Raw genomic sequence first — 72,089 nt, forward strand, 5'->3', positions numbered from 1 at the left:
ATGTATATGAAATGTTGACAATCGCTTGTAGGCTACCTTCCATACCAGTTCCTTAATACTGCAGGGTACTCTGTTGCCCTAGACTTTGCTCCATTGGTGTTAGAGGGAGCATCACACATTTGTAATAACACAAGGGACTTGAATTAGTGAAGTCATTTTTTAGTATTTTGACAGACAGGTTTGTTTTCCAGCTAAAGTAGGTAACCTTTCATAGGTTGTCCTGAAAAGCAGAGTAAGGAAAGGAAAAATACGTCTTGATATGACATTAATAAAATGCACATACATTTATTTTTGTTGTATTCTGGGTGCATGTTTTGTTGAAATATTCTCCATAGAAAGAATGCCAGAACCAGTAAGACAGAATTAAACAGTTCCTCTGGGGACTGGGGGAGGAGCAGAGTTTGACAGAGACCCTTTGTACTGGACAAAGAAGTCTTCATATTAGATAGGTCAGCCTGACTGCTGCCGGTCATTTCATGCTGAACTTGGAGGAGGCATAACGCTAATCAATAGAGTAGGTGTGAGTATTGATTGTGTCCTGGTTAGCAACTTAATTTAACCTTTGTCTTAATTCCCTTTGTATTTTTGGAGGGTATCTGGGAATGGTTAAGACTTTACATACTGACTGCTACAAGAAGGATACAGCTTGATGATTCATGTGTTTGATCTAGTTTGTCTGCAGATTTCAAATTTCTCTTAAGAATACTGTATTTTAGGGGACATTACGAGGTAGCAAAAATGAAGCGCTCCCTTGGACTATGCTTGGTGGTCTGTTTTGGGATACTCGATTTGGGTAAGTGCACTTTGGCTGTAGTGCGCTTTTAAATTGCTGTATGAGGTTTGACTACTACTGTACTTCCTATATCACATGTTTTGGTGAAAGATGAGGAATACTAAACAACTCATTCATTCAAAGAATTGCTTCATTTTGTGACATGTTATATATGATATGTTTCTGATGTGTTTAATATGTTGGCATGAAAAAAAAAAGCAGTTTGTAGTTTAATTCTTAGATCACTGCAAATGTTTTCTTGCCTTGGATTCATGCAAACTTAATTGTACTCTCAGAGCGATGCAAACGTAATGTATAAATTGGATGTTTGAAAATATCTCTGACTTCAAATAACCTACTCACTAAAATATTTGTTTTTTTTAGGCTGTGCACTTCGGTGCTTCAAGTGTTCCGATTACACAGGGCGCTGCGAAAATGTTCAAGACTGCACTTATGAAGATTCCTGTTTATCTCTGAGTGAAAGAGGTGTGTTTTAAAGTCATTTTGGATAAGAGTGTCTTATATGATTAAAATGTAATGTAAATATGTTTGCTATAGGCTTTTGGATGGGTAAATCTTACATTGAAATCTGATTACACCATTTGTAGGACATTGGCTGAAACTTTCATACACATTTAGTATATTCCTATTTTCAGTCTACGGTATTTGATTGTGATTGAATAACAGTTTTATTCTGTTTAGGTGGGAAGACAATTCGACAGTGTATCAGATACACAGACTGTGACAATTCTCGGCTGTCCCAGATGTTCCCTGCAGTCTCCGGATTCACCTACCGGTGTTGCAACAGCAACCTGTGTAACAGTAGTACCACTTTTGCCACGAGATGGCCAGTTTTCGCTTTGATGGGGTCACTGTTGGTCTTCTGGTGGTCCTCACTGTGAGCTCCAACTGCCATGCAGAGCCGTCAATGGAGCTGGAGATTGATTGCAGTCAGTGATATGAATTTAGGTTGTTATTGTTGATCGAGTTCAATTTGTTGTTTAAATTGTGGATGAACAATGTCTGACTTAGCTGCAGTCTTCCTGTTTTCTCACATGCTTTTGTTTCAGTGAACTAACCTAGAGGAACACTCAAAATAGAAATCTAAATGTTTATTTATTTTCGTTGTTGTAAATTGATCCTTGACTGTTTTATGTGCATATTTGGGTTAGGCCATTAGCTTCAGAAGCATCAGGCTAAGACAACCTCGTTCATCCAATATTTTTTTTGTTTTGTCATTTAGCAGATGCTCTTATCCAGAGCGACTTACAGTTAGTGAGTGCATACATTTTCATTTTTCATACTGCCCCCCCGTGGGAATCGAACCCACAACCCTGGCGTTGCAAGCGCCATGCTCTACCAACTGAGCTACAGGAGGCCGTAATAATGAATAATGTGTTAGCTACTGTAGTCTGAAGGAGGGTTTCCTCCCACTTTATGTACACTTACCACAGCCTCATTTTACCATGATGATTAATCAATTTTACTTGGAAGGCAGAATAGTCACGAAGATAGGCTGCACAGATGGGATGGGATATGCTAGTAGTCTATTCACCGACCTAGGCACGTAATCACCCAAGTCAAGACTGGAAAAAAATGTAAATTGAAAATGTATTTCCACAGTGTTTTACATTTTGTGATAAGAAATATGTTTCAATAATATTAACATTTAACATTTTAAACCATGTTAAAAGTTGTAAATTGTCAATCAGTTTTATCCTCACTTGTAAAAGACTCACCCAAACCAATAAAATGACCTACCGGTATATGAAAGAGACTGTTTCACGTTTCTTTGTAACCCTGTTTGTAATAGAAAGGGGGTTATCCACAGTAGCCTGTAGCTGCCCTAAATGGACTGTTAAGTTTCCTCAAAATACAACGTCCAACCAGCAGCTAGCTTACTAGCTAGCAAAAAAAAAAAGCAACAAAAGTATTGGATACTCCATCAACACACTGCAATTTAAGACACACTTTTGAAAGTACGGCTAAGTGCACCTTTTAATTATTTAAACAGTTAATCTTTTCTGAAATGGTTTCAACTTTTTTTTTTTTTTATGACAATTTGTCGGACGGATGTGGGTAGGGAAAGTTGCTATTACACCAGTTGTTTGCACAACATTTAATATAATTTACGGTTCACATCAAAAATTGGTTATCAATAAATACAAATAAATACATCTTAAACATCCTGTGGTATTATGTGGGATACAGTGGGTTATAAAAAGGCTTCTGGGAATCCTCTCCATTGTGATTATCATGAGCTCCTTGAGGCTACACATGTGCTTTCTTACAATTTAACTTAATTTATGTTAAAAGGTAAAATAAGAATGACAATACTGTTGAATAATATTCAATCTTTAAAGCTGAAGTGTTACAGATCCCGCATATATACATTTAAAGGTAATTTCTGATTGAGCCAACTAAAGCGGGAACATTGCCTTTAAATTTCAATCAGCTGTAAAACTAAACTTCCGTGGTGTGGACTGAATAAAGCCCTAAGTCAACACAACTACAAAAATAAAATGACAACAAAGGGTAATAATTTTACTAGAGCATTATATCAATACATGTACCTTATTTTCACGCATCAATTTTACTATTCTCTGTCACTAAAGTCTCCCAGACCTTCCACCTCAATCTTTCGGCCAATCTCTTCTAGCTGAACTGTTTTCTTCTGCCCATTCTTCTCCTTTGCTTTCACATGCTCCTCTTTCTCTGGCTGTGCTGCATACCAGGGCCGGGAGGCAGAGCTGCTATCACAAGTCCGGCCCCCTCTTCGGAACCCTCCCCTGCCAGCCCTGACCAATCCCCAGCCCTGTAGCTGGCCTTCAGGCACGTCCCCCTCCTGCACTCCTCGTATCTGGTCCAGCTCCTTGGCGCTGAGGGAGGGCATGCGCACAGGGACAGTGTTCCCGAACTTCGAGTAGTCCACTGAGTAGCGGCCATCCTCCTCCGTCATGATGGAAACAAAACGCCGGCCCCACAGAATCTCCTCGGGGGTGTAGGAAGTACGTGCCTGCATGGTGATACCTGTGGTTTCCACCACACCTGTCAATCAACAAAGAAAATAAATCGGTCATTTGTTTTTGACAAATCAGAATACCACAAGTTATTGATTACTTTCAATGAAATTCAAAAATCATTTATTTGTTTGAAATTCGTTTGTGATACTGGGGACATGAAATAGAATACCAAAAAAAACGTGAATTTTAAGGGCTACAGTAGACCACCTTTGAGGTCTGAAAACATCTGACAAACTTTGATTTTGGAGTGAACTATCACTTGAAGGTTGTGGGCTCTATTTTAACAAACCTAACGCAATGGTAAATCTTATCGCTGGCGGAAGCTTTATAGGTTTGGTGGTGTCAGAAATATTTTAGTTATTTTCACAACCGGAATTATGGCCGCAGTAGCTGGCGGTGGTGCGAAAGGGCTGGGTTTTGATGAATAAACAAGTAGTGGGTGTGTCGAAGCTTGGCCCCTCTCTGGCCAATCAGAACGTGCTCTATGGCTAAAAATGTGGTTGCTTCAAGTTGTGTATTTACAGTCTTATGTATTGCGTAGTCATCAACTCTATTTAGAATGTTAGTCCGTAATAGCCTAGGGGTTTAAATAGCCTGCCCCATATTTTCTAAATATGTTGAACATGTTTGCAGTCCCCATTGTTCTCATTGCATTGCTTCAATATGGAATTACATTGTTAAACATAGGCTATAGCATTCACACTGATATAGGGGGAAGCCTTTTATAAGTTGCAGTCTGGACATGGACATGCCAAACGTAGTCAATAAACTAGATTAAATTCACTAGGCTATTGATAAGGTCTAAAAATACAGTTTATAATTTGAATCAAATTCTAATAAAAACAAAACAACTTGTTTTAAATAGGCTATGTCTAAATAAAGTTACAGGCATTTTCTAAGGAAATAGTAACACAATAAAATAATAACGAGGCTATATACAAGGAGTACCAGTACTGAGTCAATGTGCAGGGGTACGAGGTAATTGAGGTAATATGTACATGTAGGTAGGGGTAAAAGTGACTAGGCAGGCCTCCCGAGTGGCGCAGCGGTCTAAGGCACTGCATCGCAGTGCTTGAGGCGTCACTACAGACCTGGGTTTGATCCCAGGCTGTGTCACAGCCAGCCGTGACCGGGAGACCCATGAGGCGGCGCACAATTGGCCCAGCGTCGTCCGGGTTAGGGGAGGGTTTGGCCGGCCGGGATTTCCTTGTCCCGTCGTGCTGTAGCGACTCTTTGTGACGGGCTTGGCGCCTGCAAGCTGACTTCGGTCGCCAGCTGGACGGTGTTTCTTCCGACACATTGGTGAGGCTGGCTTCCGGGTTAACCTCTTAAATGTAATACCAAAAAGTAACTGCTATTCATGCATAATTACATGATTCTGACATGCCAAAACTTGGTATATTTGGAGAAAAGACATCTGGTAGATTATGAGGAAATTATCGATAGGAGTTACATAGTTCAGAATACACAAGATCAAGCACACACAAAATAACCATTTTAAAATATATATATATTTTGGAAGTCATCTTTCATTGACAAGCTATAAGTGAATTATTGATTCCCAGAGCTGGAAACACATCAGATGGCTTCCACAACATGTGAACAATATCAGAAAAAAATGGGATTGATAGACCTAACAACTAGAAATGGGCAGATGTTTAAGTAAGTGGTGTCAGGTGTGGTCACGGACCGTTTCCAAGTGTCCCTAAACCTCTCCAAAGTGGCATATGTCTGTAAATTAGATCATTACAGTGCTATTACATATTTGCAATCCCTAAATGCTATTTGTTCAGTATAAAAACACAATTTCTTCCATATCAACCTGACTCAAACATTCTGGTGGTGTTATGGGGTATCCAGGGTACATTCAAGTGTCCTTTCAACCTCTCCAAAGTGTCCGAATGTGGTAATTGCACTGTTTTTGCACACTGGATGTGCCTAAAAGTTATTGTTCACTACAAAAACTAAATTTCTATAACACCAACCTCCCTCAAACATTGTGGTGGTGTCGGGGGACATACAGTGGGGAAAAAAAGTATTTAGTCAGCCACCAATTGTGCAAGTTCTCCCACTTAAAAAGATGAGAGAGGCCTGTAATTTTCATCATAGGTACACGTCAACTATGACAGACAAAATGAGGAAAAAAAATCCAGAAAATCACATTGTAGGATTTTTTATGAATATATTTGCAAATTATGGTGGAAAATAAGTATTTGGTCAATAACAAAAGTTTCTCAATACTTTGTTATATACCCTTTGTTGGCAATGACACAGGTCAAACGTTTTCTGTAAGTCTTCACAAGGTTTTCACACACTGTTGCTGGTATTTTGGCCCATTCCTCCATGCAGATCTCCTCTAGAGCAGTGATGTTTTGGGGCTGTCGCTGGGCAACACGGACTTTCAACTCCCTCCAAAGATTTTCTATGGGGTTGAGATCTTGAGACTCCAGGACCTTGAAATGCTTCTTACGAAGCCACTCCTTCGTTGCCCGGGCGGTGTGTTTGGGATCATTGTCATGCTGAAAGACCCAGCCACGTTTCATCTTCAATGCCCTTGCTGATGGAAGGAGGTTTTCACTCAAAATCTCACGATACATGGCCCCATTCATTCTTTCCTTTACACGGATCAGTCGTCCTGGTCCCTTTGCAGAAAAACAGCCCCAAAGTATGATGTTTTCACTCCCATGCTTCACAGTAGGTATGGTGTTCTTTGGATGCAACTCAGCATTCTTTGTCCTCCAAACACGACGAGTTGAGTTTTTACCAAAAAGTTATATTTTGGTTTCATCTGACCATATGACATTCTCCCAATCCTCTTCTGGATGCACTCTAGCAAACTTCAGACGGGCCTGGACATGTACTGGCTTAAGCAGGGGGACACGTCTAGCACTGCAGGATTTGAGTCCCTGGCGGCGTAGTGTGTTACTGATGGTAGGCTTTGTTACTTTGGTCCCAGCTCTCTGCAGGTCATTCACTAGGTCCCCCCGTGTGGTTCTGGGATTTTTGCTCACCGTTCTTGTGATCATTTTGACCCCACGGGGTGAGATCTTGCGTGGAGCCCCAGATCGAGGGAGATTATCAGTGGTCTTGTATGTCTTCCATTTCCTAATAATTGCTCCCACAGTTGATTTCTTCAAACCAAGCTGCTTACCTATTGCAGATTCAGTCTTCCCAGCCTGGTGCAGGTCTACAATTTTGTTTCTGGTGTCCTTTGACAGCTCTTTGGTCTTGGCCATAGTGGAGTTTGGAGTGTGACTGTTTGAGGTTGTGGACAGGTGTCTTTTATACTGATAACAAGTTCAAACAGGTGCCATTAATACAGGTAATGAGTGGAGGACAGAGGAGCCTCTTAAAGAAGAAGTTACAGGTCTGTGAGAGCCAGAAATCTTGCTTGTTTGTAGGTGACCAAATACTTATTTTCCACCATAATTTGCAAATAAATTCATTAAAAATCCTACAATGTGATTTTCTGGATTTTTTTCCCTCCATTTGTCTGTCATAGTTGACGTGTACCTATGATGAAAATTACAGGCCTCTCTCATCTTTTTAAGTGGGAGAACTTGCACAATTGGTGGCTGACTAAATACTTTTTTTCCCCACTGTATAGGGGATATCCAAGTGTTTTTTCATCCTCTCCAAAGTGCCTGAACGTTTAGCCTAGGCATATCCAATGTATTGGTCCCACATACAAATAAACAATATCAAAAGCAACAGATATACATTAGAAAATATTTATTTATTTATTTTTTTTATTTATTTTATTTCACCTTTATTTAACCAGGTAAGCCAGTTGAGAACAGGTTCTCATTTACAACTGCGACCTGGCCAAGACAAAGCAAAGTAGTGCAACAAAAACAACACAGAGTTACATATGGGGTAAAAAAAACATAAAGTCAGAGATACAACAGAAAATATATATACAGTGTGTGCAAATGTAGCAAGTTATGGAGGTAAGGCAATAAATAGGCTATAGTGCAGAATAATTACAATAGTATTAACACTGGAATGCTAGATGTGCAAGAGATTATGTGCAAATAGAGATACTGGACTGCAAAAGAGCAAATTAAATAACAATATAGGGATGAGGTAGTTGGGTGGGCTAATTTCAGATGGGCTGTGTACAGGTGCAGTGATCGGTAAGGTGCTCTGACAACTGATGCTTAAAGTTATTGAGGGAGATAAGAGTCTCCAGCTTCAGAGATTTTTGCAATTCGTTCCAGTCATTGGCAGCAGAGAACTGGAAGGAATGGCGGCCAAAGGAGGTGTTGGCTTTGGGAATGACCAGTGAGATATACCTGCTGGAGCGCAGACTACGGGTGGGTGCTGCTATGGTGACCAATGAGCTAAGATAAGGCGGGGATTTGCCTAGCAGTGATTTATAGATGGCCTGGAGCCAGTGGGTTTGACGACGAACATGTAGTGAGGACCAGCCAACAAGAGCGTACAGGTCACAGTGGTGGGTAGTGTATGGGGCTTTGGAGACAAAACGGATGGCACTGTGATAGACTACATCCAATTTGCTGAGTAGAGTGTTGGAGGCTATTTTATAAATGACATCGCCGAAGTCAAGGATCGGTAGGATAGTCAGTTTTACGAGGGCATGTTTGGCAGCATGAGTGAAGGAGGCTTTGTTGCGAAATAGGAAGCCGATTCTAGATTTAACTTTGGATTGGAGATTCTTTATGTGAGTCTGGAAGTTGAGTTTACAGTCTAACCAGACACCTAGATATTTGTAGTTGTCCACATACTCTAGGTCAGACCCGTCGAGAGTGGTGATTCTAGTCGGGTGGGCGGGTGCTAGCAGCGTTCGATTGAAAAGCATGCATTTAGTTTTACTAGTGTTTAAGAGCAGTTGAAGGCTACTGAAGGATTGTTGTATGGCATTGAAGCTCGTTTGGAGGTTTGTTAACACAGTGTCCAATGAAGGGCCAGATGTATACAAAATGGTGTCGTCTGCGTAGAGGTGGATCTGAGAGTCACCAGCAGCAAGAGCGACATCATTGATATACACGGAGAAAAGTGTCGGCCCAAGAATTGAACCCTGTGGCACCCCCATAGAGACTGCCATAGGTCCAGACAACAGGCCCTCCGATTTGACACACTGAACTCTATCTGAGAAGTAGTTGGTGAACCAGGCGAGGCAGTCATTTGAGAAACCAAGGCTATTTAGTCTGCCAATAAGAATGCGGTGGTTGACAGAGTCGAAAGCCTTGGCCAGGTCGATGAAGACGGCTGCACAGTACTGTCTATTATCAATCGCGGTTATAATATCGTTTAGGACCTTGAGCGTGGCTGAAGTGCACCCGTGACCAGCTCGGAAACCAGATTGCATAGCGGAGAAGGTACGGTGGTATTCGAAATGGTCGATGATCTGTTTATTAACTTGGCTTTCGAATACTTTCGAAAGGCAGGGCAGGATGGATATAGGTCTGTAGCAGTTTGGATCTAGAGTGTCACCCCCTTTGAAGAGGGGGATGACCGCGGCAGCTTTCCAATCTCTGGGGATCTCAGACGTTATGAAAGAGAGGTTGAACAGACTAGTAATAGGGGTTGCGACAATTTCGGCGGCTAGTTTTAGGAAGAAAGGGTCCAGATTGTCTAGCCCAGCTGATTTGTAGGGGTCCAGATTTTGCAGCGCTTTCAAAACATCAGCTGTCTGAATTTGTGTGAAGGAGAAGCGGGGGGGGCATGGGCAAGTTGCAGCAGAGGGTGCAGAGTTGGTGGCCGGGTTAGTGGTAGCCAGATGGAAAGCATGGCCAGCTGTAGCAAAATGCTTGTTGAAATTCTCGATTATTGTAGATTTATCGGTGGTGATAGTGTTTCCTAGCCTCAGTGCAGTGGGCAGCTGGGAGGAAGTGCTCTTATTCTCCATGGACTTTACAGTGTCCCAAAACTTTTTGGAGTTAGTGCTACAGGATGCAAATTTCTGTTTGAAAAAGTTAGCCTTTGCTTTCCTGACTGCTTGTGTATATTGGTTCCTAACTTCCCTGAAAAGTTGCATATCGCGGGGGCTATTTGATGCTAATGCTGTACGCCACAGGATGTTTTTGTGCTGGTCAAGGGCAGTCAAGTCTGAGGAGAACCAGGGGCTATATCGGTTCTTAGTTCTGTATTTTTTGAATGGGGCATGTTTATTTAAGATTGAGAGGAAATTACTTTTAAGGAACAACCAGTAAAATGTCTTATCAAACACAAACTTGGTTACACACGTGTCCTTTGCTAAAAAAGGTGCAAAAATAGAAATATGCGGAACTATTTACAAATGGCATTCGTGTTCGTTTTACATCCCAGGTGTAGATGATTAGATTTCACTTTCAACATAGCTTGTGCATGTCGTGATAGTCTTTGAAGCAGTCCCTCTCTGCCACGAAACAAAAAAGCGAACTGGCATTTCGGAGAGAAGATCTGGCATTTCACCCTTTTTCCCCCCGTGTTTTGTGCAATGCTTGCAGTTCTATCTTTTGTCTTGTGAGTTGGATAGTGGCGCTCACCTTGAGTGGGGGGTTTTGTGAGGTTGCTTTTGGCCCTCAATTCAGCCATTTCCAAAACCAGCTGCTCTTGGAAGGCCAACTGGGAGAGAGGGGTTTGACCTTTTGCTTTGGCCATCTGCTTGTGGAGAATGAAAGCATTTACTGTAGCAATGTCCACAAAGGGGTTTAAAAAAAAGTCTTATACCACTTCCTGGTCTTTTGGAGGACCTGGTAGTAGCCTATCAGAGTATCAGATAGGTCGACACCCCCCCATAGTGGTATTGTAGTCCTTCACAGAAACGGGGACATTCTTCGTTTTTCCATTCTTCCTTTTTCACCATCCTTGACACATAGTTGTTATTGAATGCCTTATGCTGTGTGGTGAGCATGGTTACTTCCTTAGTGTCCTTCCATTTCACAAAAAGCAGCTTGTTAGTCCTGATCCAATGTATGGTCCCCCTCTACGCTGTCTTTGTCATGTGGTTTACCTTGGTCTTGGGGAAACCGATTCTGTTAGGACGAATGGTGCCACAAGACCCTATGTTATTTTTCAAGAGGTCAATGAAAAGTGGATGTAGAACCATCAGATGGGGTGATTGACATAGCAGTGGGGGGTGAAGACCTTGATGAGTGGCTCCCAAATGTCATCATTCAAATGCTCTGCATCCTCCACTCTGTGGTGAATAAAATAAAGGGATATATTGTTGTAAGACACGACATTACTGTAAAGTATTTACTGTAAAGTAAAAACACCAAGCCTAAACTTTATCTGTACAGTGATTCACATAGATATGAAGCACACACTGCAAACAGTGACACTTTGGAGACAAAGGCAGAGGTGAGAACCACAAATAAACAATGGCCATGAGAGTTTAGGGGCCTCTCCAAAGTTACAAGGATGAAACAGAACAGCAAACAGTGAACTAATATGAAACATTGACAATAACTACTTTGGAATTATATAACATTGAAATTACTTGTTACATAGGCCTATATAAATCCAAAGCAAAAATCCAAAGCAAAAAAAGCAGACAATTTATTAAAAACGAAATACATATAGTAAATGAGCTATATAAAGTCATGAAAATAATTTACTTACAGATCTCAAAGTGGATCCAATCCTTCTAGAAAGCAATCTTCGTCGGCCGAGTCGAAATACCCACTGTCCAAATCGCTCCCCTGATCCGAGTCCGACCAGTATTTAATTGAAAGCTTCTATGTCGGTATACTTATTTAGCTGCCTTCTTTTTAGCTCACGGCTTTCAGGATTATGTTTTATACGGTATGATTTTACTAGCATAAAAACTGTGGATGGAACATGGTTATAGTTGAAGATTCTTCTTTGAGTCACAAAAGTGCATTGAAATTACTAAGGAACTGTACACACTTTGGAGAGGTGTGTGGCCACTTGGAGACACCAGTTAGTGCTCTCACTCAAACCCTTGTCATTTTTTTCTTATGTTGCACCTACCACACATTTCCCAGGAATATTCTTATCATGTTACTGAATGTATTCAGAGTATTTTCTGATTTCGTTATTAATAAATGCAGCGAAAAGTACAGAAAATGTAAAATCCACATAAAATCAACACTGTAATGTTTGGATTCAGTCTTGTGTCAGGTAAACGGTTGTGTCCTCAACTTTGATCTAATAATTTCCCCATAATCTCCAAACTGTTCCCTTTCAATTGCTACCATGCTTATGTATATGCTTTTCATATTTATTCTGTAAGAAACATTTCAATTTATCCCTATCCATATACAGTATTCAGACCCCTTTACTTTTTCCACATTTTGTTACATTACAGCCTTATTCTAAAATGGATTAAATTGGGGGGGGGCTCTCATCAATCTACACACAATAACCCATAATGACAAAGCAAAAACAGTTTATTTTTATTTTTTATTTATTTATACTAAATTAAAGTATAAGTACTTTGTTGAACCACCTTTGGCAGCGATTACAGCCTCGAGTGTTCTTGGGTATGATGCTACAAGCTTGGCACACCTGTATTTGGGGAGTTTCTCCCATTATTCTCTGCAGATCCTCTCAAGCTCTGTCAGGTTGGATGGGGAGCGTCGCTGCACAGCTATTTTCAGGTCTCTAAAGGAGATGTTAGATAGGGTTCAAGTCCGGGTTCTGGCTGGGCCACTCAAGGACATTCAGAGACTTGCCCCAAAGCCACTCCTGCGTTGTCGTGGCTGTGTGCTTAGGGTCATTGTCCTGTTGGAAGGTGAACCTTCGCCCCAGTCTGAGGTCCTGAGCACTCTGGAGCAGGTTTTCGTCAAGGATCTCTCTGTACTTTGCGCCGTTCATCTTTCCCTTGATTATTGACTAGTCTCCCAGTCTCTGCCACTGAAAAACATCCCCACAGCATGATGCTGCCACCACTATGCTTCACCGTAGGGATGGTATTGGCCAGGTGATGAGTGGTGCCTGGTTTTCTCCAGACATGACGCTTGGCGTTCAGGCCAAAAAGTTCAATCTTGGTTTCATCAGACCAGAGAATCTTGTTTCTCATGGTCTGAGAGTCCTTTAGGTGCCTTTTGGCAAACTCCAAGTGGGCTGTCATGTGCCTTTTACTGAGGAGTGGCTTCCGTCTGGCCACTCTACCATAAAGGCCTGATTGGTGGAGTGCTGCAGAGATTGTTGTCCTTCTGGAAGGTTCTCCCATCTCCACAGAGGAACTTTGGAGCTCTGTCAGAGTGACAATCGGGTTCTTGGTCACCTCCCTGACCAAGGCCCTTCTCCCCATATTGCTCAGTTTGGCCGGGCGGCCAGCTCTAGGAAGAGTCTTGGTGGTTCCAAACATCTTCCTTTTAAGAATAATGTAAGTCCACTGTGTTCTTGAGGACCTTCAATGCTGCAGACAGTTTTTGGGTACCCTTCCCCAGATCTGTGCCTCGACACATTCCTGTCTCGGAGCTCTACGGACAATTCCTTCGACCTCATGGCTTGGTTTTTGCTCTGACATGCGCTGTCAACTGTGGGACCTTATATAGACAGGTGTGTGTCTTTCCAAATCATGTCCAATCAATTGTATTTACCACAGGTGGACTCCAATCAAGTTGTAGAAACATCAAGGATGATCAATGAAAACAGGATGCACCTGAGCTCTATTTCAAGTCTCATAGCAAAGGGTCTGAATACTTATGCAAGTAAGGTATTTCTGTTTTTATTTGTAATACATTTGCAAACATTTCTAAAAAACCTGTTTTCGCTTTGTCATTATGGGGTATTGTTTGTAGATTGATTAGGGAAAAAATTCATTTAATCCATTTTAGAATAAGGCTGTAACATAACAAAATGTGGAAAATGAAAGGGGTCTGAATACTTTCCGAATGCACTGTAGGCCAATTCCCACGAGTGTAATGTGTTAAAGCAAAACTACCAAAACTATTTCTTATGGTGAACCTGGCAATCGAAAAGCCCAAATCAGCAGTAAGGTGTGCAATCAGCAAGACTTGAGTTGTGTCCACTCCAGTCTACACAACTCTGCCGGTAAAACACAATTTTCTACAGCACATTTGGTAACAAATTACATTGGTTGTCACCCAACTAATAAAGCCTATGATTTGACATTGCGAAAGCCATTTAACACGCATTTGAATGCTGAAGGTGCACCACAGATATACCCATTTTAGATCAGGGATAGGCTCTCGTTGGCCCGAGCAGCTGCGCTATGTGTTCACAGTTGTTATCTGACTAGTTAAATAGGCTACTGAAGGAGAGGATTAGAGGTATTTTCTGAGTAATAAAAGTTAGTGAAACAGCAGTTCGTAACGTTTGAATCGATTTTCTGACAATTCATGCTGCAGTTGAATCGGTTTGGGGACCTATGCACTAGATCTTAAACATTTGAACCGGTATCGGTGAATCGTATCGGTGAATCGTTACATCCCTATGAACTACACATAATCTCCTCCCATCCTACCTTCAAGAATAACGATGATCTCCATGTCCTCTGTGGCCAGGGACTGGGCGGAGACCTCATAGAGTGGGCTGCCACGTTCTATGGTGTGGCTAATGATGAGAGGGGACACCAGGAAGATGCCGTTGCTCCTAAGGGGATTCTCCACCTGGATATCCAGCTGGCAGACGGGGATCACCTCACCCTCAGTGGTGACCGTCCGGCGGATCACCTGCCACCGGCAGAGAGAGAGAAAGAGGGGACATGTTAGAGAGCTCCTCATCACTCACTGAAGCTCAAGTCCCCTCAATGGTTTCACATGACATCAGTCATCTGTTAAAACCATACTTTCATAACCATACATAACCCATAAATGTACATTTTGTGATGAAAGAGGTTATTGCACAGTGATAACAGTGTAAACATGAACATGAACATACTGCATTTGAACCCAAAACTAGCACCTCACATTTACGCTGAAGGCCCCAATTAATAGTGATCTGGGAAAAAATGATAGTTCCATATCGGGATATTATTTTTGACAATATATCGTATCGGTTTGACAATATCGCAGTATTATTTTTGCGTTAGTTGGCTGAACCTGCACCAAAACACCAGTATTTTCCCTTCAAAGATTGTTCTCCATCTTCTTTTTAAATAGTTTTCTCATGGCTCTCTTGTCCCTCTGCAGCACACATATAGTTGAAGTCGGAAGTTTACATACACTTAGGTTAGAGTCATTAAAACTCGTTTTTTTTCAACCACTCCACAAATTTCTTGTTAAGAAACTATAGTTTTGGCAAGTCGGTTAGGACATCTACTTTGTGATTGACACAAGCAATTTTTCCAACAATTGTTTACAGACAGATTATTTCACTTATAATTCACTGTATCACAATTCCAGTGGGTCAGAAGTTTACATACACTAAGTTGACTGTGCCTTTAAACAGCTTGGAAAATTCCAGAAAATGATGTCATGGCTTTAGAAGCTTCTGATAGGCTAATTGACATCATTTGAGTCAATTGGAGGTGTACCTGTGGATGTATTTCAAGGCCTACCTTAAAACTCAGTGCCTCTTTGCTTGACATCATGGGAACATCAAATGAAATCAGCCAAGACCTCAGACCTCTGTCAGTTAGGTTAGTATTGTGGAGTAAATAGAATGTTGTTGATCCATCCTCAGTTTTCTCCTATCACAGCCATTAAACTCTGTAACTGTTTTAAAGTCACCATTGGCCTCATGGTGAAATCCCTGAGTGGTTTCCTTTCTCTCCGGCAACTGAGTTTGGAAGGATATCTGTATCTTTGTAGTGACTGGGTGTATTGATACACCATCCAAAGTGTAATTAATAACTTCACCATGCTCAAAGGGATATTCAATGTCTGCTTTTTTAAATGTTTACCCATCTACCAATAGGTGCCCTTCTTTGCGAGGCATTGGAAAACCTCCCTGGTCTTTGTGGTTGAATCTGTGTTTGAAATTCACTGCTCAACTGAGGGACCATACAGATAATATTAAGTGTGGGGTACAGAGATTACAGTGGGGGAAAAAAGTATTTAGTCAGCCACCAATTGTGCAAGTTCTCCCACTTAAAAAGATGAGAGAGGCCTGTAATTTTCATCATAGGTACATGTCAACTATGACAGACAAAATTAGATTTTTTTCCTCCAGAAAATCACATTATAGGATTTTTAATGGATTTATTTGCAAATTATGGTGGAAAATAAGTATTTGGTCAATAACAAAAGTTTCTCAATACTTTGTTATATACCCTTTGTTGGCAATGACACAGGTTAAACGTTTTCTGTAAGTCTTCACAAGGTTTTCACACACTGTTGCTGGTATTTTGGCCCATTCCTCCATGCAGATCTCCTCTAGAGCAGTGATGTTTTGGGGCTGTCGCTGGGCAACACAGACTTTCAACTCCCTCCAAAGATTTTCTATGGGGTTGAGATCTGGAGACCTTAAATGCTTCTTACGAAGCCACTCCTTCGTTGCCCGGGCGGTGTGTTTGGGATCATTGTCATGCTGAAAGACCCAGCCATGTTTCATCTTCAATGCCCTTACTGATGGAAGGAGGTTTTCACTCAAAATCTCACGATACATGGCCCCATTCATTCTTTCCTTTACACCGATCAGTCGTCCTGGTCCCTTTGCAGAAAAACAGCCCCAAAGCATGACGTTTCCACCCCCATGCTTCACAGTAGGTATGGTGTTCTTTGGATGCAACTCAGCATTCTTTGTCCTCCAAACACGACGAGTTGAGTTTTTACCTAAAAGTTCTATTTTGGTTTCATCTGACCATATGACATTCTCCCAATCCTCTTCTGGATCATCCAAATGCACTCTAGCAAACTTCAGACGGGCCTGGACATGTACTGGCTTAAGCAGGGGGACACGTCTCGCACTGCAGGATTTGAGTCCCTGGCGGCGTAGTGTGTTACTGATGGTAGGCTTTGTTACTTTGGTCCCAGCTCTCTGCAGGTCATTCACTAGGTCCCCCCGTGTGGTTCTGGGATTTTTGCTCACCGTTCTTGTGATCATTTTGACCCCACGGGGTGAGATCTTGCGTGGAGCCCCAGATCAAGGGAGATTATCAGTGGTTTTGTATGTCTTCCATTTCCTAATAATTGCTCCCACAGTTGATTTCTTCAAACCAAGCTGCTTACCTATTGCAGATTCAGTCTTCCCAGCCTGGTGCAGGTCTACAATTTTGTTTCTGGTGTCCTTTGACAGCTCTTTGGTCTTGGCCATAGTGGAGTTTGGAGTGTGACTGTTTGAGGTTGTGGACAGGTGTCTTTTATACTGATAACAAGTTCAAACAGGTGCCATTAATACAGGTAACGAGTGGAGGACAGAGGAGCCTCTTAAAGAAGAAGTTACAGGTCTGTGAGAGCCAGAAATCTTGCTTGTTTGTAGGTGACCAAATACTTATTTTCCACCATAATTTGCAAATAAATTCATTAAAAATCCTACAATGTGATTTTCTGGAGAGAAAAAAATCTCAATTTGTCTGTCATAGTTGACGTGTACCTATGATGAAAATTACAGGCCTCTCTCATCTTTTTAAGTGGGAGAACTTGCACAATTGGTGGCTGACTAAATACTTTTTTCCCCCACTGTATGTAGTCATTCAGAAATCATGTTAAACACTATTATTGTACACCGAAAGTGAGTCCATGCAATTATTATGTGACTTGTTAAGCACATTTTTACTCCTTTACTTATTTAGGCTTGCCATAATAAAGGGGTTGAATACTTATTGACTCAAGACATTTCAGCTTTTAATTTTGTATTAATTTGTAAAAATGTCTAAAAAGATCATTCCACTTTGACATTATGGGGTATTGTGTGTAGGCCAGAGACACAAAATCTAAATTTAATCAATTTTGAATTCAGGCTGTAACACAACAAAATGTGGAAAAAGTCAAGGTGTGTGAATACTTTCTGAAGGCACAATCGTGAGAATCACAATACATATCGTATCGGTACCTAAGTATCGTGATAATATCGTATAGTGAGGTCCCTGGCAATTCCCAACCCTACCAATTATTGTATATCCTGGGCCCAGTTTTTCAAAAGTGATCTATCTGGATTTTGGCTATCGGATAGGATTAAATGCATTTAAATAGAATGGACGACTCATTGACGTGAATGGGGACTTCTGTTCTATTCATTCTGTTTCTATGCATTTAATCCTATCCGATTGGCGAAATCCAGATAGATAACTTTAGAAAAACTGGGCCCTGAGCATCACCTGGAGTTGAATAGTGGCCGAGATGATCATGCTCTTTCGCAGGTCACCCAAGCGGAACATAAACGTGGGCCGGCCTTGGCGTGGTGCGATCACTGCGTTCCGGGAGAAGATGAGGGTCTCTGCTCGCCGGTTGGCCTGAGCCGTCTTCATGAAGACACAGCCAAGCATCACAGCATTGACAATCAGCCCGAGAATGTTCTGGACGATCAGCACCATGATGGCCAGCGGACACTCCTCTGTCACCATTCGCCCCCCGAAACCTATCGTCACCTGGAGGACAGATGGATATGTCAAATCAGATAAATGACTACATACTGTGTACACTGTACTGTATTGTGCAGTGCAGCAGCAAAGACAATTTCATTAATGTGACACAAAAAGGATTTATCCTATTTTTCTAACGTTTTCTAATGGTCCCATTAAGTGTAGTTTGATATGTTTGTACAAAACTATCAGCAAAAATGTTTTTTAAACCAATGTCAAAACGTTTGGTAAGTGGACGCTTACCTGCACTTCGATGGAAAAGAGGAAGGCAGAGGTGAAGGAGTTAATGGCAGTGACACAGGGCACGGGCCCGGGCTCCCCGTTTGGGTCACGGGGTTCCAAGTCACCGTGGGCAAAGGCCATGAGCCACCACATCATGGCAAAGAGCATCCATGAGCAGAGGAAGGCCGAGGTGAAGATGAGGAGGGAGTAATGCCATTTAAGGTCCACCATAGTCGTGAAGACATCCTGAAGGAATCTGCCCTGTGGTCGCCAAGAGATGAAAATAACGATCCATATTACAGGTACAACTCCACTGTAAATCAAATGTAAATCAAACAGGGTTTGTTAGATGATGCTCAAGTGCCAGCTTCCTCCGCCTGCATTCTAGAGATGGTTACTATCGTAGTGGAATGGAGATCTGGGGGCCGTATGTATCAAGCATCTCAGAATAGGAGTGCTCATTAAGGATCAGTTTTGCCTTTTAGATCACAACGAATAAGATTACATGGACAGGGGGGGGGGCTGATCCTAGATGAGTGATTCCTACTCTGAGGCACTTGATTTTTGGCCAAGAAAAGTAGACATTTTCTAAATGTTCCTGACCTGCTCGCGAATGTTCTTGTGGGCCACATTACAAGATCCATTCTTGGTTATAAACCTGGCCCGTTGGGACTTGGTTTTGAACAGGTTGGGCTGGTTGGCATTCTCTGCCAGTCGGGTCAGAAAGAACCCATCTGGTAGTAGTGGGCCTTTCCGGGCCAGCATATTGATGGTGAAGTCAAAATTATATATTTCACTGGAAAGAGCACATTTTATTTGACTCAAATCTGTGGGAAAAAAATATGTCAATTGAATACATCATATATCAACTGAAACGTTTTTTACAGATAGATATCTATAGGGCAATTAATGCAAAGACAGCATCCTGATGCCAAATCATTACATACAGTAGTCATTACATAATATCATGACAGTCATTCATTTTCAAGCTTATAACGTTTCAAAATAGTCTACACTAGCATAGGTTCATTGCAGTCATTGGATATGCAAGTGCAGGTGTACCTTTGAAGGTAGCTGAACAATTAATCGAAATTCGCCATAATATTTTTTATCAGGCTATGCTATCACTGCTATGCTAGCTATTCTAGCCAGCTAGCTAGTTTAGCCACTTCAGCCATGAAGGCAATTGAACCAACAACGAAGCATCTATATTTTTTGAAAGACTTGCTTTCTAGCAAGCTTATATAAAATGCTACAATTTGAAGAATTTAGTCGTCAAGTGAGTGTATAATATTAAAAACACGTCATCTAGTCGCGTGCACTGTACCAAAAGCAGGTGCACAATGCCCAGACATAAGCGAGTGGCTCGCGCTGCCGGCGTAAACATCTGTCGCCAGGATCAGGGTGGTAACGATGATGAGAATGTAGCATTTGTACATATTACATTCACTGCGTTTCACACCTATGGTTTCACAATATGATAAACACATATCTTACCTCGATACAAGTGGCAGTGAGTCTTTTGCAATAGAAATTGAACAAATAACCAAGATGATTTTAGAGCTACGTTTGTCCCCAGCTCATTGTACTGGCGCTGTTGCAGAATGTCAAATGTAACCTGAGTGGACCACTGACCCCAAAGCACTTAATGCAGTTTGTATTTTGGGGTCAATTGAATTGATTGCATATTGTGATTCAAAGAAATTGAAAAACAACATTTTATCAACACAATTAGTAGATTTTTGTCAACAATTAGTCAGCGATTTCTTTAGCTTTTTCCTTTCTGGAAAATCTTTTTTACTTCATACTTCATTGATATATTGCAATTGCCATCACACTGCACACTGCCCTATCCCATCTGGACAAGAGGAATACCTATGTAAGAATGCTGTTCATTGACTATAGCTCAGCATTCAACACCATAGTACCCTCCAAGCTCAACATTAAGCTCGAGGCCCTGGGTCTGAACCCCGCCCTGTGCAACTGGGTCCTGGACTTCCTGACGGGCCACCCCCAGGTGGTGAAGGTAGGAAACAACATCTCCACTTCGCTGATCCTCAACACTGGGGCCCCACAAGGGTGCGTGCTCAGCCCCCTCCTGTACTCCCTGTTCACCCATGACTGCGTGGCCAAGCACGCCTCCAACTCAATCATCAAGTTTGCAGACGAAACAACAGTAGTAGGCTTGATTACCAACAATGACGAGACCGCCTACAGGGAGGAGGTGAGGGCTCTGGGAGTGTGGTGCCAGGAAAATAACCTCTCACTCAACATCAACAAAACAAAGGAGATCAAAAAGAAAGGAGGACCAAGGCACTCTTCATATAATTAATTAAAATGCCTTTATTAGTATGGCATGTTCAATAGAAACAAGTATTTTTTTTAAATCCGACGCGTTTCGGCTGCATGGCCTTCGTCAGGGAGTACAAAGAAATAATACAATGTCCTTTGAACAGCTTTTCCAATTAGCCCTAATTTGAAGAGGGAGTGGTTACAAAGTTGATTGGACACACCTAGTAAGCAATACTATACATATTAAAAAGTGAAATACTGTAACTATGTTATCATACAAATACAACTCTAAGTTAGAAGTATCAGAACACTTAGAAAGGTAGTTCTAACCTTAAATATGACTGGGAAAAGTGTCAAAAATAAGAAAGCAATATATTCCATAGTACACTAGAAACCAGCAAAACATAAACAACAACGGTCTAAAAATAGCTGAGGGCAATTGAGCACAATGTCCACTAGATGACAGCAAATGGACCTATCACAACCCTACAGGAAGGGGTGAGAAATCCATATCTTCATTTAAACCAGGGTATTTAGTGGCCTGTAGTTTGTAAATACAAAAACTTTCCCTTTGGTTGAACTGTTTAAGACGGTCCCCTTTTCTAATAGAGGCCGGAATATGATCAATACCCATAGCTTGTAGGGAGGCAGGGTTACCATGGTGTAAGGACTTGTAGTGCCTTGCCATGGGGTAGTCTTCATTGCCTACCTGTATGACGTACTTGTGTTCCGCTAAGCGGTCTTGAAGGCGTCTCTTTGTCCGTCCAATGTAGAACACCTTGCACTGTGGACATTCCAATCTATAGATGACATGAGTGGTTTTGCAGTTAATGAAATGCTTGACGTAATACTCAATTTTGGAAGCTGTGTATACAAAATACTTTTTCTGTGCAATATTTCTGCAATGGTTGCACTGGTTACATTTAAAACAAAGGAGATGATCGTGGACTTCAGGAAACAGCAGAGGGTGCACCCCCTATCCACATCGACGGGACCGCAGAGGAGAAGGTGGAAAGCTTCAAGTTCCTTGGCTTACACATCACCGACAAACTGAAATGGTCCACACACGCAGACAGTGGGGTGAAGAAGGCGCAACAGATACTTATTTTCCACCATTATTTGCAAATAAATTCATTAAAAATCCTACAATGTGATTTTCTGGATTTTTTTTCTCCAATTTGTCTGTCATAGTTGACGTGTACCTATGATGAAAATTACAGGCCTCTCTCATCTTTTTAAGTGGGAGAACTTGCACAATTGGAGGCTGACTAAATACTTTTTTCCCCCACTGTAACTATTCACCCCCCCCCCAAAGTCAATACTTTGTAGAGCCACCTTTTGCAGCAATTACAGCTGCAAGTCTCTTGGGGTATGTCTCTATAAGCTTGGCACATCTAGCCACTGGGATTTTTGCCCATTCTTCAAGGCAAAACTGCTCCAGCTCCTTCAAGTTGGATGGGTTCCGCTGGTGTACAGCAATCTTTAAGTCAAACCACAGATTCTCAATTGTATTGAGGTCTGGGCTTTGACTAGGCCATTCCAAGATATTTAGATGTTTCCCCTTAAACCACTCAAGTGTTGGGTTTGCGCCAGACATAGAGTTTTCCTTGATGGCCATAATGCTCAATTTTAGTCTAATCTGACCAGAGTACCTTCTTCCATATGTTTGGACTATTTTGTGTATGTCCATTACATGAAATCCAAATATAAATCAATTTAAATTACAAGTTGTAATGCAACAAAATAGGAAAAACGCCAAGGGGGATGAATACTTTTGCAAGGCACTGTAAGTGCAACGTCACTGTAAGAGACAGGTTGGAATATCTGACTGAAACAAGGGACAAATCGCCCTTTTCTTCCTAAATTGGTGGTGTTTGAATTTGTTGATAAAATGCGGGACATGATTATTTGGTTGCGGGCACAAAGGGCCAAAATGTGGGAATGTCCCGCACAATCCGCGACGTGGTCATTCTACATGCAACCCAATATTGCAAGATCTGAATTTGGAATACAAGTAGTCAGTTGTCAGCCCTAGATACACAGACAGCATTAGGATATCTTCATGCATCTTGGAAATATAGACCTGTAAACAGATACAATAGGTGTAAATATCAACTATGAATTTTTTGGAATGTTCAATAGACTTTCCAAGTCAAGTTTGCTGGCATCCAAATTCCAAAATGCCTGCCATAATAACATTTGATGGAGGTTAAATCACCTATAAATATGAATTGTGTAAATTAGGATTTTTTTCAGAAGTGTGTACAACACACTATAAAGAATGTTAGTGTAAATATATTTAATTCTGAATCCAATATGGCCAACATGATTACACTCAAACACCTTCGCCTGCATATACAGTACCAGTCAAAAGTTTGGACACATCTACTCATTCAAGGGTTTTTCTTGATTTTTCTTGATTTTTCTTGATTTTTTACTATTTTCTACATTGTAGAATAATAGTGAAGACGTCAGAACTATGAAATAACACATATGGAATCATGTAGTAACCAAAAAAGTGTTAAACAAATGAAAATATATTTTAGATTCTTCAAAGTAGCCACCCTTTGCCTTGAGGACAGCTTTGCACACTATTGGCATACTCTCAACCAGCTTCACCTGGAATGCTTTTCCAACAGTCTTGAAGGAGTTCCCACATATGCTGAGCACTTGGCTGCTTTTCCTTCACTCTGCGGTCCAACTCATCCCAAACCATCTCAATCAAATCACATTTTATTTGTCACATACACGTGTTTAGCAGATGTTATTGCGGGTGTAGCGAAATCCTTGTGATTGTTGCTCCGACAGTACAGTAATACCTAACCATTTCACAACATATACCCAATACACACAAATCTATGTAAGGAATGGAATTAACAATATATATATATATATATATATATATATATATATATATATATATATATATATATGGATGAGCAATGACAGAGCAGCATGTACTAAGATACAGTAGAATATTATAGAATACAGTATATACATATGAGATGAGTAATGCAAGATATGTAAACATTATTAAAGTGACTAGTGTTCCATTTCTTAAAGTGGCCAGTGATTTCTATAGGCAGCAGCAGCCTCTAATGTGCTAGTGATGGCTATTTAACAGTCTGATGGCCTTGAGGTAGAAACTGTTTTTCAGTCTCTCGGTCCCAGCTTTGATGCACCTGTACTGACCTCGCCTTCTGAATCATAGCGGGGTGAACAGGCAGTGGCTCGGGTGGTTGATGTCCTTGATGATCTTTTTGGCCTTCCTGTGACATCAGGTGCTGTAGGTGTCCTGGAGGGTGGGTAGTTTGCCCCCGGTAATGCGTTCGGCATACCGCACCACCCTCTGGAGAGCCCTGTGGTTGCAGGCGGTGCAGTTTCCATACCAGGCGGTGATACAGACCGACAGGATGCTCTCTGTAAAAGTTTGTGAGGGTTTTAGGTGCCAAGCCAAATTTCTTTAGCCTCCTGAGGTTGAAGTGTCTCTGTTGCGCCTTCTTCACCACACTGTCTGTGTGGGTGGACCATTTCAGTTTGTCAGTGATGGGTACGCCATGGAACTTGAAGCTTTCCACCTTCTCCACTGCGGTCCCATCGATGTGGATAGGGGGGTGCACCCTCTGCTGTTTCCTGAAGTCCACGATCATCTCCTTTGTTTTGTTGACGTTGAGTGAGAGGTTATTTTCCTGGCACCACACTCCCAGAGCCCTCACCTCCTCCCTGTAGGCTGTCTTGTCATTGTTGGTAATCAAGCCTACTACTGTTGTGTCGTCTTCAAACTTGATGATTTAGCTTGGCCACGCAGTCATGGGTGAACAGCGAGAACAGGAGGGGGCTTAGCATGCACCCTACCTCCACCACCTGGGGGCGGCCCGTCAGGAAGTCCAGGACCCAGTTGCACAGGGCAGGGTTCAGACCCAAGGCCTCGAGCTTAATGATGAGCTTGGAGGGTACTATGGTGTTGAATGCTGAGCTATAGTCAATGAACAGCATTCTTACATAGGTATTCCTCTTGTCCAGATAGGATAGGGCAGTGTGCAGAGTGATGGCGATTGCATGATCTGTGGATCTATTGGGGCGGTAAGCAAATTGAAGTGGGTCTAGGGTGACAGGTAAGGTAGAGGTGATATGATCCTTGACTAGTCTCTCAAAGCACTTCATGATGACAGAGGTGAGTGCTATGGGGCGATAGTCATTTAATTCAGTTACCTTTGCTTTCTTGGGTACAGGAACAATGGTGGCCATCTTGAAGCAAGTGGGGACAGCAGACTGGGATAGGGAGAGATTGAATATGTCCGTTAACACAACAGCCAGCTGGTCTGCGCATGCTCTGAGGACGCGGCTAGGGATGCCGTCTGGGCCGGCAGCCTTGCGGGGGTTAACATGCTTAAATGTCTTACTCACGTAGGCCACGGAGAAGGAGAGCCCACAGTCCTTGGTAGTGGGCCGCGTCGGTGGCACTGTGTTAGACTTACAGAAAACGTTTGACCTGTGTCATTGCCAACAAAGGGTATATAATAACGTATTGAGAAACTTTTGTTATTGACCAAATACTTATTTTCCACCATAATTTGCAAATCAATTCATTAAAAATCCAACAATGTGATTTTCTGGATTTGTTTTCTCTCATTTTGTCTGTCATAGTTGACGTGTACCTATGATGAAAATTACAGGCCTCTCTCATCTTTTTAAGTGAGAGAACTTGCACAATTGGTGGCTGAATAAATACTTTTTTCCCCCAATGTATCTATTTCCAAACACCAAAAAGTGAAATGACATATGGAGATTGTCAAGCCAAGCCTTCGATACTGGGTAAGCCTACAAGGTAGGGATTAGGGCTGTCCCCATCTTGGTCGACCGAGAGTAGTCTGTTCTTTCAACCAATCAAATTTTAAAACTTGTATTTTTCCATAAGCCTATAAAAATACCCTATGTGTTTTAATAAAATCAACTCTATGCACTGAACTTGTCTGATACTTCAAACACACTGTTTGATGAAATAATTAAAGACAGAGGAAGCCGGCGGCAATTGATTTGGGCCGGGCTTTTTTGTGCAAAAAATGTTCTCTATCTCTCCTCCGTGCTCTCTTTATGTGGCAAATGTATGCATTGCATGCGACCAATAGGGCCTGACCTATAGGGCCGGCTAAGGAGTATTGGTGTTTCTGAGGGGTCTTTGGCATGGTTTGCTAACTACCTCTCTCAAAGAGTGCAGTGTATAAAGTCAGAACATCTGCCGTCTCAGCCACTGCCTGTCACCAAGGGAGTACCCCAAGGCTCGATCCTAGGTCCCATGCTCTTCTCAATTTATATCAACAACATAGCTCAGGCAGTAGGAAGCCCTCTCATCCATTTATATGCAGATGATACAGTCTTATACTCAGCTGACCCCTCCCCAGATCTTGTGTTAAACGCTCTACAACAAAGCTTTCTTAGTGTCCAACAAGCTTTCTCTGCCCTTAACCTTGTTCTGAAAACCTACAAAACAAAGGTCATGTGGTTTGGTAAGAAGAATGCCCCTCTCCCCACCGGTGTGATTACAACCTCTGAGGGTTTAGAGCTTGAGGTAGTCACCTCATACAAGTACTTGGGAGTATGGCTAGACGGTGCACTGTCCTTCTCTCAGCACAAATCAAAGCTGCAGGCCAAGGTTTAATCTAGACTTGGTTTCCTCTATTGTAATCGCTCCTCTTTCACCCCAGCTGCCAAACTAACCCTGATTCAGATGACCATGCTACCCATGCTAGATTACGGAGATGTAATTTATAGATCGGCAGGTAAGGGTGCTCTCGAGCGGCTAGATGTTCTTTACCATTCGGCCATCAGATTTGCCACCAATGCTCCTTATAGGACACATCACTGCACTCTATACTCCTCAGTAAACTGGTAATTGTCACGGTTTCGGCCGAGGCTGCCTCTCTTCCTTGTTCGGGCAGGCTTCGGCGTTCGTTGTCTCCGGAATACTAGCTGCCACCGTTGTAAGTTTCAGTTCGTTTGCTTTTGTCTGTTTGTTGTGACACCTGTTCTCGTTTAGCGTAATTAGTGTCCTATAAGTTTCTCGTTGTGTTTGTCTAGTGTTGTGTGTGATTGATTTGTTTCTGTCGTGTGTTGCTTGTATATTGCATTTTCACTCGGTTGAGCTTCACTCCACTGCGTTGGAGCATTTACGCACATGTTTAGTGCGCCTTTATTTTTGTCGCCTTCGTGCGTAGTTTCGCCTTCGGGCAAGTGTGTTCGTATTTTCCTTGTTGGAAATAGTACTAAAGTCTTTTGGACTATACTTCGGTGTCCTGCGCTTGATTCCACCACTACACCCACCTACAGCACTCTTGACAGAATCACACACCTTCAAGAATGGAATCAGCAGGAGCCGCAGCAGCCCAGGCGACGCTGGAGGACAAGGTCCGAGAACAAAGTGACCAGATCCTGCAGATGGGGTCCGCACTGCAGGAGGTGATCACCACCATCCGAGGCTGGGGGACTCCTCCACCGCCACCCTCCCTGCCAGCACCATCGGCCAGTCAGCCCATTCCTGCTCCGGAACCCCGAGGAGTTCGACTCTCGCTCCCGAGGGCCTACGATGGGACCGCGGCCGGGTGTCAGGGATTCCTTCTGCAGGTGGAGCTGTACCTGGCCACCGTGCACCCGGCGCCCTCGGGACATGAGAGCGTGTCCGCCCTGATCTCCTGCCTTTCCGGGAAGGCGTTGGAATGGGCCAACGCGGAGTGGAGGAGGATCGACGCGGATACCATCACCTACGACGAGTTCTCCCGCCGCTTCAGGGCGGTGTTTGACCATCCCCCGGAGGGGAAAGCGGCGGGGGAGCGTCTGGTCTTCCTCCGGCAGGGGAGGAGGAGTGCCCAGGAGTTCGCCCTCGAATTCCGTACTCTAGCGGCAGATGCAGGGTGGAATGAGCGGGCTCTCATCGATCACTACAGATGTAGTCTTCGCGAGGACGTCCGTCGGGAGCTGGCCTGTAGGGACACCAGCCTCTCGTTCGACCAGTTGGTCGACATGTCCATCAGGCTGGATAACCTGCTAGCTACCCGCGGACGTTCCGAGGGGGGTCCGTCCATTTCACCCTCCAGAGCCTCCGAGCCGTGCCCCATGGAGCTCGGGGGCACTGGCGCTAGAGAGAGGAGGGGTCGGCTTACGAGGGGGTCCATCTCCTGCACCAACTGTGGTCGGGGAGGACACACCGCGGCTAGGTGCTGGGGATGGCCTCCTAGGGGAGAGGACGACAGGTCCCGCACTGGGGATTCCTTCCAGGTGAGTAGGCGCCCCACTCACCCAGAGCTCTTTGTTGCACATTTCTGTATACCTGTGCGTTTTCCACAGGTAGCACCTCATTCCCAGCATAAGGCGCTGGTAGATTCAGGCGCGGCTGGGAATTTTGTTGATAAGAAGTTTTGTTTAGCCTTAGGGATTCCCCTTCTTCCTGTTGATGTCCCTTTCCCCGTTCATGCCCTAGATAGCCGTCCGTTGGGTGCGGGCTTAATCAGGGAGGTCACTGCGCCACTTAGGATGTGTGCGCAGGGGGGTCATCAGGAGATGATTCAGCTATTTCTGATTGACTCGCCTGCGTATCCGGTGGTGCTGGGCATGCCCTGGTTGAGTACCCATAACCCATCTATTTCGTGGCAGGAGAGGGCTCTGATGGAGTGGTCTGCCCAGTGTGTGGGTCGATGTTTGGGCGTTTCCGTAGGGGCTACCTCGGTGGAGAGTCCAAACCAGGTGCCCGCATTGCACGTTCCCCCTGAGTATGGGGATTTGGCTATTGCGTTTAGTAAGTCGAGGGCGACGCGGTTGCCGCCCCATAGGCAGGGAGATTGTGCGATAGACCTCCAGGCAGGAGCTGCGCTCCCACGGAGCCATGTGTATCCTCTGTCTCAGGAGGAGAAGAAAGCTATGGAGATTTACATAGACGAATCTCTGAGACAAGGATACATACGGCCTTCCACTTCCCCTGCGTCCTCGAGTTTCTTTTTTGTGAAGAAAAAGGATGGTGGTTTACGCCCGTGCATCGATTACCGTGGTCTCAATCAGATCACGGTGAAGTATAGTTATCCACTCCCGCTGATTGCGACCATGACTGAGTCTTTGCATGGGGCGCGTTTCTTCACTAAATTAGATCTCAGGAGCGCGTACAACTTGGTGCGCATCAGGGAGGGCGATGAATGGAAGACAGCCTTTAGTACCACCTCGGGCCATTACGAGTATCTTGTCATGCCATACGGGTTGATGAACGCTCCGTCAGTTTTCCAATCATTCGTGGATGAGATCTTCAGGGACATGCAGGGGCAGGGGGTGGTTGTGTACATAGATGACATTCTCGTGTACTCGCCTACCCGTGTCGAGCATGTGGCCCTGGTGCGCAGAGTGTTGCGGAGGCTGGTGGAGCACGACCTGTATGTTAAGGCAGAGAAGTGTCTGTTTTTCCAGGAGTCTGTCTCCTTTTTGGGGTATCAGTTGTCTGCGTCAGGGGTGAAGATGGAGGTAGACCGGGTGTCAGCCGTGCGTAATTGGCAAACACCAACCACTGTGAAGGAGGTGCAGCAGTTTTTGGGGTTTGCGAATTACTACCGGAGGTTTATCCGGGGTTTTGGACAGGTGGCAGCTCCCATCACGTCTCTTTTGAAGGGGGGTCCGGTGCGTCTGCAGTGGTCTGCCGAGGCGGACAGGGCGTTTGGGAGGCTGAAGGACCTGTTTACCTCGGCCCCGGTGCTGGCGCATCCGGATCCCTCTTTGCCATTTCAGGTAGAGGTGGACGCGTCTGAGGCCGGTATAGGAGCCGTGCTTTCACAACGGTCAGGCGCGCCACCTAAACTCCGCCCCTGTGCTTTTTATTCTAAGAAGCTCAGTCCGGCGGAGCGAAACTATGACGTAGGGGACAGGGAGCTGTTAACCGTGGTACAGGCCCTAAAGGTGTGGAGGCACTGGCTTGAGGGGGCTCAACACCCTTTCCTCATTTTGACGGACCACCGTAACCTGGAGTACATCCGGGCAGCGAGGAGGCTGAACCCTCGTCAGGCAAGATGGAGCATGTTTTTGACCCGGTTTACATTTAAGATCACGTACATCCCTGGGTCACAGAACGGTAAGGCAGATGCACTGTCTCGGCGGTATGACACGGAGGAGAGGTCCGTGGAGCCCACTCCCATACTGACGGAGTCGTGTCTGGTGACACCGGTAGTGTGGGAGGTCGATGCTGAGCTCGAGCGGGCGTTACGCACCGACCCTAGTCCACCGCAATGCCCGGAGGGTCGGAAGTACAGTGGGGAAAAAAAGTATTTAGTCAGCCACCAATTGTGCAAGTTCTCCCACTTAAAAAGATGAGAGAGGCCTGTAATTTTCATCATAGGTACACGTCAACTATGACAGACAAAATGAGAAAAAAAAATCCAGAAAATCATATTGTAGGATTTTTAATGAATTTATTTGCAAATTATGGTGGAAAATAAGTATTTGGTCAATAACAAAAGTTTCTCAATACTTTGTTATATACCTTTTGTTGGCAATGACACAGGTGAAACATTTTCTGTAAGTCTTCACAAGGTTTTCACACACCGTTGCTGGTATTTTGGCCCATTCCTCCATGCAGATCTCCTCTAGAGCAGTGATGTTTTGGGGCTGTCGCTGGGCAACACGGACATTCAACTCCCTCCAAAGATTTTCTATGGGGTTGAGATCTGGAGACTGGCTAGGCCACTCCAGGACCTTGAAATGCTTCTTACGAAGCCACTCCTTCGTTGCCCGGGCGGTGTGTTTGGGATCATTGTCATGCTGAAAGACCCAGCCACGTTTCATCTTCAATGCCCTTGCTGATGGAAGGAGGTTTTCACTCAAAATCTCACGATACATGGCCCCATTCATTCTTTCCTTTACACGGATCAGTCGTCCTGGTCCCTTTGCAGAAAAACAGCCCCAAAGCATGATGTTTCCACCCCCATGCTTCACAGTAGGTATGGTGTTCTTTGGATGCAACTCAGCATTCTTTGTCCTCCAAACACGACGAGTTGAGTTTTTACCAAAAAGTTCTATTTTGGTTTCATCTGACCATATGACATTCTCCCAATCCTCTTCTGGATCATCCAAATGCACTCTAGCAAACTTCAGATGGGCCTGGACATGTACTGGCTTAAGCAGGGGGACACGTCTTGCACTGCAGGATTTGAGTCCCTGGCGGCGTAGTGTGTTACTGATGGTAGGATTTGTTACTTTGGTCCCAGCTCTCTGCAGGTCATTCACTAGTTCCCCCTGTGTGGTTCTGGGATTTTTGCTCACCGTTCTTGTGATCATTTTGACCCCACAGGGTGAGATCTTGCGTGGAGCCCCAGATCGAGGGAGATTATCAGTGGTCTTGTATGTCTTTCATTTCCTAATAATTGCTCCCACAGTTGATGTCTTCAAACCAAGCTGCTTACCTATTGCAGATTCAGTCTTCCCAGCCTGGTGCAGGTCTACAATTTTGTTACTGGTGTCCTTTGACAGCGCTTTGGTCTTGGCCATAGTGGAGTTTGGAGTGTGACTGTTTGAGGTTGTGGACAGGTGTCTTTTATACTGATAACAAGTTCAAACAGGTGCCATTAATACAGGTAACGAGTGGAGGACAGAGGAGCCTCTTAAAGAAGAAGTTACAGGTCTGTGAGAGCCAGAAATCTTGCTTGTTTGTAGGTGACCAAATACTTATTTTCCACCATAATTTGCAAATAAATTTATTAAAAATCCTACAATGTGATTTTCTGGATTTTTTTTCCTCAATTTGTCTGTCATAGTTTACGTGTATCTATGATGCAAATTACAGGCCTCTCTCATCTTTTTAAGTGGGAGAACTTGCACTATTGGTGGCTGACTAAATACTTTTTTTCCCCACTGTACGTTCCGCTCGAGGTTCGGGATCGATTGATCTATTGGGCTCACACGTCACCCTCCTCTGGACACCCTGGTATCGGCCGGACAGTGCACTGTCTTAGTGCCAAGTACTGGTGGCCCACGTTGGCAAGGGATGTGAGGGTTTATGTTTCCTCCTGCTCGGTGTGCGCCCAGTGTAAGGCGCCTAGACATCTGCCTAGGGGTAAGTTACTACCCCTGCCCGTTCCACAACGACCATGGTCTCACCTCTCGGTGGATTTCCTTACTGACCTTCCTCCTTCACAGGGGAATACCACTATACTGGTCGTTGTGGACCGGTTTTCTAAGGCCTGTCGTTTGCTCCCCATGCCGGGCCTTCCTACCGCCCTGCAAACTGCCGAAGCACTATTCACCCATGTGTTCCGGCACTACGGGGTACCCGAGGATATTGTGTCTGATCGAGGTCCCCAATTTACCTCCAGGGTCTGGAGAGCCTTTATGGAGCGGTTGGGGGTCTCGGTGAGCCTCACCTCGGGTTACCACCCGGAGAGTAATGGGCAGGTGGAACGCGTGAACCAGGATGTGGGTAGGTTTCTTAGAACATACTGCCAGGACCGGCCGGAGGAGTGGGCAAGGTACGTTCCCTGGGCCGAGATGGCCCAGAATTCCCTACGCCATTCCTCCACTAACCTAACCCCTTTCCAATGTGTGTTAGGTTACCAGCCGGTTCTGGCACCTTGGCAGCAGAGCCAGATCGAGGCTCCTGCGGTGGATGAGTGGGCGCGGCGCTCGGAGGAGACATGGAACGCTGCACACGTCCACCTGCAGCGGGCCCTCCGACGTCATAAGGCGAGCGCCGATCTCCACCGCAGTGAGGGACCGGTGTACGCACCTGGTGATCGAGTCTGGCTCTCTACCAGAAACCTGCCCCTCCGCCTGCCCTGTCGGAAACTGGGTCGGCGGTTTGTAGGGCCATTTAAAGTCCTGAGAAGGTTGAACGAGGTGTGTTACAAATTACAACTACCTGTTGAATATAAAAGTATTAACCCCTCGTTCCATGTGTCCCTTCTCAGGCCGGTGGTAGCTGGCCCACTCCAAGAAAGTGAGATCAGGGAGACTCCTCCGCCCCCATTGGACATCGAGGGGGCACCGGCGTACTCCGTGAGGTCCATCTTGGATTCGAGACGTCGGATGGGGGGTCTCCAATATCTAGTGGAGTGGGAGGGGTACGGTCCGGAGGAACGGTGCTGGGTGCCGAGGAGAGACATTTTGGACCCGTCTCTCCTGACGGAATTCCATCGTGGGCACCCGACGCACCCTGCTCCGCGTCCTCCGGGTCGTCCCCGAGGCCGGAGTCGGCGCACGTCTGGAGCCGCGCGTCAAGGGGGGGGTACTGTCACGGTTTCGGCCGAGGCTGCCTCTCTTCCTTGTTCGGGCAGGCTTCGGCGTTCGTTGTCTCCGGAATACTAGCTGCCACCGTTGTATGTTTCATGTTCGTTTGCTTTTGTCTGTTTGTTGTGACACCTGTTCTCGTTTAGCGTAATTAGTGTCCTATAAGTTTCTTGTTGTGTTTGTCTAGTGTTGTGTGTGATTGATTTGTTTCTGTCGTGTGTTGCTTGTATATTGCATTTTCGCTCGGTTGAGCTTCACTCCACTGCGTTGGAGCATTTACGCACATGTTTAGTGCGCCTTTATTTTTGTCGCCTTCGTGCGTAGTTTCGCCTTCGGGCAAGTGTGTTCGTATTTTCCTTGTTGGAAATAGTACTAAAGTCTTTTGGACTATACTTCGGTGTCCTGCGCTTGATTCCACCACTACACCCACCTACAGCACTCTTGACAGTAATCTCTGTATACCCGTCGCAAGAGCCACTGGTTGATGCTTATTTATAAAACCCTCTTAGGCCTCACTCCCCCCTATCTGAGATACCTACTGCAGCCCTCATCCTCCACATACAACACCCGTTCTGCCAGTCACATTCTGTTAAAGGTCCCCAAAGCACATCCCTGGGTCGCTCCTCTTTTCAATTCCCTGCAACTAGCGACTGGAACGAGCTGCAAAAAACAGTCAAACTGGACAGTTTTATCTCCATCTCTTCATTCAAAGACTCAATCATGGACACTCTTACTGACAGTTGTGGCTGCTTCGCGTATTGTTGTCTCTACCTTCTTGCCTTTGTGCTGTTGTCTGTGCCCAATAATGTTTGTACCATGTTTTGTGCTGCTACCATGTTGTGCTGCTGCCATGTTGTGTTGCTACCATGTTGTGTTGCTACCATGTTGTTGTCATTAGGTGTTGCTGCCATGCTATGTTGTTGTCTTAGGTTTCTCTTTATGTAGTGTTGTGGTGTCTCTCTTGTCGTGATGTGGGTTTTGTCCTATATTTTTTATTTTTAATCCCAGCCCCCGTTCCCGCAGGAGGCCTTTTACCTTTTGGTAGGCCGTCATTGTAAATAAGAATTTGTTCTTAACTGACTTGGCTAGTTAAATAAAGGTTAAATAAAAATAAATAAATATCATAATCACATCAATAAATTGATTATAACAAACTCCAACACCGTAACACGTGACAGCATAATGGATGCGGAGGATGTGAAAAATAAACTTGAAATGGGGGAATGTTTGAATGTTTACCAGGTCGGGCTGCATCATAGCCTGGTACGGCAACTCCACCACGCGGACCGCAAGGTGCTTTAGAGGGTGATACGTGTGGCCGAACGCACCATTGGGTGCACACTGCCTGCCCTACAGGACACCTACAACACCAGGTGTCACAGGAAGGCCAAGAAGATCATCAGGGACCCCAGCCACGCTGCTCCCCCTAGGGACATTCCCATCCCCCTCAACGGTCACTTACCTTACCTGCTGCTTCCCCTATGGACATCCCCCCAACTGACTTTTACTCTGCCCACACCCCAACGACATTCATCACTGTTGCAGTTGTTAATATGTATATAATTATTTCCATCTTTGATTATTTTTATTGTATTATTTCACTTAGTAATTTAGTCTGACTACTGCTCCCCCTATGGTCATTCCCCCCCACCCCCTCAGTCTTTACTCTGCCTCCACCCAAATGGACATTTATTTATTCATCACTGCTACAGTTATGATGGATATAGTGCTATTTCAATTTCTATTGATGTTGTTGTTGTTGTTTTATACCATTTCATTATTATATTTCACTTAGTCCTGCATGTTGGAGCTCGGAGCCTAAGATTTCCACTGTACCCTGCAATCACACCTGCAACCCTGTACATGTGACTATTAAACCCTCTGAAAGGAGGGAAAAGGGAGGTCTGATGTGTAGAATACATTTGACTTAGTTGTGGAAGCTTACAATGTATATCAAAACGGACCGTTTGGAACAGTATAAATGACACTAAATAAATTAAGTGTAACAAAGAGTCTGATGTAACTAATTGTTTTTAAAGCCTTTATTACTGCAAAGACTAAAAACAGTTGCCTGCATTCGTGAATGCAATTGTCGCCATGTTGCAGTTGATTTATTGTTTAGGCTAATTATTCAAGGCCCCCTTTGTTATTTCATTTCAAAACTAAAATGCTTGATTTCAAAGCATGAATGACTCATATGCTGTGTGATGACATGAACACATAAATGATTGATTCATTAATACAGTAGCCCATAGGCTATATTAAAATATAGGCCTAAGTAAGTTACGGTATTAAGACTGCTAAAAAGGACGCACTCTAAGGCCTACAGCTCGACGGTGGTTATACAAGGTAACTACAATAAGTCTACTAATGATAATGACATGACTTATTATTATAATGATGATCATAATAATAATTGTAATAATAACAATAAGAAAGAGATCAAGAAAAGGGAGGGTATAGGAGTGAGAGCTTTGCAGTCTGTCCGTGACAAACAGGTGCTGTTAGATTCAATATTATTATATTTCTGCCCATTTGGAACAGTTTAACACTAAATACAGACCATTCGGAAAGTATTCAGAACCCTTGACTTTTTCCACATTTTGTTACGTTACAGCCTTATTCTAACATTAATTAAATTGTGTTTTTCCCTCATCGGTCTACACACAATAGCCCATAATGACCAAACAAAAACAGGTGTTTAGACATTTTTGCACATTTATATACAGTACCAGTCAAAAGCTTGGACATTCCAGGGTTTTTCTTTATTTTAACTATTTTCTACATAGTAGAATAATAGTGAAGACTTCAAAACTATGAAATAACACATATGGAATCATGTAGTAACCAAAAAAGTGTTAAACAAATCTCAATGGATTTTATATTTGAGATTCTTCAAAGTAGCCACCCTTTGCCTTGATGACAGCTTCGCACACATTTGCATTTAAATTAAGAGGTGTACCTTCTTAAAAGTTCATTTGTGGAATTTTTTCCTTCTTAATGCATTTGAGCCAATCAGTTGTGGACTTGCTCTATTTGGTAAAAGACCAAGTCCATATTATGGCAAGAACACCTCAAATAATCAAAGAGAAATGACCGTCCATCATTACTTTAAGACATGAAGGTCAGTCAATCCGAAAAATTTCAAGAACTTTGAAAGTTTCTTCAAGTGCAGTCGCAAAAAACATCAAGCGCTATGATGAAACTGGCTCTCATGAGGACCGCCACAGGAAAGGAAGACCCAAAGTTACCTCTGCTGCAGAGGATAAGTTCATTAGAGATACCAGCCTCAGAAATTGCAGCCCAAAAAAGTGCTTCACAGAGTTCAAGTAACAGACACATCTCAACATCAACTGTTCAGAGGAGACTGTGTGAATCAGGCCTTCATGGTCAAATTGCTGCAAAGAAACCACTACTAAAGGACATCAATAAGAAGAAGAGACTTGCTTGGGCCAAGAAACACGAGCAATGGACATTAGACCGATGGAAATCTGCCCTTTGGTCTGGAGTGCAAATTGAAGATTTTTGGTTCCAACAGCTGTGTCTTTGTGAGACGCAGTGTAGGTGAACGGATTATCTCTGCATGAAACATGGAGGAGGAGGTGTGATGGTGTGGGGGTGCTTTGCTGGTGACACTGTCTGTGATTTATTTAGAATTCAAGGCACACTAAACCAGCATGGCTAGCACAACATTCTGCAGCGATACGCCATCCCATCTGGTTTAGGCTTAGTGGGACAATCATTTGTTTTTCAACAGGACAATGACCCAACCCACCTCCAGGCTGTGTAAGGGCTATTTGACCAAGAAGGAGAGTGATGGAGTGCTGCATCAGATGACCTGGCCTCCACATTCCCCCGACCTCAACTCAATTGAGATGGTTTGGGATGAGTTGGACTGCAGAGTGAAGGAAAAACATCCAACAAGTGCTCAGCACATGTGGGAACTCCTTCAAGATTGTTGGAAAAGCATTCCAGGTGAAGCTGGTTGAGAGAATGCCAAGAGTGTGCAAAGCTGTCATCAAGGCAAAGGGTGGCTACTTTGAAGAATCTAAAATCTAAAATATATTTTGATTTGTTTAACACTTATTTGGTTACTACATGACTCCATAGGTGTTATTTCATAGTTTTTATGTCTTCACTATTATTCTACAATGTAGAAAATATTTAAAATAAAGAAAAACCGTTGAATGAGTTGTGTCCAAACCTTTGACTGGTACTGTACATATATAAAAAAAAACGCAAATATCACATTTACATAAGTATTCAGACCCTTTACTCAGTACTTTGTTGAAGCACCTTTGGCAGCGATTACAGCCTTGATTCTTCTTGGGTATGCTGTTACAAGCTTGGCACACCTGTATTTGGAGAGTTTCCCCCATTCTTCTCTGCAGATCCTCTCAAGCTTTGTCAGGTTGGATGGGGAGCGTCGCTGCACAGCTATTTTCAGGTCTCTCCAGAGATGTTCGATCGGGATCAAGTCCGGGCTCTGGCTGGGCCACTCAAGGACATTCAGAGACTCCTGCGTTGTCTTGGCTGTGTGCTTAGGGTCGTTGTCCTGTTAGAAGGTGGACCTTCGCCCCAGTCTGAGGTCCTGAGCGCTCTGGAGCAGGTTTTCATCAAGGTTCTCTATGTACTTTGCTCCGTTCATATTTTCCTCGATCCTGACTAATCTCCCAGTCCCTGCCCCTGAAAAACATCCCCACAGCATGATGCTGCCACCACCATGCTTCACTGTAGGGATGGTGCAAGGTTTCCTCCAGACGTGATGCTTGGCATTCAGGCCAAAGAGTTCAATCTTGGTTTCATCAGACCAGAAAATCTTGTTTCTCATGGTCTGAGAGTCCTTTAAGTGCCTTTTGGCAAACTCCAAGTGGGCTGTCATGTGCCTTTTATTGAGGACAGACTTCCGTCTGGCCACTCTACCATAAAGGCCTGATTGGTGGAGTGCTGCAGAGATGGTTGTCCTTCTGGAAGGTTCTCCCATCTCCACAGTGGAACTCTGGAGCGCTGTCAGATTGACCATCGGGTTCTTGGTCACCTCCCTGACCAAGGCCCTTCTCCCCCGATTGCTCAGTTTGGCCTGGCGGCCAGCTCTAGGAAGAGTCTTGATGGTTCCAAACTTCTTCCATTTAAGAATGATGGAGGCCACTGTGTTCTTGGGTACCTTCAATGCCGCAGAATATATTTGTACCTTGACACAATCCTGTCTCGGAGCTCTACGGACAATTTCTTCGACCTCATGGCTTGGTTTTTGCTCTGACATGCACTGTCAACTGCGGGACCTTATATAGACAGGTATGTGCCTTTCCAAATCATGTCCAATCAATTGATTTTAACACAGGTGGACTCCAATCAAGTTGTAGAAACATCTCAAGGATGATCAATGGAAACAGGATGCACCTGAGCTCAATTTCGAGTCTCATAGCAAGGGGTCTGAATACTTATGTAAATAAGGTATTTCTGTTTTGTATTTTAAATAGATATATGCAAAAAATTTCAAAAAACCTGTTTTCACTTTGTCATTATGTGGTATTGTGAGTAGCTTGATAAGGAATTTTAGAATAAGGCTGTAACGTAACCAAATGTGGAAAAAGGGAAGGGGTCTGAATACTTTCTGAATGCACTGTATATGCAATGAAGATTTCTTTAGTTGAGCAGTTGCAAATATATATATAAAAATGAGGAGTACCATTGTCCACTTCAAACCACATTGACAATTCTGACCCCACCCTCACCCGTATGACTCGATCGAACAGGAAGTCCATGATCCAGTTATGCAGATGTCCCTGAATGCCCAATGCACTCAACTTGATCAACAACCCTTCCCTCCACAATCTTTCTCAATGTCAAAATACACAACACTCATCACCTCTTTCTTCTGCTTCTTCTGCTTCTTCTTCTTCTTCTTCTTCTGTGGGTTTTATGGCCTACCACAACCCAAAAAGGTGTATTGCCACCACCAACTGGACGGCGTTGAAAAAAATAAGAAAATCCATATGTTATAGGGAAAACTAACTTAATCCACCCAAATAAAAATAGTACATTGACAAAAACAAAAACTCCCACTTCTTCCTTCCTTCAAATCTCCATATTTCCCTTCTCAGGCTCTACGGCCTGAGGGTGGTACGGCTAGTGACAATACTCCATGCAACTCCTCCACAGTGAAGTCTCAGTCCCACGTGACACTAATACGTCATGTAGACGTAGCGTTCACGTCGTGTACACGTGACACTGACACGTCTAATTGATTTAGCCCACTATCGTCTACAGATTTGATACACATGAACGACTATATTTAAATCCTATGAACTCCTCTATTTAAGTGAAAGTCATTGACACAACTCGTATTGGTTGTCTAACGCACTGAGAACTGGTAACAACACAGTCTGCGAGATAACGTATCATCCCATTAGGTGTTGAGGGAAAGCCAGATTACTTATAGGTTGGACGTCATTTTTTGTAGGCCATGATAACCAGAAATATACAAGCCGTAGGCTACACAATAGCTCAATGTGGCTACATCGGAATGTCGGCTTGCACTGGAAAAACTGTACGTTTCTAACATTTATGGTTGAGATTTAATTAATATAAATATAAACTATGACTTTTATTAACACGCAGGCGTTAGTAAGGCATTGGTATCACATCATGTCAGTCAAACGTTCAATGGTAGGCGACAGCCACATGGTGGTACTGTTGGCTTATATTTGGCCTTTATCACCCCAGTTTTTCGAGGTCCAGAGAGAGACATCCACAGGAGCTCAGCCATCCACACAAAGATGCGTATGCTGTGAGAAATGTACAACATGATCAAATCAAATCAAATTTTATTGGTCACATGCGCCAAATACAACAGGTGCAGACATTACAGTGAAATGCTTACTTACAGCCCTTAACCAACAGTGCATTTATTTTTAACAAAAAAAGTAAAAATAAAACAACAACAAAAAAAGTGTTGGAAAAAAAAGAGCAGAAGTAAAATAAAATAACAGTAGGGAGGCTAGATATACAGGGGGGTACCGGTGCAGAGTCAATGTGCGGGGGCACCGGCTAGTTGAGATAGTTGAAGTAATATGTACATGTGGGTAGAGTTAAAGTGACTATGCATAAATAATTAACAGAGTAGCAGCAGCGTAAAAAGGATGGGGGTGGGGGGGCAGTGCAAATAGTTCGGGTAGCCATGATTAGCTGTTCAGGAGTCTTATGGCTTGGGGGTAGAAGCTGTTGAGAAGTCTTTTGGACCTAGACTTGGCACTCCGGTACCGCATGCCGTGCGGTAGCAGGGAGAACAGTCTATGACTAGGGTGGCTGGAGTCTTTGACAATTTTGAGGGCCTTCCTCTGACACCGCCTGGTATAGAGGTCCTGGATGGCAGGAAGCTTGGCCCCAGTGATGTACTGGGCCGTACGCACTACCCTCTGTAGTGCCTTGCGGTCGGAGGCCAAGCAGTTGCCATACCAGGCGGTGATGCAACCAGTCAGGATGCTCTCGATGGTGCAGCTGTAGAATTTTTTGAGGAACTGAGGACCCATGCCAAATCTTTTCAGTCTCCTGAGGGGGAATAGGCTTTGTCGTGCCCTCTTCACGACTGTCTTGGTGTGTTTGGACCATGATAGTTCGTTGGTGATGTGGACACCAAGGAACTTGAAGCTCTTAACCTGTTCCACTACAGCCCCGTCGATGAGAATGGGGGCGTGCTCAGTCCTCTTTTTTTTCCTGTAGTCCACAATCATCTCCTTTGTCTTGGTCACGTTGAGGGAGAGGTTGTTGTCCTGGCACCACACGGCCAGGTCTCTGACCTCCTCCCTATAGGCTGTCTCATCGTTGTCGGTGATCAGGCCTACCACTGTTGTGTCGTCGGCAAACTTAATGATGGTGTTGGAGTCGTGCCTGGCCATGCAGTCATGGGTGAACAGAGAGTACAGGAGGGGACTGAGCACGCACCCCTGAGGGGCCCCCGTGTTGAGGATCAGTGTGGCAGATGTGTTGTTACCTACCCTTACCACCTGGGGGCGGCCCGTCAGGAAGTCCAGGATCCAGTTGCAGAGGGAGGTGTTTAGTCCCAGGATCCTTAGCTTAGTGATGAGCTTAGAGGGCACTATGGTGTTGAATGCTGAGCTGTAGTCAATGAATAGCATTCTCACGTAGGTGTTCCTCTTGTCCAGGTGGGAAAGGGCAGTGTGGAGTGCAATAGAGATTGCATCATCTGTGGATCTGTTGGGGCGGTATGAAAATTGGAGTGGGTCTAGGGTTTCTGGGATAATGCTGTTGATGTGAGCCATGACCAGCCTTTCAAAGCACTTCATGGCTACAGACGTCAGTGCTACGGGTCGGTAGTCATTTAGGCAGGTTATCTTAGAGTCCTTGGGCACGGGGACTATGGTGGTCTGCTTGAAACATGTTGGTATTACAGACTCAGTCAGGGACATGTTGAAAATGTCAGTGAAGACACTTGCCAGTTGGTCAGCACATACTCGGAGTACACGTCCTGGTAATCTGTCTGGCCCTGTGGCCTTGTGAATGTTGACCTGCTTAAAAGTCTTACTCACATCGGCTACGGAGAGCGTGATCACATAGTCATCCGGAAACAGCTGGTGCTCTCATGCATGCTTCAGTGTTGCTTGCCTCGAAGCGAACATAGAAGTGGTTTAGCTCGTCTGGAAGGCTTGTGTCACTGGGCAGCTCTCGGCTGTGCTTCCCTTTGTAGTCTGTAATAGTTTTCAAGCCCTGCCACATCCGACGAGCGTCAGAGCCAGTGTAGTACGATTCAATCTTAGCCCTGTATTGACTCTTTGCCTGTTTGATGGTTCGTCGGAGGGCATAGTGGGATTTCTTATAAGCGTCCGGGTTAGAGTCCCGTTCCTTGAAAGCGGCAGCTCTACCCTTTAGCTCAGTGCGGATGTTTCCTGTAATCCATGGCTTCTGGTTGGGGTATGTACGTACGGTCACTGTGGGGACGACATCATCGATGCACTTATTGATGAAGCCAGTGACTGATGTGGTGTACTCCTCAATGCTGTCTGAAGAATCCCGGAACATGTTCCAGTCTGTGCTAGCAAAACAGTCCTGTAGCTTAGCATCTGCGTCATCTGACCACTTTTTTATTAACCGAGTCACTGGTGCTTCCTGCTTTAGTTTTTGCTTATAAGCAGGAATCAGGAGGATATAGTTATGGTCAGATTTGCCAAATGGAGGGCGAGGGAGAGCTTTGTATGCGTCTCTGTGTGTGGAGTAAAGGTGGTCTAGAGTTTTTTTTCCTCTGGTTGCACATTTAACATGCTGGTAGAAATTAGGTAGAACGGATTGGGAGGATTGGGAACTGTTTCATGCTGGGAAGATTTTTACATGACAAACTACACTGCACTGATGGAGCGGAAATCACAGAAGATAGATGTGGTAGTTGCAGCAGCAGAAAAATATTTGAGTGTGAGAAATTTTAGTGCAGAAGATCTACAGGAAGTTTTGAGAGAAGGGGTTCCATCCTCCCAGTTTTATCATTGTAATGTGATTCAAAACGAGGCAACGGTGTGCTTTAGGACCATGCGGATGCCTCCGAGCGTTCGGGTAGGCTGTGTGGAGTGTTTATCTGACTGGATAAAAAAAGTAAATAATAATAATATTATGTCCTCGTCCCCAGGGTTAGATGGTGGTGCAAGTTTTTCCCTTTCCCCTTTATTTTTTGGTTTTGTCACAATGTGGAATGCACATTCTGAACTGAGAAAGGCAGCAATATTCCAAAAAGCGTCTAGTCTGCCGGAAATTCACAAGAAGAAGCAGAAACAAGGGTGGTTTAACTTACCCCACTCTCCCCTACTGCTCTGCCCTTGAGTTCAGACGTGGCGCCGGGTCTGAACCGTTCTTTATACCTCAGTGGTCTGAACACGGAGGTCCTGGACAACATCACTGCCCATCATCATCTACACCACAGACAGACCCCAATTTCAACCCAACTTATCCTGGTTCGTAACATTTTTCCCCCCCACAGCCAGGCCTATAGTTGTTTCCAGCTATCGTAGATAAGTCAGCTACCAACCATGTTTTTGATTGTGTCCGCCTTAAAAGTTGTCAAGCAAGCTGGCTAAATTAACTAGCTAGCTAACAAATATATTTGATAGGATGCTAACGTACTTCTATCTGGCAATGCTAGCTAGCTATGTCGCTTGCAAACTAGCAATGTTTGAATGGAGCTAACGAAGTTTGACAGTGGTTGCCAGTATGCTGGGTATAACGTTACCAAACGGTGGAGGTATTCAGCTAGTTAACTATAAACATAACTTATGTAGCTTTTTAGCTGTAGTGGAGTGAGTGAGCTAGCCATCTCAGCGACGGTAACGTTAGACCCAGAGCTATCCAATCAAGCTAGCTAGCTAACATTTGATACTGGAAAACAACTTCATTGGTAACTTAGCTAGCTGGCTAGCGTTCGTCCTAATTAAAACCTCTTCTGCCATACTACCCATGTCTGAAAAGTGATTTACGAATGGGTAACTAAAGTTATCTAGCTACTAATAATATTGATGTTGATGTTAGTGCAATGCAATGATGACACATCACCCTGTTCAACTTTGCTGCTACCAGCTAGCTAGCTACCATGATTCAGCCTGTTAACCTTGATAGAGCTGTAAAGTCATTTCTCCCATCAGCTAGTTAGTTATTTTGTCAGTATGTGAGAGTCTTGTGCATATCCATTGCAATTCCACTGTGCATGACATTTTCAGACAGCTTTATTTTCGCGCACACAAAAAAGCAGGTTATTAAGGTTACAATATGTAACTTTTTAGGCGACCTGACCAAATTCACACAGAACTATTAGTTATAGAGCTGTAATTCTCATTGAAAGCAAGTCTAAGATGCTATGTGCGCTATTTCTATGGTTCCAGTTCGTAAGTTTCGTTTTTGCGTCTTTTTACTTTAGGTTTGTACACCAGCTGAAAATACAATATTTTTGGTTATGGAAAATATATTTCACAGCGGTTTAGATGGTACAATGATTTTCTACACTATACTTGCTTGTTTTGTCAAAAACGTAAATTAGAGGAACTATTAGAATTTTAGCAAACAGGAAATGGCAAGCGAAAATTCCACCCAAAAACTATCTTTTGGTATTTGTTTCATTAGTCCATTCTTGATATAGTCCCCAAACTGTTTTGCATGTCAGCAATCAAGTTTTCAAGATGTATAACTTTCAAAATACAGAAATACTGCAGGTATGATGCAAAATGACAGACAGGAAGACTTGTGTACATTTAGCAGGTATCATTACAGTAGGATTATTATTATGCATGTGTGTTTGCACTCTTATTTCAGAAGTCTGAGAAAACATGTGGCAGAAGGCTGCGGGAGCTGCCCTGTTGGCCTTGGCCGTTGGATACTTCTACCACACCAACCCTGAGCTGCCTGAACAAGTTCTCCAGTACTTATCCCTGCCTCATCCATCCATTCAGGGCGAACCAACTTTGGAGCAGGTTATCGCCACTGCCTGGGAGACCCTAATAACTCCTCCCGCCCATCAATGGGGCAGAGTGGCAGTAGGGTGAGTTTCAGAGACAACTGAGCATTCATGATGTCATGATTTAGAGAGTTTGCGGTTTTGGTTTTCATCATTCATCCAACAAAACACTGCGTGTTTACTTTTTCTCTGGCTTCCTCCATTTAGGGTGAATGCGTGTGTGGACGTTGTGGTGTCGGGGATAGGGCTGCTACAAGCTTTGGCTGTGGATCCTGGGATGGGCCGTGACCATGAAGTATTACACTCTAAAGAGGACCTGAAAGAGGCTTTTATCCACTACATGGAGAGGGGGTCCGCGGCGGAGCGTTTCTTCACCGACAAAGAGGTCTTCCAGAGGATTGCACAGGCCGCTGCAGAGTACCCTGGTGCTCAGGCAAGTTAAAACAGTGTTTCTCCCCATTTTATATCAGGGTCTTGAAAGCTATGATCCTGAAACAAGGTTATATCAGTTATATTCTTCAAGAATCAATGGGGACATATCATTAACTTATGAGTCCAAACATGGATGTAGCAACTGCTAATGGCCCCTTTTTTTAAAGTGGGCCTAATCACTGATCTGACATGACAGGATTGTCAGAACCCCTGTTTTAAAAAAAGATGCCACCTTGGTTATTCATCAACTATGAGATAGGAGAGCTGAACAGTTTGCCACAACCCAGCATTTGTGAATTTCAGTTGGTTACAATAACAGCAAACTGTTAGGCTATGTCTAGATAACAAACAGTTCACATCTCTCCTTGATCAAGCCTCATCCTGTACCTAAATGAGCAAAAGTGAAGTATCAGCAGTATAAGCAAAACCGTATCAGCAGGATTTCCTATGGGCAGATCGACGATATAAAACCTTATCACCAATATATCACCCAACCGTTAGTTTGGTTTCACATTCTCATGGTCTGTACATCAGATAGTTAATGCTAACAGAAACCAATTTAGCCTAATCCAAGACCTTGTATACATTTGAAATGCATCATCCTTTCTGTACTTGAGGTAATCATCACCAATCCAACATGACTGAATAGGTGAAGGGGCGGTAGGTAGTCAAGAGGTTAGAGAGTGGGGACAAGTAGCTGGAAGGTTACCGGGTCAAATCCTGAACCAGGCAATACAACGTGGAAGATAAACTGGCAAATGTTTTTGTGTGAGGTTGGGAGCAAAGCAGACAAAGGAATTATGTCTCCACAGACAGACTGATAAAGTTGTAGGCCTATTTTAAAAAATGAGTTCAAGCCCCCCCCCCCCCCCCCCTGAAGACGAAGCACTTTTCATTTTGAATAAAGGTTCCATCCAGAGAGGATTGAGTGACTGTGTCAAATTTAATTCTGCATGATCAACAGTAATTAATAATTTCACTGCTGGGCTATCTCTTGGTGCAATCGTGGTTATTATGATGGCGTTTTCTAGCAGACTCACTGATAAACCTCAACTCTCTTTTTATCTCTTGCTCTCTCTTTTCCTCGCTCTCTGTCACTAATTAGCTATATGTTGGAGGAAATGCTGCTCTCATTGGACAGAAACTTGCCACATACCCTCAGCTGATGGTAGGTTGGCACTTTCACTCTCTAAACTCCTCACTAGAATGCACACATTTGTACAAATTCTACTGTTCAGCCACTGTTGAATGGTTATCTGCACAGATCTGAGTTGTGGTTTTTTGGCACATTGAAACTTTGGCAGTTTGTTTTTAAAGGAACTGAGGACATTGCCTAACTTGTGAAATGTCCTGTACGTCTATATTACTGAAGTCAGTGACAGTGGAGGTTTCTGTCTTTAATAGGTTCTGCTATGTGGGCCTGTTGGGCCTAAACTACACGAGATGCTGGACGAGCAAATAGTTGTCCCCCCTGAGTCCCTGCAGGAGACTGATGAATATCACCTAATTCTGGAGTACAAAGCAGGTAAGGACCAAGGGCAACCTGAACCACAACTGAAAATAGGTTTTATAAGCTTTTAATAGCTAGGTGATTCATGGAAATGCATTCCTTTCTTACCTCAAGTAGCCTAACTACACTGTCGGCCACTATAAAAATATTTGTAGAAAATGCATGTCTGTCCTTTTGCCTCTCTATCTAGGGGAGCAGTGGGGTGCGACACAGGCTCCCCAAGCCAACCGCTTCATCTTCTCCCATGACGTGTCCAATGGGGAGATGAGAGCGCTGGAGATGTTTGTGGCCAGCCTGGATGAGTTCCAGCCAGACCTGGTGGTCCTGTCCGGTCTGCACATGATGGAGGGCCAGGGGAGGCAGATGTGGGAGCAAAGGCTCAAAGAGGTCTGTAGCAAAGCACAAACAACAGCACAATGATATAGCACATTTAGGGTTCTCGCCAGAGTTTTGTCAAACCTTTGTATAGACTGAGCAACTCCGATGGTTTGCTTGAACCTTTTCAGGCAGTGGCGACCATTGCTGACGTCCGCAACGCGGTCCCTGTCCACCTGGAGCTGGCAAGCATGACTGACAAAGACTACATGAACAGCATCATGCAAGAGGTAAAGGTGTAGGTTTAACAGTAACTAAAGTACAAGTTTGGCAGAACTCAATATTCTTTTTTTAAAAGGCCTTGTCTGGTTAAAATCGGGATCATATTTGGACGTTGTGATGTCGTCAAAATAGATGATGTCAATTTAAAGTGGATAATAGTGCTGCGCAATAAAGTGCTGTATTGGAGCTGATGCAGACAATAAACCATTTGGTGTTGTGTTCTGTTAGCAGGTCATGCCCATAGTGACCTCCATTGGGCTGAATGAGCAGGAGCTACTTTTCCTCTCCCAGGCCGGCACGGGGCCTCACGCAGAGCTGGCCTCCTGGGGGGGGATACCGGATGTAGGCCGCGTCAGTGACATCCTCCTGTGGGTCCTTGAGCAGCATGGACGCAGCGACCCCGAGTCGGAGGCTGACCTCACGCGTATCCACTTTCACACTCTGGCGTACCATGTCCTTGCCACTGTGGACGGGCACTGGGCCAACCAGGTGGCCGCCGTGGCAGCAGGGGCCCGTGTGGCCAGCATCCAGGCCTGCGGCCTCCAAAGCATAGATACCAGTAAGGTGGTCCTTAAAGCTCCACTGGAGTTCCACAGCTCCCACGGCGAACCGAGAGAGAAGTTGTCCCTGAACCCAACTGAGCCTGTCACTGTTTGGCACCGTGGCAACGTGACCTTTCACCTTGCACCTGTGCTGGTCTGCAAGCAGCCACTCCGGACAGTAGGGCTGGGGGACGCCATCTCAGCAGAGGGGCTCGTATACTCGGAGATCAGGCCACAGCTGCCATTTTTGTGAGCTCCTTTTTTCTTGCACTCTTGTTATTTTATTGTATGGTGGTGTGCACCATATTTCCCCAACCCCACCCAACCAACCAGTGATGTCTTTACCTGTACTGTAGCTTTTTCTTGGGTTGAAATTCTGGTCCTTGGTTAGCTAAGTATTTTGCACCGAGCACAGTTTTTAAGCCATTTCTGTAACTCCAAGGAGTTGTGCTGGGTTACTTCTTATTTCATTTGCCTTGTGAAAATGCAATGTAAATGTTTGTGTACAAAGACAATGCCAAAGCTGCTTGTCAGTTTGGTTTGGAGGGGGGAAAATGGAAAAACATTCAGCAATATGGTCTCTATAAGTAGCGGTGCGATTTCAGACAGAGTTTGAGCTTTCATGCAGCTATCAGGTTGCACGAGAGAGGAGCAAACTCCTGTGCACATGTGCAGACGCTGAACAGTGCCAACGAGTTCAGCCTCTTGCATCACACTCTTTTTGGAAGTTTATTTTCACATCATATCGCTGAGTCTTAGTTCAATTTCCTTTAATAATCTTTCTTGTTGACCCTGTTCAGAACAAGCTCCCTCATCCAAGCACTATTGCATTATAGTTGGGGAAGGTGGGGTAAGTTGAGCCAAGTGGTTAGTTGAGCCACCCCTTGTTTCTAGGAAACCATACACAAAATGTATCATGTGACCAAATATTTAGGAAGTGGTCATAATTTCAGACTGTGAAGGAAGAAACCACATGGAAAAAGTTGTTTAAAAAAAATCTTATTTTCACAGTCAAATTAATTTGTGTTATAGGTTTCATGATGTGTGTATCTAAACCAAAGTAGATTGTTCTATACGTAAATTGGGGTTTCTATAAGCTACAATATGAGTTTCTAAACCTAGCATGAAAGTGCATCCTTGTAGCTATGTGAGCTAATATAGTTAAAATGTTTGCCTTGGGGTAAATTGAGCTAATTGCCACCATACCCCATACAGATTATGAATACATTTTGTTAGTTTTCTGCACAATATGCATAGTATTTTTGCAATGTGTCATGCATATGAACTCAAGATAGTGTATTTTTATTGTTACAGCGCAAACATCATGCCTCGTGTATTCAAACGTAAAACAAGCAGGGGTCTAGCCCCCCTTGAGGTTCTTGAGCGAGCAGCCAAGGAAGGGAAGAAGTACTGTAACTAGGTTTCCAACCAACCTTTTAATGCGAGTAAAGTACATGTTGGATAAAAAAAAAATCACGACAGTCCTGATGGAAAAGCAAATTTCTTGGTAAACTTTCCAAATGTTGACAAATCAAAATATGCCAGACAAGGTGGGATCTTTTTGTGTTTGTAAAATGTATTATGTGAGAAATGGTGGTGAAAACGCCTTTATGCACAAATGTTGATATAACCATAAGGCGCATTCCTCTGCCCAAGCGTTGCTGCGGCCTGGCAGATCTGGATAGGTATTTTATATATCACCTATACACATACACTACCAGTCAAACGTTTTAGAACACCTACTCATTCAAGGGTTTATCTTTATTTTTACTATAGAATAATAGTGAAGATATCAAAACTATGATATAACACATATGGAATCATGTGGTAACCAAAAAAGTGTTAAACAAATCAAAATATATTTGAGATTCTTCTAATAGCCACCCTTTGCCTTGATGACAGCTTTGCACACACTTGGCATTCTCTCAACCAGCTTCACCTGGAATGCTTTTCCAACAGTCTTGAAGGAGTTCCCACATATGCTGAGCACTTGTTGGCTGCTTTTCCTTCACTCTGCCGTCCGACTCATCCCAAACCATCTCCATTTGGTTGAGGTCGGGGGATTGTGGAGGCCAGATCATCTGATGCAGCTCTCCTTCTTGGTAAAATAGCCCTTACACAGCCTGGAGGTGTGTTGGGTCATTGTCCTGTTGAAAAACAAATGATAGTCCCACTAAGCCCAAACCAGATGGGATGGCGTATCGCTGCAGAATTTTGTGGTAGCCATGCTGGTTTAGTGTGCCTTGAATTCTAAATAAATCACAGTGTCACCAGCAAAGCACCCCCACACCATAACACCACCTCCTCCATGCTTTACGGTGGGAAATACACATGTGGAGATCATCCGTTCACCCACACCGCGTCTCACAAAGACATGGCAGTTGGAACCAAAAATCTCCAATATGGACTCCAGACCAAAGGACAGATTTCCACCGGTCTAATGTCCATTGCTCGTGTCTCTTGGCCTAAGCAAGTCTCTTCTTCTTATTGATGTCCTTTAGTAATGGTTTCTTTGCAGCAATTCGACCATGAAGGCCTGATCCACACGGTCTCCTCTGAACAGTTGATGTTGAGATGTGTATGTTACTTGAACTTTTATTTGGGCTGCAATTTCTGAGGCTGGTAACTCTAATGAACTTCTCCTCTGCAGCAGAGGTAACTCTGGGTCTTCCATTCCTGTGGCGGTCCTCATGAGAGCCAGTTTCATCATAGCGCTTGATGGTTTTTGCGACTGCACTTGAACCTTTCAAAGTTCTTAATGTTCCGTATTGACTGACTGTCGTTTCTCTTTGCTTATTTGAGCTGTTCTTGCCATAATATGGATTTGGTCTTTTACCAAATAGGGCTATCTTCTGTGTACCCCCCCTACCTTGTCACAACACAACTGATTGGCTCAAACGCATTAAGAAATAAATAAATTCCACAAATTAACTTTTAAGAAGGCACACCTGTTAATTTAAATGCATTCCAGGTGACTACCTCATGAAGCTGGTTGAGAGAATGCCAAGAGTGTGCAAAGCTGTCATCAAGGCAACGGGTGGCTATTTGAAGAATCTCAAATATAAAATGTATTTTGATTTGTTTAACACTTTCTTGGTTACTACATGATTCCATATGTGTTATTTCATAGTTTTGATGTCTTCACTATTATTCTAGAATGTTGAAATTAGTAAAAATAAAGCAAACCCTTGAATGAGTAGGTGTCCTAAAACTTTTGACTGGTAGTGTATGTTATAGCATTCTGTCAGTCGACGACACAGTTGATGACGTGGCACGCAACCATTGGTTGATGCATGCAATGTCTGAGCAGGGGAACGTGACCAAGGTCTTATCTGACGACATGGAGTCTGACTTGCTAAACATATCAATAATCTCGCGGACCAGTTTTATGGGCTTAGTACCCTCAAATACAGAGAACATGCCTATGAATTGGCACATCGAAATTACTTCCCTGTCCCAGACAACTGCTTAAGAAATTGAATAGTAAGTAGTATTGAACAGAGAGATCTATATCTGAATGTAGGCATACATTTAAGATATACAATATACCACACCCCCATTGCATAAATTAAACTTACCATCACCCACTTACCCCAAGGTGGCTCAACTTACCCTGTCCCTATGCTATGTTTTCAAAACTTACACTATATTTCCCTTGACATAGTGATGCTGAATGTAAAAAATGGCTTTCTCCCCTAATAGAATCTCACAACTACATCCCCTCATTACAATCAACACAACCTGCAGCACCTGTGCAAACTGGGGCAGGAGCTAGAAGTTAACCACCCAGATAGTTTTCTGTAGGGATTTGGTCATTTAGTTTTCATTTGGCCAAATGAATACATTTAATCCATCAATGAAAACACAGTAATGAAGCAAAAACAAATATAGCTTATTTTGGGTTGGCGCTATAACTTAATACTTAAATTAAGGGGTAATAGTTAAGTGCTTCATTCAGGCCTATAGTGTCCCCTTTTTAATAGAGCCTTTACAAGTTTCCATCTCATGCAGATGATAGGACCTGTTCAATACCCACAAAGCGCCGTAGGGAGGGTTGTGACTGACATGTCCTATGACACGCACAGCAGACAAGGCTGGTATGGAAGGCTGATCACCCAGACAGGGTTTCCCGAACTCGGGCCTCGGGACCCCAAGGGGTGCACATTTAGTTTTTTGCCCTAGCACTACACAGCTGATTCAAATAATCAACTAATCATCAAGCTTTGATAATTTGAATCAGCTGTGTAGTGTTAGGGCAAAAACCAAAACGTGCCCCCCTTGGGGTCCCGAGGCCCGAGTTTGGGAAACGCTGCAGTAGTAGCTCTTTAGCACATCTGATGAGACTGCTATCTATTCTAGTAGTTGGCTGCTTGCTCTGTCAGTCTCTGACTGAATGCGTTGAATGGCTGTAGCACACACAAGCTGTACTCCTACAGCTGTCATGCCATCCACCTCAGCCGGAAATAATATTTGGATCTCCTGTCCGCAATTGCAGACGCACACAAGCATTCCAAGCCCATCTGCATCCTTGACTCACAACTGGTTCAAGCACAGACTGTGAAGTGTAAAGTGTGGCAATGATATACTCCATATTATTGTGAATCGCTACTTTTCGTTCAGCTATTTAGTTCAACTTTAGGGCTGTTTTGTTTGTCCTATGTAGGGTGTGCCACATGGACCATTTTGTTTGTCCTATGTAGGTTATGCCACATGGACAAGTCAACATGTAAATTATACCTGTTACACTGCAACTAATGAAGCCCCCTTATTAAAATGCCTACAAAGCGGGATTGTCACAGACAGGGTGCTGTTGGACATTGCACACAGCAGACAGGGCTCTTCAGCACATCTGATGAGAGTACGATCTAGTACTTTGCTGTTGTCCTCTGTCTAGCTGCTTGCTCTAGCGTCTGCCAGTCTCTGACTGAGTGATACAATGAATAATACAAAGATGCACTCCTACGGCTTTGTAGTCTACTCTGCTGCTGTCAGGACATCCACCTCGCAGCCGGTACTATTTTAATCTCCAGTCCACAATGGCGGACATACACAAGCATTCCAAGCCCATCCTTGACTCACAACTGCATCAAGTGCAGAGTGTGTGCTGTAAAGCCAAGCAATAGAATACTACATCATATTTTTTTCCAGCTATTTTGTTAAGATTTAGGGCTGGCTTGTTTATCCTATGTAGGACATGCCACATGGGCAATTCAACATGTCAATAATTCCTGGTAGAGTACAACTGATGAAGCCCATTATTTCTACTTCTTGGTGTAAGCCATGTTTATTGGTTTTACCATTATGCATTTATTGGTTTCACTTCACATCAATTGTGACCTTGAGTAATTAAGTAGAGGAAAGATCAATTGTAAAAGTATTTGAACGCTGCATCCATGCTCAAACATCACTTACCTTACCACTTTGCCAAAAATAACTGGAAATAATCTTGTTTGTTTTGATGCCCAAGATCCATGTTTGCTTGTTGCTGGGAAACTGAGAATGGGGATGGTACAAAACAGAGCAATCGTAAGCTATGCAGAACTTATTTGTCTTGAATCTCACTGCTTTCTTAGCCTGGTGGGACCAGACAGATCTTATGATAGCTCACATTGTTTCACTTAAATTAAACGTGAGCGTAGCAGTCAGTCTGCTTCATATAGATCCTATTAAATTACTAGAGAGGGCCTTTGTCATAAACCCTCAAAGTTCCATAATGGTATAATAATGGCAGCCATTTTGGTCAGGGAGAAATCCAAACCAGTCTATAGATGCGGTAAAGGAGTCAATGGAACGCAGACGTTCCATTGACCAGATTGGCGCGCATTCAACAAATCTGATCTAACAGAGGATATTCTTCAAATCCGTCATGATTTATGTATTGTAACAGGCCCACAATGTGCTTACTTAAGTCCGATTTTGATATATTTGTCTGTTTTCACAGCATGTAGAAGTTGTCCCTTTTCAGGTTTAGAAGAAGTGACCGCTAAATGCTAACTCTCGTATGTATAAACTGGTTAGCATAGCTAGCATACAGAAATTGTTGATGGTAGTCAGTCGTTTTTAACTGTAATGCAGTTGATTGGCAACGATGACATGAACGTGTTGGGATTGACATCCATACAAGCATTATACTCAGATTTTTACCTCAAGATAGTGTGAAATACACATATAAACAATAGCCCTAATGTAGACTAATGTTTCTGGGGAGCAATGAGGAGAATCGGATGTTTCCCCCTACGCGTTTCCATGGCAATTCCATTGTTTTGGTCGAGGTTGATTTACCTTTTTACCGCATCTAATTGGAATGAATGGCATTAGAGGCATAGGTGATGTGTTTCCTGCTTGTACTTATGCAGGAAAATAAATGGCATGTGATATATCAGAAATTGTGTAATAGAATTATTGTCAACCTAAAATATTGTCATAATTATAAATGCAGTTTATACGGGTTTTATACAAATGTTCTGTATAAGTAACCTCAAAATATGTAAACCGACCATAAATGTCTCAATTTTAGTTTTCTTGGAAAGCTGTGAGTTTTAATATATGATACAATATCAGTACTTGTTGCATTTACAATTTGTCTAAGTCCTATCATCAACTGATTTCAGCCAGTGTATGGCTGTGGATTGACTGCATTGTTTGTTTGGAATGTTAATTTGAAAACATTTATGGAATCATTCCACTAAAACTGGTTGGCTAGCTAACAAACATACAGTGCAGATAATCTTCAAATTCATTGTTTTACACAATAGCTTATCCAGTGGTGGCTGATGGCACTTTAAATGGGGAGGACCAGCTCATTGTAATGGCTAGAATGGAATGGTATCAAACACCTGGTTTTCCATATGTTTGATACCATTCCATTCACTCCATTATTATGAGCCATCCTCCCCTCAACAGCCTCCTCTGCTCTTATCACAGCACTGGCTGACCATGGTTGACCAACTCCCTTACCAAAATGGCTGATCTTTTATACTGTCATAAGAAGGTTCATGTCCATTCCAGTATTCTAATTCCTAATTCTATGGTCTGCATGACCAAGCTACTACTTTCTGCCCATTGTATGATCATGGGGATGTGCCAGTCTTCTTTGACAGCTTTGGGTTTTAATAGTGACTGTAAATATGCATTTTCTAAGAAATGGAGTATTCCTTTTCATAGCAGTGAATGTTAGGTACAGTGGTTTGGTAATGCAGTTCGAGAGTTTCTAGGGTTTTCAGGGCATTCTTCTGAGGCTGGTGAGACATATGCTTACTTCCTTCGCTGATTTCATCCAATGTTGTTTCTGTTTGACAAATTCACGACCTACCGTTTGATTGACACACACCATTGAGGATGTTGCCCCTTGGAGGGAGCTATGATCAAATTTGTTTGTAACTGCCATTAGCAACCACACTGTTATATGCATAAGTAGTGAAACAGGTTTCACAAATTTCTGTCGGCAATATGACGTCATACAAATCATGGTTACTTCCTGCTTACAGATACTACCACCAACAACAATATTCAAGGTGCAGTGGCTAGATGTAGATACGAGCATAGGTTATTTACTACTGATTTTCGAAAGATATTGTAGTATTTATCCAGGTCTCATTAAAGAAGCATTCTGCCTTGTTGGTGTCTAGTTTAGTCACTTGTAGCTCTAGTGAGTTTAACACTTTAAGATGAGACTATATTTAATGTAATTTCAGATTAACACCCATGTCTTACTGTCAAGGTTAGCAACAGTTATGCTAGCTCATTAGGCGGAAACACTGCAACTTAACAATTAGACCTCCTTTTGAAGGTTGCTTAAACTGGTACCGGGCTACCTTCAGACGAGTTTTGTGAGGCTTGTGGGCGTCCTAGAGCAAAACAACCAACGCGTTCGTGAGAGTCTCACCTTTCCATAGAGTGATCATATTAGTTTGTAGGCCAAACCGCTCGGACGCTACAGACGTTTGTGAGAAGACCGATTTTCGGGATGTCTCATGGTCTGACAAACGCCGCTGTAGCTCGGCCACCGCAGATGCGGAAGGCTGTCGTTGGTGGATGCGGTGGATTGAGACGCAGCCTATGCAAAAAGAAAGCATCTCTAGCTTAAACAGACGGATTTTGATGGGTATGTTTTTATTATGCTAATTAGATTTCCACGGGGGCGTGGACATCGACTCTATGGGGTTAAAACATTTATGGAAGTATATATATGGAAGTAGTTTAGTGCCAAAAAATGAGTTAAATATGGGTACATAAAAAAAAAAAATCAGATATAGGACAGACACTTTAAAACAAACTTCCTTTTTATTAATTGTTTAACTTTTTCTATGTATGAATCTGTTATTCAATGCGTTGCTATGGGCAGTAAGTAAGCAGTACGTTTCCAAAAAATATATATATAGTTTGATACCTAAAGGGGTCCTAAAATTCTAAATCAAATAGCTAAATTATCCTTTGTATGACCATTGTAAATATTTCACAAATAAATCAGACAACATTTTCTCTTAAAATATAGTATTGTTTTGAAGATCAAATGCAGCTTCAGTTGACTGAGCTCTTGATAATGGGGCAGTTATACACAAAATACTCCATATGTACATACATTTTTACATTGTTTGTTGATTAGCAGAGTATGGAAATCCCTTTTTCCAGTATAAGTGAGGAGTAGCTGTGTAATATGTGGGGAAATAATCTGTGAATTTTAGAGATCAAATGTTTTGTTTTTTTGTGTATCATTGGTATGCTTAGAATCTTAGTGAGAAAATCAGGAATTTGTCTTCAACTTTGTCTACAACGGTACGGTTGACTCCATAATGTTAATCATGGGCACAATCTGTTGTATGGAAATATACTGTACTCTCACCACAATCATGTGCACCTTGAACATTTGAGTACAATAATGTTTTATGAAAAATCGTATCTAAAATATAAAATAATGATTACTCATTAATTGTTCTGACTTTTGTGAATTAAATCTTTGTTTGCACATTAGTGTCCATTATGCAAAGTGTTATTGGATGCCCTTTTCTTTTGTCATCTGACGTTAAGACTGGAACTCAACTGACAACTTAAGTTTGGAAATGTTTTTATATTAATAAAGTCTGCTATTTTCATGTCCATTTAGAGTTTTAGTTTGTTACTGATGCATGTTGCTAGCCTGGAAATCCAGACTGAATTAATCTTTGTTTCACGTTTGTTTCTCTCCACTATCAGCCTGGCATTCAGGTCATCCCGAACATTGGCCTGGTTAGAAAACAACAAGGAAAGTCGAAATGATAAATATTCTGTAATAACATTTTCTTTAGAATGCAGCATTCATTTTTTTATAATTGACTATGGTAGTTGAAATAAACTTCAGAGAATTATAATTAAATCAATTGTTTTTGCTACAAATAAAATACAGATACCTTATTTACATAAGTATTCAGACCCTTTGCTATGAGTCTCGAAATTGAGCTCAGGTGCATCCTGTTTACATTGATCATTCTTGATGTTTCTACAACTTGATTGGAGTCCACCAGTGGTAAATTCAATAGATTGGACATGATTTGGAAAGGCACAAACCTGTCTATACAGTGGGGGAAAAAAGTATTTAGTCAGCCACCAATTGTGCAAGTTCTCCCACTTAAAAAGATGAGAGAGGCCTGTAATTTTCATCATAGGTACACGTCAACTATGACAGACAAAATAAGAAAAAAAAATCCTGAAAATCACATTGTAGGATTTTTAATGAATTTATTTGCAAATTATGGTGGAAAATAAGTATTTGGTCAATAACAAAAGTTTCTCAATACTTTGTTATATACCCTTTGTTGGCAATGACACAGGTCAAACGTTTTCTGTAAGTCTTCACAAGGTTTTCACACACTGTTGCTGGTATTTTGGCCCATTCCTCCATGCAGATCTCCTCTAGAGCAGTGATGTTTTGGGGCTGTCGCTGGGCAACACAGACTTTCAACTCCCTCCAAAGATTTTCTATGGGGTTGAGATCTGGAGACTGGCTAGGCCACTCCAGGACCTTGAAATGCTTCTTACGAAGCCACTCCTTCGTTGCCCGGGCGGTGTGTTTGGGATCATTGTCATGCTGAAAGACCCAGCCACGTTTCATCTTCAATGCCCTTGCTGATGGAAGGAGGTTTTCACTCAAAATCTCACGATACATGGCCCCATTCATTCTTTCCTTTACACGGATCAGTCGTCCTGGTCCCTTTGCAGAAAAACAGCCCCAAAGCATGAAGTTTCCACCCCCATGCTTCACAGTAGGTATGGTGTTCTTTGGATGCAACTCAGCATTCTTTGTCCTCCAAACACGACGAGTTGAGTTTTTACCAAAAAGTTATATTTTGGTTTCATCTGACCATATGACATTCTCCCAATCCTCTTCTGGATCATCCAAATGCACTCTAGCAAACTTCAGACGGGCCTGTACTGGCTTAAGCAGGGGGACACGTCTGGCACTGCAGGATTTGAGTCCCTGGCGGCGTAGTGTGTTACTTATGGTAGGCTTTGTTACTTTGGTCCCAGCTCTCTGCAGGTCATTCACTAGGTCCCCCCATGTGGTTCTGGGATTTTTGCTCACCGTTCTTGTGATCATTTTGACCCCACGGGGTGAGATCTTGCGTGGAGCCCCAGATCGAGGGAGATTATCAGTGGTCTTGTATGTCTTCCATTTCCTAATAATTGCTCCCACAGTTGATTTCTTCAAACCAAGCTGCTTACCTATTGCAGATTCAGTCTTCCCAGCCTGGTGCAGGTCTACAATTCTGTTTCTGGTGTCCTTTGACAGCTCTTTGGTCTTGGCCATAGTGGAGTTTGGAGTGTGACTGTTTGAGGTTGTGGACAGGTGTCTTTTATACTGATAACAAGTTCAAACAGGTGACATTAATACAGGTAACGAGTGGAGGACAGAGGAGCCTCTTAAAGAAGAAGTTACAGGTCTGTGAGAGCCAGAAATCTTGCTTGTTTGTAGGTGACCAAATACTTATTTTCCACCATAATTTGCAAATAAATTCATAAAAAAATCCTACAATGTGATTTTCTGGATTTTTTTCTTCTCAATTTGTCTGTCATAGTTGACGTGTACCTATGATGAAAATTACAGGCCTCTCTCATCTTTTTAAGTGGGAGAACTTGCACAATTGGTGGCTGACTAAATACTTTTTTCCCCCACTGTATAAGGTCCCACAGTTGACAGTGCATGTCAGAGCAAAAACCAAGCCATGAGGTCGAAGGAATTGTCCGTAGAGCTCCGAGACAGGATTGTGTCGAGGCACAGATCAGGGGAAGGGTACCAAAAACTTTCTGCAGCATTGAAAGTCCCCAAGAACACAGTGGCCATCATTCTTAAATGGAATAAGTTTTGAACCACCAAGACTCTTCCTAGAGCTGGCCGCCCGGCCAAACTGAGCAATCGGGCGAGACTGGCCTTGGTCAGGGAGGTGACCAAGAACCCGATGGTCACTCTGACAGAGCTCCAGAGTTCCTCAGTGGAGATGGGAGAACCTTCCAGAAGGACAACCATCTTTGCAGCACTCCACCAATCAGGCCTTTATGGTAGAGTGGCCAGACGGAAGCCACTCAGGCCTTTATGGTAGAGTGGCCAGACGGAAGCCACACTCTTTAGGTGCCTCAGTAAAAGGCACATGACAGCCCGCTTGGAGTTTGCCAAAAGGCACCTAAAGGACTCTCAGACCATGATAAATAAGATTCTCTGGTCTGATGACACCAAGACTGAACTCTTTGGCCTGAATGCAAAGGGTCACGTCTGGAGGAAACCTGGCACCATCCCTACGGTGAAGCATGCTGGTGGCAGCATCATGCTGTGGGGATGTTTTTCAGGGGCAGGGACTGGGAGACTAGTCAGTATCGAGGGAAAGATGAACGGATCAAAGTACAGAGAGATCCTTCGTGAAAACCTGCTCCAGAGCACTCAGGACCTCAGACTGCGGCGAAGATTCATCTTCCAACAGGACAACGAACCTAAGCACACAGCCAAGACAACGCAGGAGTGGCTTCGGGACAAGTCTTTGAATGTCCTTGAGTGGCCCAGCCAGAGCCTGGACAACCTGCCACATCTTGAGAGGATCTGCAGAGAAGAATGGGAGAAACTCCCCAAATACAGGTGTGCTAAGCTTGTAGAGTCATACCCAAGAACACTCGAGGCTGTAGTCGCTGCCAAAGGTCCTTCAACAAAGTACTGAGTAAACGGTCTGAATACTCATGTAAATGTGATATCAGTTTTTAATTTTGTACAGTACTAGTCAAAAGTTTGAGCAGCAGCAATGGATTAGTTTTTTTTTACTGAATGACACTGAAAAGGTAACCAGGTTTCCATCCAACCTTTTTATGCGAGTAAAGTACATGTTGGGGGAAAAAAATCACGACAGTCCTGATGGAAAAGCACATTTCTTGGTAAACTTTCCAAATGTCGACAAAACAAAATATGCCAGACAAGGTGGGACCTTTTTGTGTCTGTAAAATGTATTATGTGAGAAATGGTGGTGGAAACGCTTTTATGCACAAATTTTGATATAACCATATGAATAACCAACAGGCACAAACAAGGCGCATTCCTCTGCCCAGGCCTTGCTGCCGCCTGGCAGATCTGGATAGGTATTTTATATATCAGCTATACACATACACTACACTCTACATTGTAGAATAATAGTGAAGATATCAAAACTATGAAATAACACATATGGAATCACATAGTAACCAAAAAAGTGTTAAACAAATCAAAATATATTTTATATTTGAGATTCTTCAAATAGCCACCCTTTGTCTTGACAGCTTTTCAAAGTCTTTGCATTCTCTCAACCAGCTTCACCTGGAATGCTTTTCCAACGGTCTTGAAGGACTTCCCACATATGCTGAGCACTTGTTACCTGCTTTTTCTTCACTCTGCCATCCGACTCATCCCAAACCATCTCAATTGGGTTGAGGTCGGGGGATTGTGGAGGCCAGGTCATCTGATGCAGCACTCCATCACTCTCCTTCTTGGTAAAATAGCCCTTACACAGCTTGGAGGTGTGTTGGGTCATTGTCCTGTTAAAAAAAATGATAGTCCCACTAAGCCCAAACCAGATGGGATGGCGTATCACTGCAGAATGCTGTGGTAGCCATGCTGGTTAAGTGTGCCTTGAATTCTAAATAAATCACAGACAGTGTCACCAGCAAAGCATCATCACACCTCCTCCATGCTTTACGGTGGGAAATACACATGCGGAGATCATCCGTTCACCCACACCGCATCTCACAAAGCCACGTTGACTCCAGACCAAAGGACAAATTTCCACCGGTCTAATGTCCATTGCTCGTGTTTCTTGGCCCAAGCAAGTCTCTTCTTATTATTGGTGTCCTTTAGTAGTGGTTTCTTTGCAGCAATTCGACCATGAAGGCCTGATTCACACAGTCTCCTCTGAACAGTTGATGTTGAGATGTGTCTGTTACTTGAACTCTGTGAAGCATTTATTTGGGCTGCAATTTCTGAGGCTGGTAACTCTAATGAACTTATCCTCTGCAGCAGAGGTAACGCTGGGTCTTCTATTCCTGTGACGGTCCTCATGAGAGCCAGTTTCATCATAGCGCTTGATGGTTTTTGCGACTGCACTTGAAGAAACTTTCAAAGTTCTTGACATTTTCCGTATTGACTGACCTTCATGTCTTAAAGTAATGATAGGGCTATCTTCTGTATACCACCCCTACCTTGTCACAACACAACTGGCTCAAATGCATTAAGAAGGAAAGAAAATCCACAAATTAACTTCTAAGAAGGCACACCTGTTAATTGAAATGCATTCCAGGTGAATACCTCATGATGCTGGTTGAGAAAATGCCAAAAGTGTGCAAAGCTGTCATCAAGGCAAAGGGTGGCTATTTAAAGAATCTCAAATATGAAATATATTTTGATTTGTTAAACACGTTTTTGGTTACTACTTTATTCCATATGTGTTATTTCATAGTTTTGATGTCTTCACTATTATTCTACAATGTAGAAAATAGTTTAAAAAATAAAGGAAAACCCTGGAATGAGTAGGTGTGTCCAAACTTTTGACTGGTACTGTATAAATTAGCACAAACATTTTTTTTCCCCTTTGTTATTATGGGTAAATGTGATATTTCCGTTTTTATTTGTAATACATTTGCAAAGATTTCTAAAAACGTGTTTTCGGTTTGTCATCATGGGGTATTGTGTGTAGATTGATGAGGGAAAAAAACAATTTAATTCTAAAATTGATAAGGTTGTAACATAACAAAATGTGGAAAAAGTCAAGGGGTCTGAATACTTTCTGAATGCACTGTAAGCTCTCCCCTTCCTTTTATTCAAAACAGCCTAAACCTGCAATCAACAATCCAACCCCAATACAGTACATACTATTCAACTGTAACCATAAACTGCTTCGCTTCACATAGCAGTGGTTCGTGGACCCTACTCAGCCACAGGTTTAGACTTGCTCTTCTTCTTTTCTTTGGCTTTGGGCTCCTCTGACTCCGGGTCCCCTAGGGGAGGGGAAGGGGCATTCTCCACATCATGCTCTTCATCTGGGGGTAAGGAGGTGGAGGTGGACTTGGGTGGAGCCTTAGAGCCTTAGGGATGAGATAGAGGTATTTTACTCTTACAACATCTGACACGCATTCCCGTGGAATCCTATCACATGGAAACTAAAGACTTACTACTTCATGTCACTTCGTGCAGTGGTAGACAACTGTTATAAAAAGGTAGGATCATATGCAATCTGTATTTGACGGCGCTTGTAACGCCAAGGTAGTGGGTTCAAACCCGGGACCACCCATACACAAAAAATGTATGCACGCATGACTGTAAGTCGCTTTGGATAAAAGCGTCTGCTAAATGGCATATTATTATTATTATTATCAAAGGTGCAAAAAAATCAAGTAAGGTTTGGTGTCTGGATATGGTTGATCCAGACCAGCCTACTGCAGAACCCTCTATTTAGAAAAATATGATTTGGAATTACAACTAGAATCCAAAGACTCATTATAAATGAATGGGTGAACGAAAACACTCAGAGGCAGCAACATGGCGTCCATCTCTAAATTTGCCCTCCGCTTTCACTGCCACACACACACACACACCTGCAGCTAGCTGGATGCTTTTGCTGGCAGCTGAAGACATGGCCTGCCCAAGGGCCTGGTTGCTGCCCAGGGGCTGCAGGGACGTGGTCTTGGAGCGCTGACCGACTTTGGAGTCCTTACCTGGCTTGGTCCACACCGAGGTCTCTCCCACCTGGAGAGCAGATGCCAACTTCTGTGCCATCTCAATGAGCTGAGACAAAAAGGGTACAGACCGCTCAACATTAGGGATATGTGCTAGACTGGGAGCCAGCTTGAAGTGTTCAAGAAAGGAGCCCTGCTTCAGTATCAGAACATGGAGAAGACGGTCAACACACATTCATCAGGAGTCAACTGCACTGATATGTTTTTTTCCAGCTTTTTGAGTACCAATTTTGCATTGTGGGCAACATGTTACATAACATAATTACTGCAGTGCAGATTGCACTGGTTACAGTTTATACTTGAGGCTTAGACTCGAGAAGAGTAGGTATATGATGTATTAGCATAGTTAACTCTTAAAGGGGCAATCCGCAGTTGAAACAATAACAAAATGGTTACCCCGCCTCGGTTTTGGTAAATTCATAGAGCTATTGATGCAAGGAGTGACATTCCAATATATAAAAATTATCATATTTTTAAGGCTATACAGTGTTTGTTTACATTTACAATGTTTAGGGGGAAAACAAGCTTATATTCTGGGTTTTAATGAGATACGACAGTTGAACTAAGCTCATGAGCAGGGGTGAAAGTAAGACTGGAAGGTCCGGTACGGAGTACCGGCTAAATAAATGGTGGGGGTACGCCGTACCGGTAAAACATGAGCCTATCATAATATTTTTTTAAAAAGATGGCAAGAAAACTATGCTATTACACCCTCATTTATTATGACTGCCTGTCAGAAGCATAAACAATATGGTAGGCCTATACACTCCAAAATGCGGTGTGGTTCGACGTGAACACAAACATTTGCCAAAGCAGAGATAACTGGTCGGGACCGAGATGCACACGGACAACAGTGGACGCATCAATCAATCGCCGAATGTCATTACACTTTTTGGTGTTTTAATAGACGTCTCTTTCCATTAATCAAATGGCGTGTGCACAGTGCACTGTTGTAGATGCTGGAATTCTTTTACAGTGGACGAACATGAGCAGGTAGCCTACTTTATGAAGTGATTTGTTTGACAATCAGATGAAAACATCATTCCACATTAAAAGGTCAAACATTTTTACAGTTAAATGACATGTCTTTACTCTTAGGTGTACCGGGAAGAAACAATGGGTCTTTCTCAATAAGCATACTACCGTGCTCCACACTCTCATGCTCCGAGTGCATTCTCAGAGGACGTTCTCTTGAATACGTTCTTGTGAGGAAGAAAGTGTAGAGAACACATAAAACATTACATTTGAGAAGCACTCGCACTCCCCCTACTGTATTACCTCACGCTTCACCTCCCCATTAACTGAACCTTCATCCAGCCAGGACAATGGTAACAATAGAGATGAAACAAGATATACACAAAGCAAACGTTTTACTTCATAATTATCAGCTAGCTATATGCGAATCATAATAATCTAGCTAGTCAGCTAGTTAAACAGGCATAAATGACCTAAAACGAATGTTATGCAAGGTAGATGTCAATTCTTTGTGGGTAGCTACTAGTTGGCTGCCAATTCTTTGTGGCTATCTAGCTAGCTAACAGTAGTGGCTAACCAGTTATGCCTATTGACTTACTATGGGCATACCCATTCACTGAACCTTCTTCCAGCCAGGACAAGGGCAATAGACGAAACAAGATATACACAAAGAAAACATTTTACTTCAAAACTATCAGCTATCTATATCTGAATCATAATAATCTAGCTAAACAGATAGTTTAACAGGCAAAAGTTACCTAAAACTAATGTTATGCAAGGTAGATTTCAATTATTTGTGGGTAGCTAGCTGCCAAGTATTTGTGTGTATCTAGATAGCTAACAGTAGTAGCTAGCCAGATAGCCCTATTGACTTACTATTGGCTTGCAATCTTCACTACAGTGGGTATTGTAGGCAGGTAAACATGCCAAAATTAACCCAGTATGTATTTATTAACGTATCAAGATAAAATATTGTAGCCAGGCAACATATGAGATGTGAATGGGCATAATTTTATTCCGAAGTCTGAGTTTATTTTCTCTCGCTTCAGCTAAAATAATAGCCGCCATTGATTTCAAGAAATGTTGCGCCATTTTCTACATGGTTGGGTCATATTTATGTGCATACTTTCCAATGAGTATACAGTCTACGATTAATTTAGAAATCAAAAAATTGATTTAGCAACTGCGGATTGCCCCTTTTAAAGAGTCTATGAGTAATGGTACCTCAAAACACAGACACGTACGCATGCAGGTTCACACACACACACACACACACCTCTGGGTCAAATTCTGCATTATGGCTGCTTTCCATCACTTTCCTCTCCATCTCCAGGTACTGATCTGTTGCTCCTTTTTTGTCTCCTTGATTGTACAACAGGACTGCGAAATTCAGATTGATCAAGGGGTTACACCTGTGAAAGATGGGCGCAGAACAGTATACATTTGAGTTGAAGAAATATGAGATAAAAGATTTTGTAATATTAAAAGGCCTGAAATGTAGGATTGAGGATGATAGACCATACAAATGCAAAACAGTAATTTAACGTACCCAACCCCCACATTCATCTAACGAAACAAAAAAATGAGTTCAAGTAAAATACTTACTCATCCAACGACACTGCTTGCTCATATGATCGCTTGGCATTCTCCCCGTCATCCATATTAGTAAGAGCAACTGAAAGAAAATTTAAATAATCTGATTGTCAATCAGTCATGACCAATAGGAAAACATTTTGATGATGACACAACATTATAATGTAGACATTGCTTTAAACCACAAGAAAGTACATGTCCACAAGACATTCAGTAAGTTGGAATGGACATTCCAATGCACCTGGGGGAAAATAGAAGAAGGGAAACACATCATGCAGTGCCTGCTTGATGCCAAGTCCACAAAGTTAAAACTACAATCTGGGATTTAACAGGCGAGATTTTAAAAATGTATAGAAGCCAAGAAACGAGCTAAACAGGGCAAATAAATAATGTGTTGAAAGACACTGAAGTGGAGATAGCAGGCATAAGGAAAAACACGAGGTACATTTGTGAAACTATAGTATGACTGACAATGCCCACGGGAGCATTCAAAATCATCCCTGTGTGGTGGCACTAAGGGGCAAAGTAGCTTACTACATTTTATAAGTTACTTTGCCCCTTGGTGCCACGGTACCTCTGCAATTAGTTCTCCTGTACCTGCCAGCAGCATGTAGAGCTCGGCCATCTTTGGCTGCAGGTTGACGGCAGCACTGAGGAAGTGGAAGGCTGAGGCGTACTGCTGCATGGTGAGGTGCACCAGGCCCAGGTTGTACAGGATTTTCCAGTCAAACGGAGACAGGTAGTTGGCCCTCTTTAGACAGCTGATGGCCTGAGGATGTGGAGGAATAGAAGATAAAAAGGCTAGAGAAAGCCTGCATACCCAGTAGCTGGTTATGTCAATAACACAAAGTGAATGGTTTAGATTTGTGGTTTAGATTTGTTGTGATCGTAGTTTCACAAATGCATTTCTATGTGGTACGTATTCGTAGATGTAAAAGTATTTGTGCATTATTTTTGAAAATAATTATGGGACTGACAGAGACAAATATTGGTTATGAGTAATGGTACCTGAAAACACAAACACACACACCTCTGGGTCAAATTCAGTTGGCCAATTGATCTGAGGGAAGTCTCTAGTTCGAAATGAGTTGGAGAGATGGCGTGAAACAGGCAAATTGGAGGTTGTCACCCATAGAATTTCCCTACCGCCACATATTTCTTGTTTCCGAAGAAGCACATGCCAATGTTATTCCAGAGGGGCGAGCTCTCAGGTACAGCATAAGCTGCCACGCGGTACTTATTCATGGCAACATCATAGTCCCCATGCGTCTGCATCATGCTGCCAGCTGCCAGGATGGCCTGAAGAGGGTAAAATACACACACACACACAGACCCACTGCTGCAGTGATATTTAAGTCAGTTGCAAATACAGCATCCAATAGGATAGGGAGTAGTAGGGAGGGCGTCCCCTACCTTAAAGTTGTTGGGGTCATACGTCAGGGCATTCCCAAGGTGCTCAAAGGCTTTCTGATATTTGCCTTGCTGGAGAGGAAATAGACTGATTTAGTTTCAAACTCACTTAAACATGACTTGTCCCATCATGGTTGGAGCGTGATCTGAGGAGGGAATGAAAGGCCTCGACTTACCTGCATGTATAGCAGGCCAAGAGTGGTGAGAAGATCCGTGTTTTCAGGAGAAAACCTGAAATAAGAGGATTTTTTATTTATTCAACCTTTATTTAACCAGGAAGTCCCATTTAACCAGGTCAGAAGACCTCTTTCCCAATGACATACTGTATGTACGTACATGGCCTAATATACTAGCTACGTGAACTAAGCAAGCTCATGGAAATATCAACTCTAACAAACATTTCCTTGTTTATCTATAAGTAACATTAAAACAACACACAGAAAAACATATACCGTAAAACTTCAATTAATAGCCCGGGCATTTATTTGCTTAAATCACTGAACACAACAGGTGCTTATTAGAGACAGGCTTCTATACTGAACACAAATATAAACGCAACATGCAACAATTTCAAAGATTTTACTGAGTTACAGTTCATAAAAGGAAATCAGTCAATTGAAATAAATTCATTAGGCCCTAATCTATGGATTTCATTTGACTAGGCAGGGGTGCAGCCATGGGTGAGCCTGGGAGGGCATAGGCCCACCCACAAAAGGGCTTTATTACAGACAGAAATACTCCTCAGCAGCACCCCCCTCCTCACACGATCCCGCAGGTGAAGAAGCCGGATGCGGAGGTCCTGGGCTGTGGTCTGTAGTTGTGAGGACGGTTGGACATACTGCCAAATTCTCTAAAACAATGTTAGAGGCGGCTTATGGTAGAGAAATGAACATTCAATTATTTGGCAACAGCTCTGGTGGACATTCCTGCAGTCAGCATGCCAATTGCACAAACTTGAGACATCTGTGGCATTGTGTTGTGTGACAAAACTGCACATTTTAGAGTGGCCTTTTATTGTCCCCAGCACAAGGTGCACCTGTGTAATGATCATGCTATTTAATCAGCTTCTTGATATGCCATACCTGTCAGGTGGATGGATTATCTTGGCAAAGGAGAAATGCTCACGAACAGTGAGGTAAACAAATTCCTGCACAACATTTGAGAGAAATACGTTTTTTTGTGCGCATGGAACATTTCTGGGACTTTTTATTTCAGCTGATGAAACATGGGACCAACACTTTACATGTTGCGTTTATATTTGCTCATTTGCATAGTTAATTATTTAATTCCAGCATTCACTTTCAGCATTTAAACACATTTCTTCATTTCCTGCACTAATGTGTTATCATTTCCACATAGTAGCAAGGTTTCCATCCAATCAGCGACAGATTTTCATGCGATATTCCTAAAATCCATTTAAAGAAAATATGCGCATTTTCCCACCAGTGGTGTGTTTCCACCAAACGGACTTGCTGCGGATGAAAGAGTGTGTGATGACGTAGTGCACACAAAATGTAGTTTTTCGCTTAAAAATAAACATCTAAAGTTCAATGTGTTTCCAATCGCATGTTCAAATCTACCGATAGTTTTGACACAAAAAACGTTGTGTTAAATAGTAAATGAGCCTACTCTGGTCTTGGCATGTGCGTTCTAGCCAACAGCTCGCAGATACAGTGCGGGTAGGCTGTGAGATTATTATGGATATGAGCGAGAATATTTTTCTTTGTCAAACTGCAGCCAAGCATCGATCATCATGTCACCAGAATAAGACCCTCGATATTTATTGGAAAGGAGCATCAAGATCACCGTCACTTTCACCACCCTGTGAAGTTCATCATAACTTATTTCATCTGTGGCCTAATAAACTGGGGACATACTCTGAATTCATATCCCGAAATAAAGAAATGATCTCACTACAATACATTTTAATAGAAAGTTAGCAAAAATAGATAAGATCTTGCTACCATGGAAAGGGAAATACCTGTCTATTTGTGGAAAAATCACCCTGATTAACTCTTTAGTCATATCCCAGTTTACCTATTGCTTATGGCCCTGCCTACACCTAGTGACTTGTTTTTTAAATTATATGAGCAAAAAAAATTTTCAATTTTATTTGGAACGACAAGCCAGACAAAATTAAACGGCCTATTTATGTAATGAATATGAATTATTAAATATTAAAGCATTAGACCTCTCACTAAAGGCTTCAATCATACAAAAGTTATACTTAAATCCGAACTGCTTCTCTAGCAGATTAGTAAGAATGTCTCACCCTATGTTCAAGAATGGCATTTTTCCCTTTATTTAGATTACAACCTCTCACTTATTTGAAAATGAAATAATTTCCAAAATATTGCTATTTTTAAAACAAGCCATAGAAAGTTGGTTGCAATTTCAGTTTAATCCACCAGAAAAGACAGAACAAATAATACAACAAATATTATGGTTAAACTCAAATATACTAATTGATAAACGGTACGGTATAAGTTTTGTAAATTATATAATAAATAGGACTGGTGGCATTATGTCACACGTGCAGCTAACAAAAATATATGGAAATGTCTGCTCTACCCAAAATTACAACCAACGAATTGCAGCATTACTGCAAAAATGGAAGAGGCAAGTGGAAGGGGGAGAAAGTAAGGAACTTGTCTGTCGACCCTGCATTTAAGACCAAAATTGGTTAAAGAAAATTGTGATAAATTAAAAAGTATACCAGTTTCATTTAAGGACCAAAGAAATTGACCGCTGTGCCATATACAGTGCATTCGGAAAGTATTCAGACCCCTTTATTTTTTCCACTTTGTTACGTTACAGCCTTATTCTAAAATTGATGAAATAGTTTTTTACCCCTCATGAATCTACACACAATACCCCATAATGACAAAGCAAAAACAGGTTTGTAGAATTTTGTTGCAAATGTATAAAAGATTAAAAACAGAAATATCACATTTACATAAGTATTCAGACCCTTTACTCAGTACTTTGTTGAAGCACCTTTAGCAGCGATTACAGCCTTGAGTCTTCTTGGGTATGACGCTACAAGCTTGGCACACCTGTATTTGGGGTTCAAGTCCAGGCTCTGGCTGGGCCACTCAAGGACATTCAGAGACTTGTCCCAAAGCCACTGCTGCGTTGTCTTGCCTGTGTGCTTAGGGTCGTTGTCCTGTTTGAAGGTGAACTTTCGCCCCAGTCTGAGGTCCTGAGCGCTCTGGAGCAGGTTTTCATCAAGGTTCTCTCTGTACTTTGCTCCGTTCATATTTTCCTTGATCCTGACTGGTCTCCCAGTCCCTGCCACTGAAAAACATCCCCACAGCATGATGCTGCCACCACCATGCTTCAGGTTTCCTCCAGACGTGACACTTGGCATTCAGGCCAAAGAGTTCAATCTTGGTTTCATCAGACCAGAGAATCTTATTTCTCATGGTCTGAGAGTCCTTTAGGTGCCTTTTGGCAAACTCCAAGCGGGCTGTCATGTGCCTTTTACTGAGGAGTGGCTTCCATCTAGCCACTCTACCATAAAGGCCAGACGCTGGGTGCTTTCCCGAGTCATAGTGGGAGGACCACACACCATATCATCGCGTGACTCCAAGTTTACTTCGATATGATGTTACTGTATCAATATTTGCGTATAAAGGCATTTCCACCACTATTTCTCGCATAATTAATTTTACTGACACAAAAAGATCCTACCATGTCGAACAAACAAATTATCGGCATTTATAAAATTGTACAGCTGTCGTTAATTTTTTAAACTGTGGTATGACTTTACTTGCATAAAAATTGTGGATGGAAATCTGGTTAGTGTTAAGTTTATTTTGTCTAAGTATGCCTCTTAAGTACTCCCGAAGTTGTTGACCAGTGGTGTAAAGTACTTAAATAAAAATACTTGAAAGTACTACTTAAGTAGTTTTGGGGGGTATCTGTACTTTACTTTACTATTTATATTTTTGACAACTTTTATTTCGCTACATTCCTAAAGAAAATTATATACTTTTTAATCCATACATTTCCCTGACACCCAAAAGTACTCGTTACATTTTGAATGCTTAGCAGGACAGGAAATTTGTCAAATTCACACACTTATCAAGAAAACGTCCCCGGTCATCCCTACTGCCTCTGATCTGACAGACTCACTAAACACATGCTTTGTTTGTAAATACTGTCTGAGTGTTGGAGCATGCCCCTGGCTATCCGTAAAGTAAAAGAAACAAGAAAATGATGCCATCTGGTTTGATTAATATAAGGAATTTGAAGTGATTTATACTTCTACTTTTGATACTTAAGTATATTTCAAACCAAATACTTTTAGACTTTTACTCAAGTAGTATTTTACTGGGTGACTTTCACTTGAGTCATTTTCTATCTTTACTTTCCCTCAAGTATGACAATTGGGTACTTTTTTCACCACTGTTGTTGACTGTTTTTGTGCTTGCCAGTTAGCTAGCAGTTCTCAGTTGTTAGCAGTCAATGGCTAGCCGTTTCTTACTGGTGATAAAAACAGATGATTGCCATACTTTTTTAGAGTCATTACGGAATTATTTCATGTAACAAATCAAACGTTAAACCTTGTAAACAATTTATGGTAATGTTGTACACAATTCATTTAGACCCGGTATTTATTTGATACAGGCATGTACTTGCTGAGATGTGTGCCGTGCCCAGCTATTAAAAGGGACAGGCATCTATTTGAAACTGCGTTTAATTGATGTTTTACTTAATCACAGTCATGGAAATGCCAACACACTCACTCTCACACACTTCAGTGGTCCTGTGTGGCTCAGTTGATAATCATTGCGTTGAAAGCACAATGCGCTGTGGGTTCAAATCCCGCTGGGGCCACCACCCATAGGAAAATGTACACACAAGTCGCTTTGCATCTGCCAAGTGCTATATATTACTCACTCAACGGCGCTCCTGTACACGTCGATGGCTTTGTCAGTGTCCCCTTCCAGCAGGTGAATCTTTCCCAGCATCATGTAGGTCAGGTCATGCTTGCTTAACTCCAGGGCGATGTTCAACTGTTCTTCTGCCTGGCAGTACACACAAGCGCACAGCTTTTACTTTCATTCATGTACAATGTTGGTGTTTGAAACATTTTAACAATACTATACTAAACAAAAATATAAACACAACATACATCAATTTCAAAGATTTTACTGAGTTACAGTTCAAATAAGGAAATCAATCCATTGAAATAAATTAATTAGGCCCTAAATTAGGCCCTAAACATGAGTTGATGGCGGCGGATGAATGGCACGATAATGCGCCTCAGGATCTCGTCACACTATCTCTGTGCATTCAAATTTCCATCGATAAAATGCATTTGCGTTCATTGTCCGTAGCTTATGCCTGCTCATACCATAATCCCACCGCCACCATGGGGCACTCTGTTCACAATGTTGA

General features: G+C 42.9%; 4 protein-coding genes across 4 annotated transcripts in view; 2 read left to right on the forward strand and 2 right to left on the reverse strand.

Moving 5' to 3' along the window:
• Positions 1-738: 738 nt before the first annotated feature.
• cd59b (CD59 molecule (CD59 blood group) b) lies at positions 739-2,531 on the forward strand (the record flags this gene model as incomplete). Its single annotated transcript, XM_084169329.1, has 3 exons — positions 739-793; positions 1,157-1,258; positions 1,475-2,531. The coding sequence occupies 3 exons, from the start codon at positions 739-741 to the stop codon at positions 1,672-1,674; spliced, it is 357 nt and encodes a 118-aa protein (XP_084025455.1). The 3' UTR covers positions 1,675-2,531.
• A 338-nt stretch (positions 2,532-2,869) lies between these two features.
• On the reverse strand, positions 2,870-20,039 carry kcnj11l (potassium inwardly rectifying channel subfamily J member 11, like). The gene is made up of 6 exons (XM_084168963.1): positions 19,919-20,039; positions 19,025-19,248; positions 18,443-18,682; positions 17,936-18,205; positions 14,201-14,408; positions 2,870-3,820 (listed from the first exon to the last, which is right to left on the reverse strand). The coding sequence occupies exons 2-6, from the start codon at positions 19,184-19,186 to the stop codon at positions 3,369-3,371; spliced, it is 1,332 nt and encodes a 443-aa protein (XP_084025089.1). The 5' UTR covers positions 19,187-19,248; positions 19,919-20,039; the 3' UTR covers positions 2,870-3,368.
• Positions 20,040-42,785: 22,746 nt separating this feature from the next.
• adpgk (ADP-dependent glucokinase) lies at positions 42,786-48,739 on the forward strand. Its single transcript, XM_084168232.1, has 8 exons — positions 42,786-42,918; positions 44,267-44,492; positions 44,616-44,841; positions 45,946-46,008; positions 46,245-46,365; positions 46,541-46,737; positions 46,857-46,955; positions 47,179-48,739. The coding sequence occupies exons 2-8, from the start codon at positions 44,281-44,283 to the stop codon at positions 47,740-47,742; spliced, it is 1,482 nt and encodes a 493-aa protein (XP_084024358.1). The 5' UTR covers positions 42,786-42,918; positions 44,267-44,280; the 3' UTR covers positions 47,743-48,739.
• A 12,817-nt stretch (positions 48,740-61,556) lies between these two features.
• bbs4 (Bardet-Biedl syndrome 4) overlaps positions 61,557-72,089 on the reverse strand; it is a gene marked incomplete at its 5' end in the record, with an annotated part of 18,611 nt that continues 8,078 nt past the window's right edge. The window contains 9 exons of the mRNA XM_084169213.1: positions 61,557-62,054; positions 62,565-62,754; positions 64,957-65,092; positions 65,286-65,355; positions 65,871-66,042; positions 66,420-66,572; positions 66,687-66,755; positions 66,860-66,914; positions 71,589-71,716. Coding sequence (XP_084025339.1) covers positions 61,897-62,054; positions 62,565-62,754; positions 64,957-65,092; positions 65,286-65,355; positions 65,871-66,042; positions 66,420-66,572; positions 66,687-66,755; positions 66,860-66,914; positions 71,589-71,716 — 1,131 coding nt within the window. The 3' untranslated portion in view covers positions 61,557-61,896. The remainder of the gene's footprint in view (positions 62,055-62,564; positions 62,755-64,956; positions 65,093-65,285; positions 65,356-65,870; positions 66,043-66,419; positions 66,573-66,686; positions 66,756-66,859; positions 66,915-71,588; positions 71,717-72,089) is intronic.

This window comes from Coregonus lavaretus (genome assembly GCF_964263955.1).
Source record: "Coregonus lavaretus genome assembly, chromosome: 9".
NCBI lineage: Eukaryota > Metazoa > Chordata > Actinopteri > Salmoniformes > Salmonidae > Coregonus > Coregonus lavaretus.

Coding starts and splice junctions, on each gene's coding strand:
- kcnj11l (XM_084168963.1), bottom strand. CDS start 19,186: ATGCTGGCCCGGAAAGGCCCACTACTACCAGATGGGTTCTTTCTGACC. Junction 18,683..19,024: donor ACAAGAACATTCGCGAGCAG/GTCAGGAACATT, acceptor TGGCGACCACAG/GGCAGATTCCTTCAGGATGT. Junction 3,821..14,200: donor GATCATCGTTATTCTTGAAG/GTAGGATGGGAG, acceptor GTTGATTGACAG/GTGTGGTGGAAACCACAGGT.
- adpgk (XM_084168232.1), top strand. CDS start 44,281: ATGTGGCAGAAGGCTGCGGGAGCTGCCCTGTTGGCCTTGGCCGTTGGA. Junction 46,009..46,244: donor CCACATACCCTCAGCTGATG/GTAGGTTGGCAC, acceptor TGTCTTTAATAG/GTTCTGCTATGTGGGCCTGT. Junction 46,738..46,856: donor GGGAGCAAAGGCTCAAAGAG/GTCTGTAGCAAA, acceptor GAACCTTTTCAG/GCAGTGGCGACCATTGCTGA.